The 72,089-nt window shown below is 40.0% G+C and overlaps 1 non-coding gene and 1 pseudogene across 1 annotated transcript; one reads left to right on the forward strand and one right to left on the reverse strand.

The window, feature by feature from the left end:
- Positions 1-2,000: 2,000 nt before the first annotated feature.
- LOC127094408 (uncharacterized) lies at positions 2,001-7,003 on the forward strand (annotated as a pseudogene).
- Positions 7,004-22,839: 15,836 nt separating this feature from the next.
- LOC127099765 (small nucleolar RNA R71) lies at positions 22,840-22,946 on the reverse strand. The gene has a single exon (XR_007794238.1). It is a non-coding gene; the product is annotated as a small nucleolar RNA R71 (small nucleolar RNA).
- Between the last annotated feature and the right edge of the window lie 49,143 nt (positions 22,947-72,089).

Here is a 72,089-nt window from a genome sequence, read left to right on the forward strand (position 1 = left end):
CATCTATTATCATGGTTATTGTAAGCACTCTCAATAGCAGCATGTCTATCTGAAATCAAATAGAGATTGGCTTGTGGATCGACATGTGTTCTGAGATGATTAAGGAAGAAACCCAACCACCAGTGGTTTCACCTTCAACCAGAGCAAAGGCAATCGGAAAGAAATTATTATTGTCGTCTTGTGCAACAGCCATAAGCAAAGTGCCCTTGTATTTTCCGTATAACCACGTTCCATCAATTTGAGTAATAGGTTCGCAGAATCCAAAACCTTTGATACATGGTTGAAATGCCCAAAAGAGGCGGTGAAAAATTTTATTTCCAGCAATACAAGTTCCTTCTGGTGTAAATGATGGCAAAGTCTCCATAATTGCAATAGTCCCCGATGGTATGTTTTAAGTGCCCATAAAAATCGTGGCAATTCTTTATATGAATCCTCCCAGTTGCCAAATACCTATTCAACAACCTTTATCATTGAAATCTACGCTTTCTTGTAAGAGGGAGTATAATTATATCATGTGACGATATGAGATATTATTATACTCACCTTCACTGATGGGTCTTTGTTAACAAGCGGCAAAATGTCTTGACATATCAATTCAACGCTTAACTTTCGGTGATCCTATACAACATTAGTGGCGATGCAACTGTGAGGTGGGTTTATATAAGCTATCTTCCAAGAACTGCTTCTATTTGTTTTCAAAGGATGTTACGAAATTCGATGACATACCTTCTTGAATCAGTGCATTTCACGGTGAAATCAGTAGAGTTATCCATGTGAAATTTTTTGATAGCTCGCACATAATCTTCTTTAGTATGGAACGTGTCTCTCACTTTTAACTTATCCTTTGACCGTGGATACGTGTTGTAAAAAATACTATCAGATGTGTCATCGTCATGCAAGTTCATGTTTGTCATATATTGAGGAGGATTATATACATGACTTGGAGGTAATGGCGTTGGATGGTCGTCATCTTCAATGTTGTTGTTCAACATATGGTCGACCTGTGTCTCGGTTTCTTCTTCATCATCATCAACAATGTTGACTTCTGCTTCTGCTTCTAGGTCGGCTTCATCTGAGTCTTCTGAATCAAATTCATCAGATTCAGCTTGATTAGTTATCTAAGATTATTGAGATGGTATACTTTGTTGGAGATTAATATATAACTCAATAGAGTTGTAACCAAAATGTTCGTGACTAACAAACATATATTCGACATCTTCATCGTCTTGCACCTTTAATGGGTAAAATTTACATTATTATTTTCGAAATAAATTGGATTCTGGTACGTGATTTGTGACACAAGACAAGATCCTAGACATGATTCTATTCGTTTTTTCAAATGCAAGAAAATTGAATTTCTCTTGATTGTAAATCAGATACTTTTGGTGTTTTGAAAACTAAACCCGTATAGATCATACTCATCTGTCTCACCGTTGCAGTGAGCATTGATAATATATTTGGGTGCGGATGAAATAGTAAGATAATGAAGTTGTGTAGGTTTGACAATGAATTTGTGTTGGTTTGAGTAAGAGAGTGAACTTGTGTTGGTATGAGGAAGAGTATTAATAGAACATGACATGACATTCATGCAAGAGCTAAGGTCATTCCATTTGGTGTCTGCTTTGGATTTTTGAACATAGGTGCCAGTCCATATGGCACCTTCTGTGTGCATGCCCTCGAGATTCTGCGTTGCATGCAATAGCCATGTAGCCTAGTGAAAAGACCATGCATGCAAGATCTTCCATGACCATGCATGCAGCTAGACACCTAGGAAGGCGCCAGTCCATATGGCGCTAGCATGTTAAAAATACATGTGCACGCCAATTGAATTGGCGCTAGCTTGCAACTTAATATTTCATGCATGCACACTTGTGCATGTATCTCATTATAAATAGTCATGCAGCTCAACACTTCTTCATCAACAACAAACACTTCTTCATCTATAACAAACACTTTTTCATCTGCAACAAACACTTTTTCATCTACAACACTATGACAAGATGTCTCTACTCACTGTGGATGAATCGCATAGAGGCACAGTCACAAGCGTAGCAACTTATGTAAGCGTTTATTTATTGTCATATTTTTCTAACACATATTTTTTATAAAGTAACTTATTTTGTTGTTTATTTTTTAGGATGTTTCTAGGTTTCAAACTCGTGTCCACGAATTTGTTGCCATCGACGTGTTGATTCAACCTTATGTCGAACTCGCCGGTTTTGGACATGTAAGAAAAATCATGTCTTGGTCGGTTGATACTAAATTTATTCTAGCTTTATATGAAAGATTGCGTCCCGAGACACACACATTCTGGTTTCCAACCAGTGAATGTACCGTGACGTTAGAAGATGTCTACATGTTATTGGGACTTCCTATCGATTGTAAGGCGGTAAATGGTAAAACCAACTATGTGAATTCAATTTTCATGGAACTCTTGGATGCTAACTTGTTAGATGATAACTCAGGAGGTCAAGGTATATTCCTTTCACGCCTTAAGGCATATTACAACAACATATAATTAGATGAAAATTCTACCGAAGACGCTCGAATAATAAAAGCTAGGTATTATATTATGCTTTTAATTGGTTTATTTTTATTTCCCGAAGGTAGTGGTTTTAGTATGCATGTTATGGTTTACCTTTACTAAGACATGTATAAAGAATAAGAAGTTACAATTGGGGGTCCGCTTGTTTGCCTTATCTTTCTAGCTCTTTGTGTAAAAATACACACAAAGACACATCTATATTTTCTGGATGTGCTGTTTTATTCCAAGCATGGGGTTGGTCCAGACTACCGTCCCTAGTGCATGTTAACCACAACCCGTTCACATTCCTGTACGCACAAAAATAAGTTCTTAATAATGGACTATATTTACTCACTTTACCAATTATTATCTCTAAATAATATATTTACTTTTTTGGTGCAAATGGTCGGCACATGGTATGAGTTGCAACAGATGTCCTAGACACTGTATTACCCAGTATCGCAATCTCTTGGATCACCTTCGACCACCAGATGTATTGCCATTAACCTAATTAATTTGTAATAATTTGTATTTTAATATCACCCATTTTATAATCTAATATATTTTCACATTTGAGTTTATTTGGCGTCCATATCTAAACTTGGATCATGACCATGAAATCAACAAACAAGACGCAACCGTTTGGACTGTATGCACCGATCATAAGATTCACCACTGTGGAGATGCATCATAGTGACCGTGTTAAATTATAGTTTGGTATACTTCAACACATCCCAGATCCCCCGACAAACATCAGAGAATGGCATATAAGAAAAGTTAACGACCAATGGAACTTTAACCCTTGGCAAAGCTTCGGTAGATCTGAGTGTCGAAAATGGAAGCACCGACAAAACCATGTCTTAACTGACGTTGTGATGCAAACCGAAGAAAAATCAACTCGTAATTATATGGCTTGGTACATATCGTTTGGATTTAAGTTCCTCTCCGAGGATATGTACCTATACGACCCACGCCAAGTAACTTCACACAAGAAGGTTCAACATCTAATCCCCAACAACATTGTCAGACCGATTACTCACAACCCCCTATCCATCAAAATTTTTGATCCACAAACAAACAAACCTACGACCCTAACATGCCAAACACCCAACCATAATACCAAGAGCATACCCCGTACCACCACCAACAAGTAGATCATCACCAAGACACCCAACATTGCTATGCACCCAACACATCACCCTACCATAGCCGCCTTAGCCGAAACACTCAGCGATCATTTAACACCAACCGTTCATCCTCCTACTATAGTCAAGAAGCCCAAACATCACAAAACCAAAACATGCAACAACCATATGGCTACCGAACACCACAACAATCATTTCAACCTTTCCTCGACGCATCATTTACACCAATTCCACCCTTCAATCGTCCTGATCGCCCTCCAATAACTCAAACGTATCCCAACTACTTTGGCATGGGTCATGAACTCATCTATGGCGATAACGCTTCATTGCATACACAGGACTACACAAATTTGTATGAACATCTTAGGAAATCTCCTGCAGGTGGTGGTGATGTTCCTGGCCCCTCAAATATTCAAACACTCAGGGTGAATCATCAACGTAGGTTAGGGCCACGCGTTCGGGTAGGTAGGGGATGTGGTACGGAGGTAGGTTAGGTCATCCCGGTCAACAACATCAGTCTTTTTGGTTATCGTATGTAAACACATATTAATATTAATATCAATTGGTCTAATTTTGACTTTTATCTAAAATGTACATTGTTTTACAAAAAAAAATTACACAACACACATAGGTGCTAGACCAATTTGAACCTCCTTTAAAACCTAACACACAAACGTCAATTGGATTGACACCACTAGGTGCATAAGCCAATCCAATTGGCGCCACCTCTTTAACTTAGAGAGCATGCACCAATTTATCTGGCGTCACCTCTTCAAAGTGGGGTAGTTTGGGAAATAATCTAAAAAGTGAGTTATTTAAGGATTTTTTTTTGAAAAAGTAGATTATTTGAGTAAAAAATTCTCCTTTTTAAGTTGAACCCTAAAACTCCAATTTGTTAAAAAAAATCAATTTTCTCAATTTCTGATAAATGATTTTCTTTAAAATCAATTGATTTTATTGTTCTCTTTATAGTGTGAACAACTATTTAAAATTGTTTCATTGTTCTCTTTATAGGATGACGAATTTTTCTTATGCGTTCTAAAGACAAAGTTACTTCTTCAGCTAATCTAGAAGCATTGGAAACTCAACATCTAAGTGAGACTATTAAAGTTTTTGATTATAAATTGTTGGAAACGAATTCAGAAATTAGACCTCCAATTTCAAGATATTATCCTGACATTTAAAACGAGGTAAGGAAGACTTATTTAAAAATAGGTCATTATCAAGCTCCTCACAATTTTGTTTACTCTTGGCATGTTCAAGGTAAACAAAGATGTTGATTTTATAAAAAAAATAGTTTGATTTGTATGACTGGATTGATTATAGTGAATCTAAGGACCTAATCTTTTAATTGTCATGCTTTTTGTTTAAAATTGTCTCTAAATATGGGGGGTGGGGGTTTATTGTGTGGGAAAGGAGTTCGGTGACTGAAAGAATGCTTAAAGATTGGCTTATCATGCTACTTCTTCCAATAGTCATGTTGATTGTGTGCATGTGGGTTACACTCTCATGAACCCAAATCAAAGTATGAAGATTTCATTTTTTAATCAAATTAAACAAATGAATGTCGAATATCTTGTTTGTCCTTATAGCTACTAAGTTTATTTTGAGGTATTATATGCCATTTAGAGGGGGTGACGAGTCCTTTAACTCTTTATTTAAGGGGTTATTCTTGAGTTGGTTGACAGTCTAAGGAAAATTAACGCAAAGATAGTTATTGCAATAGATTGTGCTCTGGAAAATAACTTTATGATTGCCCCTAAGATTCCAAAGGATCTTGATGCTGCTTGTACATGTCAAAAAACTCAATAAATTATATGTGATGTTGCAGATGATGTGTTTTTTATTTTGATTGATGAATCAGGTGACGTTGTTGGTAAATAACAAATGGTTGTTGTTGTTCGTTATGTTAATAGTGAAGGTTTGATAAAAGAAAGGTGCCTTGGCATTGTAAGTGTTAAAGAAATAAGTGTTAAGTCACTCTAGGAGGCACTTGAGAAGTTATTGTCTATTAATGGCTTGAGTTTGTCTAGCATTTGGGGGGAAAGGTATAATGGAGCTAGCAATATGTGAGGTATGTTTGGTAGCTTGAGAACTTTAATCCAAAATGAGAATCCATCTACTTATTAAGTGCACTGTTTCACCCATCAGCTTCAATTGGAACTAGTTACATGTGTTAGGACTCACAAAGATGTTAGTGATTTTTCGGTAAGGTCGGTACGATTGTAATTTTCATACGATCTTCTAGCAAGAGATAAAAATTGCTTCGGGACAAATAAGTAACTCAATTTTCTATATTGATTAAAGAGGGCCATATAGAAAGTGGTAGTGGATTAAATCAAGAATCGTCTATTTCTAGAGCGGGTGACACTTGTTGGGGTTCCCACTTTAGGACTCTCACTAGTTTAATAACTTTGTATTGTGTCATTATTAGGGTACTTAAAGAAGTCTAGAAGGATATGTCATTTGAAAAATATGGTGAAACTATATTCTTGTTAGATATGCTTCAGTTCTTTGATTTCATCTTCATGTTATATATAGTGGTTGAGATTTTATGATTCACAAATTATTTGAGTGTAGTGCTACAAAAGAGTGATCAAGATATTTTAAATTCTTTATCACTTACCAGTGGTACCAAACAAGAATTACAAGAAATGAGTAATGATGGATGGGAAGAACTTATATCTAAGGTTATGAAAATTTTCAATAAGAATGATATTGATGTGCCTGATATGGATGCACCATATGTGCAAGGAAAAAAACCTAGACAACGTGTTACAACTTCTAGTGTTTTTAATTTGCACCATTATAAGCATGACTGTTTGTTTAGTGTTTTAGATTTGTAGTCGTATGGGCTTAATGTTAGATTTGATGAAAAAAATATTAAACTCTTACGATGTGTTTCATGTTTGAGTCTCTCATCGTCATTTGTAGATTTTAATGTGAATAAATTCTTGAGGAAGGTCGAACTTTATCCAAATGATTGTGAACATATGCCAAAAGTGGTGGTGCGATATCAACTTTGAAATTATGTTAGAAATGTTTGATGTGACCCAAAATTTACAAAGTTAAAAGGACTTTCAGATCTTTGTACAAAATTGTGGAAACAAATAAGTGCAACACATTTGATATGGTTTATAAGCTTCTGAAGTTGGCTTTAAACTTGCCGGTAGCAACTACAAGCGTGAAACATGTTTTTTCAACTATGAAGTTTGTGAAGAGTCACTTATGTAACAAAATGAGTAATCAGTGGTTAAATTATTTTCTTGTAATTTTTATAGAAAGAGATATTCTTGGAACAATTAACAATGAGGTTATTTTAGTTCATTTTTAATAAATAGATGGTAAACAATTTTCATTGTTCATTATATTAAATAATATTATTTCTTATTTTCAATATAATTTAATTCATAATTTTTTATGATAAATCACATCAATCTAGATCCTCTCTGATTGGTGAACCAATTTCCTCTTCAACTCGCTTCATATACCACAGTTCTGGGTGTAGCCGCCAACCGACTATTGTTGTCTACCGAGAGCATTCTTCCTCAAATACCTTAGGTGCAACTTCGTGAAAAAACCACCGTTAATAACCAATATCTCTTGTGTTGGAGAAAAACAAAATTTTGGCCCTACCAGATCCCACAGTTGGGAGCTTGTTAAACCTATTTGTGCTTCAGCCCACTTCATTTTACACTGTTTTTCACTTTCCTGCCTTAGCAACCAAATTTGACTTGCCTTCTCATAGAGAATTCCTAACCAATCTCTTTCATTGAAATGCATGGCTCTGTTTTGTGAGGACATTAATCCTACTATTGAAATATTGAAATGAAATTAAGCTGAAATTGGATGGAAAACCCTCCTACTAATTGTTTGGGTATAACCCAAAAGGCTTAGAATCGTTGAACTGTTAAGTTGAAAGTTTTGGTCGTTTTGTTGGAGGTCGAAGGTTGATAGGAAAATTGAAATCATACTATTTTGGACATCGTAGTGTATTCTCACCCATTCTCGATCATCATACATAAAACTTTTTCCTTCTTGACCTTTGCATCGGCATCGAGACACAGTTTGGAATTTTGTGGTTTTAGACTTCATTATGAACTTTTTAAGAACATCGTGTTGAATTGTTGAGTTCTTTTAGCATTTCCACATTCACCTAATCTGATATTAACTTTGTTTCTCACCTTGGTGACACCCACCTCAATGAACTGGTCTTGCTAATCATCCTCATTCCATGCCGAAGAGCAAGATTCTTGGTGGCTGTCTCCTTCAAAGATATTTTTGTGAGGCACCGTGGAGCATGTTTACCCATTAACCCTTCAATCTTTTTAGGCTATGTTTGGATACGGTAAAACGAACAGAACGGAAAAGAGCGGAACAGAATGGAACAAATATATCATTTTATTGTTTGGGTATTTAATGACGGAAGAGAGAAATTTTATCATTCCGTCCAAATTGAAGGGTAAAAAAAATAATGGAAAATGATGGAATGCATTTCATTCTGTTTCGTTCTATTTCATCCATTTTTAATTAATCCAAACGGAATTTAAATTTTTGCATCCTCTTCTCTTTCTTGACTTTTCCTTTCCTTGATCTTGATTATGAGTTTTACCCAAATCACAAAGAACTTTTGCAGTCTCCTATTTTTCTCCTTTCTTAGGGTCATCTCTTTGAATACGAGCCTTCAAAGTGATTTTGTTAGTGTCAACTTAGTAGGAGTCGTCTCTTGTGGTGTAGGCTAAAAAAAGCCCTTGTTGGTGGGTTGTAGTCTGGTGGCTCTAGTGAAGATAGTGATTTGAACCCAATGCTCTTCGTTATCTCTAAATTCTAATCTTGATGTTTTGGTAACAAAAAATTGGTTAATTGAGTGGACATTGCATGTGGCTCAATGTCAACCATTTCTAAGAAAATTGACCTGGTAAGAACTTGGATCTCCGAATGAAACTGAATTTGATAGCGGAAATGAAATTAGATTTAACTTAGGTGATGTAATCAAATTGCTTAGGGTACCACGAAGGAATTTTGATTCTTCTCTTTCTGACTGAATCGCATTCAAAGACTTTGAAAATGATTCATTATTACAAATTTTCTAACCACTCTAAGAAATAGATATGTAAAAATGTCTTCTTTCTTCTCTAGTATCTCCACCATTTGCCTCACTTTTCTAGGAGTATTCTCTCTCCCTTTGCACTTCTTGCTTCAAGGTTGAAAATCATTCACTAACACGATTATCATTGTTTAATCTAAATCTCAAGATCATATTTGAAGAGAATGATGTCCAATTTGAATTTGGATCCTCTTGAAACCAAGAACTGAACAAACACACAGCTTCTCCTTTCATGCTCATGAAAACCCGTTGCAACTGATCGAACTCGTCAATTTTGTACTCCTTAAAATTATTTTCACACTTACAAGCCACCCAATAGGGTCTATCCCTTTAAAAGTTGACAAATTCGGCCTTTGAGATGCCCCATCTCCAAGAACACCGACACTTCTATAAGATCCGGTAAGTCTGATCAATTATTAGGAACCCCATAATTAGATTCCAAATAAAGAACACTCTTTATTTAAAAGTATGGAATAATGAGAGCTCCTCAAAGATTTTCCCTTCACAATAGATTTGTTACTCTGTTCACAAATGATTGCAATATTCAATAATAGCACTCTATAACCACAATACAACCTGCAAGACCCCATATTTTTCCCTAAGATCCCTCATGCTTTCTCATCATGTGCATTGGCATTGGGATCACAATTTGACATCCTCCTTACCCCTTATTAATTGGGTTTGTATTGGGAGAGATCACCAAGCATTATTTGATTATATCATACTTTGTATCTTTATCATTTACTAACCAAAAAACCAAAAATATATCTTTGTATTTGTCTAACTCTTTTGTAGGTAGTGCACATGCTCACCTTTGATTCGTCAAGCTCATATCTAGGGTTTAAGACCCTCAATGCAAGGAGCTCAATCAAGAAGTTGTATATTATGGCTCTAATCATCATATATGTATCCCCATTAGCTTCACATGTTATTTTGGTCAAGTAATCATCAAGAGTTTGGAGATGGTTTGCCTTGGAAACCCTAATTCATCTGGGTATCTTGTTTAACTGCTTCAATAAGCTTATCCAACAATTGATCAAATAATTCAAGGGATACTTCAAAATTCATCATCTTATGCATATATTATCTCCCATGAGTCCCAAAGATCAGGAGAATTTCAAGTTAGCAAGTTGGTTGATGGTGGTTGACTAGAGGAATTAATCTGATCAAAACTGGGTTCCCTAGACCCTATCTCCTATAATTTTTGCCATATGAAAATGATTCCAAGATAAAGGTTACTCTAAATGACATTCCAAACAACTTTCATGTTAAGGTCTATAGCTATTTTAGCTTGGAAAGTCATTTTTATGGTGAATGATTATAGGTCATTTTGTCTAAACCCTAATTTGCAAGTCAACTTCCCAAGGCCATAACTTGCTCAATTTTTATGAGATGAAAGATTTCCAAGTTGCACAATTAAATTCAATATGTCTACTTCGACTTTTATGTTTGTAGGAAGAGAAAACTCAACTTTTATGTGCATGTGATATGAGGAGACATTATAGGTCATTTTGGACAAATGCCATTAAACAAGTGATTTTCCTCAACTTCAAAAATGCATAACGCCTTCATATTAAACCCAAATAGGTCAAATTTGTTACCATTTTGAAGGAACTTGATAGAGCTACATCTTTGATGAAGGAAACTTTCTCATTTGAAGCTCACATAAAAAGTTAGCCAAAGTGGAATAAGTGAACATATGGCTTGACACTTAGAAATATTTTTGACATGTTTGATTTTCCCAACTTCCACCTCAAAATTCATCATGATCCAGGCTTCAAATGAAAAAGTGTTCAACGTGATAGTTGTTCCTCTTGATCTAACCTTTCCAAAAAGTCCATATTCATTCATTTTGGACAAGATTTGAATGGGTTGTGCATGGCTTGAATATGAATGATCATTTGGCACAAATTGAACTTAAACATTCCATACACCAATGCATAACATTCCAATATGATCTCAGCAAGGCTTGTACTCAATTATGGATCAGAAGAAGTGATTACATAGGCATGTTACATGCCCATGCACCCATGCAATGTACATTGCTATTTTTGGATTCCATTTCAAGTGTGCAAATATCAATTGGTTTTGTTATAAATAGAGCCCTCTATGCTTAGAAACAAGGACCCTGCACGCCAGCTTTGAATTCATACCTTCAAACCCTCTCATTTCAAAGGATAACCTTGATAATTTCCATTGGAAATTGAGTTTGAATCTTACTATTTTGAGATTCGAAACTCCTAGAGTCCTGAGCTTTTCATCCATTCATTTCTACTCCTTCAAGTGTCCTGAACAAGATCAAGAGCAAGCAAGAGCAAGATCAATCAAGCATAGATCTGCATTGAAGGTATTTTCCAGAATTTTTCATCTCTTCGATTCTCACTCAGTTCTCCATAATTCTCTTGGATCTTTGGTTGTCTGAAGTCCTGCCAATGTAGGCAACAAGATTGAGTTGCTTTGAGGTCAAATCGAAGCAACTCAGATCGTGCACCTCAAATTTCAACTCCTTGTATCTCTCAATATACTTGGAGTTAGGAAAAATTGAGGCCAGATTCGAGCTCAGGAGCATTTTTACTTTAAATTCATGTCCTTATTTTTAATTTTAGTGATGGTTATGGATGAACCAGTCCGGTGAAGCTCACCAGAGAAGGAGACCGGAGCTTTGGCTCTGGTGGTGAGTTGACATTCATCTGAGCCACTTGATCCATTTGAAATGATCTAATCTCATACGTTGAAACTAATTACCACTTGTGTTACGCTTTGACTCGTGACTATGGTGGAACGCGCGCTAGCAGCCACTTGATATGCCACCTCAATTAATGAGGGAGATCAAGTGGTCCATGTTTTTTCTCATTTTCTGATTTTCATTTTATTTGGTTAATTTTAACTAATTCATATTAATTTTAATATTGATCCAAAAAATATGAGAGTTTCACCAAAAAAATTTAAATAAATTCCTGTTTCATTTTCTAAATTAAAATAATTTTTAGATCATTATTAATGTTTTTCATGATTTAATTGATTTTATGAATATTTTTAATTGTTTAAAAATACTTTTAAGTTTCCAAAAATTATGAATTTTTTTCTCCAAGGTCCTTTGACCTTGTTTGACCTATGATAAATCTCATGGCCATTTATTTGATTTTTTGATAAGATTTTAGGATTTTGACAAACCATAATTTAATTTAATGCATTATTTAATTAATTTTAATTGTTTAAATGCAAAATAAATTATGTTGAGCTTCTAATATTGACTTGTTGAGTTTTACTTGTGTTGTTGGGCCTCGGTCAAGGTTGATTTAACTTTGTTGAGTTAAAATCATTGGATTTAGGGGATTGATGAAATATACCTTTCATCTCCCAAAATGAATGAATGATTTTAATTTGATAAAAGTCCTCCTTTGACCAATTTTTGTTGACTCCATCCCCCCTCCCTCTTCATCTCAATCCCCTTCTCTATTCATTCATGTCATGGACCTATGATATCTCTATATCCTAAGGCTAGTTGAATGCAAAATCAACATAAGTGTGGATGAGATTAGGTCCACCTCTTTTGCATATTCTTTTTGTGTGTGGTATGTTTTAGGAGCATAGTCCATTATACTATGTCTCTAACATGCATTACCACCAATATTTCTATTGCCCGATCTCAAATAGTTGTGACTTCTACATAAGTTCAATTACGATTGCTTAACATAGAACTAAATGTGTGACACAAATGGCATAGCATTCTAGTAAGTGAGATTGTAAGTCTCCCCTCTTTCATGGTATTGTGTGGAAACTTGGCCTTTTTTCCTTCCTTTGGAAGATATCTTGGTTCAAGGATTCGTGCTTGTGAATAGTGGGTCGAGTGTTCTCCAAAGAATGACTTAAACAAAACAAAAGCAATAGTAACTTCTAATAAATTAACAACTAACATTTAATTTCAAGCTATTTATTTTTTATGTACTTTAATTTTGAGCTCTTATTAATTTGCCATTATTCATACCATTTAACTTATTTACTTTAATGTCATTTTCACTTTGCTTATTTGAGCCATATCTTGTGATTATTCTGTGATTGTATATACTTGTTTGTGTTCTTTTAACCTTAATGTACATAATAACAACAAAAACCCTAAAAGGAATTTTGTGTGGACTGTTGGTTTGCTCTGAGACATTGTACTTAGAATTAGGTAACACTCCCTATGCAAAAGGACTTGGTCAATGCCAACTTTCATGAAACCAAGTGCTTGTGAAGTGAACTTTCATCTGATGCAAGTATTGTGATCCCATTTGAGTTCATCTGCAACATGATTGTCATACCCTAATTTTGTCCGACCATTTGTGGTTTACCCATGAGATCTTTTTGTTTCAAAGGCCCATTTGCATAAGTGTGTTCATAATCTAAAATGTGGTTTGAATCTTTTTACATTACTAATCCAAAAACCTATTTTTTTATTAGTAAGTATTAAGAGCCATGTTATTATTTCTATGATCACTATTTACTAGTCCATGTACACATCCCAAATATTTATACCAAATTCAAAATTCTTCATGGGTTCCCAAATTAAATTTGCATTTTTTAGAAACATGTATGTGTTTTTTTTAAAATTAAATGTCCCATATTTAGATTTTTGTATTTAAAACAAAATTGTGTTTTTAAAAAAAAAAAAGTCTCACATTTAGATTTTGTGTTTAAATTAGAATTGTTTTTTTTAAAATTAAATTACTATACTTAGTTTTTGTGTTTAAATTAGAAATATGTTGTTTTTAAAATTAAGTCATTATACTTAAGTTAGAAATATGTTGTTTTTAAAATTAAGTCATTTTACTTAAGTTAGAAATATGTTAGTTTTAAAGTTAAGTCATTATACTTAAGTTAGAAATTTGTTGTTTTTAAAAGTTGAAATTGATTAGCATAAATAAATATTGAGTTAAATTTTGAAAGATTAAAAGGTAATTACATAATTAAAATTTAATTCAATAAGTTCCAAATAACCCAAACACACATTTTGTCCTTAAAAAACTAAACTAAATAGTTACATTCTAACTAAGGGGAATTTGCTGCAAAAAAGTCCCTAATTCTAATGGCCAAGACTAGCGCGCCTCCAAGTATACTGTCTTACAGCCTACTCTTTCTTCCCATTCCATCAAAGCCACCTCAGAGCTGTAACCTGCAAGGAGAAAAAACAGCTTATTTAAAAAAATCACTTTTTAGAAGCGCTTAAGAAACTGCAAAACAACAAAATAAATCACTCAGATTAAAGCTTTATCCATAAGGTTAACATAAACATCCAAAAAGCACTTTTAATATTAGCTTAAAACAGAACAAATTAACAGAGATGAAATCCCACATAATCTGGGATGGGAAATTCAAGAAAGGAAGGATTTTCTTAAGACTTTTCTTTTCTTCAAAAACGATTCATGAGAGGTTAATAAGAACAGACTGCAAAAGCAATTAAAAAAAACAAAAACCACAGCAAGAACAACAACAATACAGTAACGATATTTTTCTCAGAAAAACCTAATCAAGAACAACAGCATATGCACAACAAGAGATTTCTTCTAAAAACCTAGAACACACATCAAGAATAACATAGCAATATTTCATAAAAAAACCCTTTTCCAACACCGTTACTCTGCTGAAATTTCACTCACACCCAATCACCAAAGCTCGATACTCCCGAAGCTTACTCCGAGTTCATCATCAGAACTTTGAGAAAACTGAGCTAAGCCACTACCAAGTCAAGTTACACCCAAAAATCAGTGAAGAAGAACGAAGAGAGGCGGAGAAGGAAACGGAACGAAGCTTACCGTGGACTAGGAGAAGATTTTGCTCGAAGAATCATCGGAGTTCGAATAGACGAAGGTATTTCGACTTCCACCATGATGCATAATGACTTGATAACTGTTGAATGAGTAAGCTTGTTTCAATTACTACTTTGGATATACCATCGGAGCTCCTTGCATTTCATATTTCTCCATTTGTGTGCGATCTGGTTTGAATGTTAGGTTTTTTTTAATTTGAGAAATTTAGGATTTAGGGTATGACCGAGGGTTGTGTATGCGTGTTCGGTTTTGATGCTCATAGGGGAGTTAGACTGTTTTTCTTCTGAGATCTGGGTTTTTTTGAACGCTGAACTTCATGAGCGATGAACATCATAAAAAGTCATTGTGAGCTCGTACTAGGGGATTAGAAGAAATCGTTCATTTTTTGTGTGTGTTCTTTGAGAATCGTTGAAATAGAGGATTTGGATTTTTGGATTTAAACTTCCATTTTGCAAATGACTGATAACGTGTGGTGATAGGAAGTTAAAGGAAATAATAAATTATTGCTAGATATGGTCGATACATGTTCCCAAGTAGTAGCTGGTTACTTCCTATTATTATTTTTTCTTTATTAGTCATTATTATTAAGCATTAAAAGGTCATTCAATTTGAAATGGATCAAGTACCGGTTAATATATTCATGTGCCGTTTAGAATTGCTGTAGCTTTGTTTTTATCCTTACTGACATTAATAGCCTTTTAATTCTATGTGCCTAATTTCTGTTTCTTGTATTATAATATCTTTTCTCCTTTTAACATATTTTGGTTTTGGAATTAATTGGAGAAAACCATTCACTCTCCCCCTCCCGCCTGCCTTCCAACCTTACACGTATTTCATTAGCTGACACCCCCTTTACTTCATAGTCATTTTCAAATGGGCCAACTAAGTGGGCTCACCTTTCTGTTATTATCAGCACCCCCAGCGCATAACAGTACTAAGTGGGCTTTTTGCTTTTAGAAGCCCATTCAGTCTTAACAACCAAACATCATTTTTGTTCTAATCTCCCCTTTCATTAATCAATTAAAACATGATTAAATTGATTAAACTTGTTAATTGAGGTAATTGTTTTTTAATTTATTAATTAATTTTGTTAATAAACTTTTGATAAATTTAAACTAATTAAATAATTTCATTTTTTATTAATTAGCTAATTAATCTTGATCAAACTTTTTTTTCCAACTAATCCCACAAGTTCAAATCCAAACCTCTCTTTATTAATATATTTTCTAAAAAAATTATTTCAATTAATCTTTAAATGAAAAGGAGAATAATGAGCCTCCACTTTATTATCTCTCGATCATTCGGATAATTGACGTTCGCCATATTGCTCGAATTTTCGTCATTTAATTAAAATACCAAACCACAATATTCAAATTATTTATTTCTAATTAATATAATTTCTAAAATATTCTAGATTCTATATTTCCAATAATAAAAGGATGGGAGGCGTTCGCCTCATTATCCTCCGATTATTCGAATAATTGGCGTACGCCACATTGCTCGAGTTTTCGTCATCAAATTAAAAACACAATCGAATAAATTCAAATCAACTCTTTGATTATTTGAATAATTAGCGTACGCCACATTGCTGAAATCATCGACTTTTCAAAACCTACAAATCCAAAATTCAAACTATTTTCGCAAATCAAATACGACATCTAAGAACATATCTTTTATAAATCAAACTTCGGATGATAAAAGATGGGAGGCGTTCGCCTCACCATCTCTCGATTATTTGAACAATTGGCGCTCGCCATATTGCACAAATTATCGACTTCCGACTAAAACATTTTAAATAAACTTGGATAAAGGAATAAGTGGCGCACGCCTCATTATTATTTGAATAAGCAAGTAGGAGGCGTACGCCTCACTACCGTGCATATTCAACATCCACGAACAAACTTTCGAAATAATTCGAACGAAAAAGGAGTAGAAGGCGTTCGCCTTATTATTCCTCGAAAGAATTGGACGATTGGTGTGCACCACATTGCTCAATCTTTCGTCGTTCTTCAAAACACCCTAATGAATCAAACTAACTTCTCGTCCCCGTACGATCGAAACCAAAAACATCAAACACATCAATTCAACATTGTCATCCCCGCGTGACCAAAATTCTTTTCGAAAGAACACTGTTAATCCTTTCTAATGCGCACCACAAACCAATGCTTAAGCCTCCGCCCAGAGTAGACAAGCCAGCGTTTAGCCTTTAGAACGCGATCTACACAGCCGTTCATTAAAAGACACCAACAAAGCGTAATTCTCCGAACTACGAATGTTCTGATTTCCTTATTGCACCATAAGGATACGTAGGCACGAGATTGCGAGATCTTGGCGAGCACATTAATAAAAAAACCTCCCCTTTCCCCTTCTGAGGTCTTCATCCATCTCTATTATCAACTCTAATTACTCGAAGAAAGCAAATAACATTTAACTAACATTCAAATAGCAAATTAGACTAAAAGGTCCCCGTTGAGTACAACGGACGTGAGGGGTGCTAATACATTCCCCTTGCGTAATCGACTCCCGGACCCGAATATGGTTGCGACGACCATTATTCCATTTTTTTAAAGGTTTTATCGATATTTTCCTATTCCTTCATTGGGATAAATAAAGTTCGGTGGCGACTCTGTTCGAACATAAATATTTCCGCGACCATCGCGAGGAATCGTATTTTTCGAGATGCGACAATGATCTTTTGGAGCTGTTACTTTGAACCTGCGTCTAATGCTTATCTTTTAAGTCATATGATACATGGAAGATTATGAAGAAGATCATGAAGTTGCTAAGCTTGGATGTGGCTATCTTTATTTGATGCCTTGCTCTTCATCTTACTATTTGTGTATTGATATTTCTTGATTCTAAAGTCCAAGGGAAATTTGGGTTTCTATATGACATTCTTATTTATTGGATTGCAGCCCATTGGTCAGATCTTTTCAACTCTTAACTTTTAAATTTGTACTTAGGATTAGTCTCTTCATCTCCTCTCCATTTCTTTAATTTCAAATCTCTCCCTCCTTTTAAAATATTCTTTGATTGTGTTTGTTTTCTAAACTTAAACCATTTTGCAAATTAGAAACTTTGGCCTTATGCCATTGCATTTTTAAACTCTTTTCTTAATTAAACTTGTAAATGAACTTAATCATACTTTATTTAAAATTTCAAAAGCTAAAAAGAACTAACACTCATTCAAACCATTTTTAGGCATTTTGTTCCTTTGTTAAACTTAAATTTTGTTTAAAATCAATACACTCATTTTGAAATTGTTACCACGAACTACGAGGTTTTGATCCCTCATTTTATGTTGGTACGTAGGCACAAGTCCGAAGGTCTTGTCAAACACAAAAAATATAATTAATGAATTATTTTCTCATCTCTCCACTCTATTTATTACAAACATTGTTTGTACAAAAATACATATGCACACAAAAAAGGCTCCCTAGGAGTACCTAGGACACTTTAGGTTCCTAACACCTTCCCTCTGTGTAACCAACCCCCTTACTTGTAATCTCTGGAATTTTATTAGTTTTGATTTGAAAACTTCTTATCTTTCGGGTTTTGTTCATACTTTTCCCTTTTCCCTTGGAAACAATAAAAGCGCGGTGGCGACTCTGGTTTTTATTGACGTCTAGCTTATCCATAGCTTGATGGTCATGAATTTACTGCTACAGAAATTAAGTGGCGACTCTGCTGGGGAGTAGTCTCCAGTGGGTTTAGCCTAATTTTGTGTGTGTATTTAATTGTATATTTGATGTATGTATATTTGTTTGTATGATATAATCTGCTTGTTGTGCTTGGCGATCTCTGAGTGGGGAGATAAGTTCTAACCCGAACTTGAGTGTAATTAAGATAGGAGGATGGTATAGTCGTGTTCGACTTATGTGGAGTAGCCCTTAACAAGTTGGCTTGAGACCCATCTACTCAGTGGAGACCCTTTTGGACTTATGAATGTCACACAAGTTATATGTGGTTAGGCATTACTATCTCTGATTTGGGGTCCGAGAAGCTAAGGATCGTGGAACATTTAATCCCTCTTGACCTATTTAGGACGTAGTGCAGAGGCTGTTAAAGTGTAGACTTGATAACAGTTGTTACGCGATACTACACTCAGACAAGTTTCTCTTGAGAATATTATGGGTTGATGAGTCAGTCATCCTAACATGTAATATCCGGTAGATGGAATTAATATTCTGGGAACTTTTTAGAGCATGATCTACAGGTTTTTATCCTTAGTTCACTCCTTTGGGATGGTTCTTACCCAGACTCCATGCTCGTGACTCACAACAAACCCTTGATTCTTGGTTGATCCAATCAAGTCTTGTCAATATCAATGGAACTTGGATGTTGATAAGGTGAAAACCACAATCCATCAAAAGGGATGATTGATCTTGACAATGACTCGATTCATCCCTTAACCTTTGTTTGTTTGCCTTGTGTGTGATCCCTTATTTGTGGTTGTTGCATTCATGCATTCATGCATTCATGCGCATCATAACATTCATCACACGAAAACAACTGGCGAATAACATGAGCTTCATGCAAGAATCGCAACGGAGGACAGACAGGTCCTATGACACTGTTCTACAGTCCCTGCAAACGATCACAGATACACAAGCCCGCCAGGAACACCACCAGCGACACATGGCACTCATCGAAGCCACTCAAGGTTCCATCTTAGGTAACCTTCGAGAGGTGAGGACCGCTCAGGATGCCCTGCAGGCGAGGATGGATCAGAGAGATCGTCGTCGTACCCAATCCCGTCGTCCACCTCAGGATGGCGAAGGCACCAGTGGTCAGCAATAGGTTGTCAGGTAACTCTTCCCTTATCTTATTTCGAAACATTGGGGACAATGTTCGATTTAAGTGTGGGAGGAGACTCTATCGTCTTTTCTTTATTTCCTTTCTCGTCTTTCCTTTATCGCCTTTCTTTGCTGTTTTTAGATAGCTTGTTTATTTTTATTTCCTTTTAGTTATTTATTTTGCTTTCTAGTATAATGCATGAGTCTGACGAGTCACCAAATATAGTGTATCTTTAGTACAACCTAATCTCCCCATACCTTTAGCCCCACCTAATTTTTTTTTGCAAAAGAAAACAGTGTTATTCTGAAAGTTTTTGGGTTTTTAAGACAGGTTTTAAGTAAGGATGCGGTGACTTGGGAGAACTTTGTGAAACATCAGTATTATTTCAGCACCATAGACTTCGTAAATATAGGAATCATTCTCGAAACCCCATATACCATGGCCTTAATCATCATTTCCACATAAGTCCTCAGTAGTTTATCTCAGCAGTCAGCTCCGGCCTACGCATCCTCTACGTAGGGGACCGATGCAAATAAGTGAATGATCCAGTAAAACAAAAAAATAAAAGAAAGCAAAAAAGGCAACTCCGGTATAGGTGACCCTCACAAAGTCATTTAAACCAAAGAATTTTAAAATTTTGCTACAAAAAGAAAAAGAAAAAGAAAAAGAAAAACTTACCCGATGTTAGTTGGCTCAGAGGTATCTGGCGCTGAACTCGGTAGGACGAATTACGATCCGATCCCCCACAACTACAGTTGGGTCCAATAAAAGGGTCTATACATATTTATGTGCAAGAAACCCCATGCTCAGATCATAATCACTAACAGACCACTCTACTATGAAGCATGTACGGATAACGAGCTTAATGTGATTGCGCCTGAATGAAAAGGACACAAAAAGAGATGAAGAGGCAGGCCTAGGTATTGTGGGATAATATGGGTTGATTAATATAGGAATGCAGTTTATGTCCGTATTTGCGGATTAGTGTCGTCATGATACCCTTAGTTGACTCAGTTAGTACCTATCACTGCATCCCGACTTGAACTTAGAACTTTTTTAACCTGAAGCACTCGTTTACACAGTTTTTCTTTTATGAGCTTTTTAATGTTTTGCTTGAGGACAAGCAAAGGTTTAAGTGTGGGAGAGTTTGATAACACTGAAATTTACCGTATTTTCGACTCTGATTTCACATGCATTCCAGTTGTTTTATTATTATTTTGTTGTGTTATTACTATGTTTTTCTTTGTTTTCAGGTTTTTACTTTAATCGGAGCCCCGATCGAGAAAAGGAGCGAAAAAGAGCTAAAAACCCTAAAATTCAGCATTTTGTACTTGTGGCTTCCACCATGGCTGGCGCCATGGACCCTGCCATGACGTGTCCAAGCTCAACCTCCCTCAACTGCCACATTCCCCACTACTTCCACTAAGGTGCCTCAGATTGGCCTTGTGGCGGGCGCCATGGCCTTGTGGCGGGCACCACAAGAGGAAAAGTTTTCCCTCCCATTTTCAAGTTGAAGGGCATCCTTATCAATTCCATCTTTTTACTTGCTTATAAATAGAAACTCAAAATCACTTTTTCAATCATCCAAACTTAGAGCAGAGGCAAACTCAGAGCAACTTTGTTTCACTTAGGCATATATTCAGTATTTTAAAGTGGTAATCGCTTCGCATTGGAGTGTTACCATAATTGTGTAATCAAGTCTGTGATCGAGTCTGTAATCGAGTTTGGAGCACTTTGGAAGGAAGTTAATCCTGCCGCCATTTTTATTTCCGCTTTGCAATTTATTCAACCCTTCGATTGGAACAGGTTTTTATTATTTGTCTTTATCTTATTTATTTTCGCGCACTCGCTTTACTCTATTTACTTTCCCGCACTCGCTTTACTTTATTTACTTTCCCGCACTCGCTTTACTTTATTTATTTTCCTGCACTCGCTTTACTTTATTTATTTTCCCGCACTCGCTTTACTTTTATTTATTTTCTCGCACTCGCTTTACTTTTCTTTATTTCCTCGCACTCGCTTTACTTTTATTTACTTTCCGCACTCGCACTACTTTTATTTACTTTCCGCACTCGCACTACTTTTATTTAAATTATTGCACTTTTACTTTACCATGTCTAACTAAATTTATAAGGTTAGAATGTAAGGATCGTAATTAAACCGATAATCCGTACAATTGTTCGTAGAAGCACTTAAGGGCTATTTTAACTTTTAACTTAAGTTTTCCCGCACTTCAATTCCGTTGGGTAAGATCGAAAGCCGTCCAACGTCTATCTAAACTTAATTGTTTTTAACTATTTCAAAAACAGCGAAAGCGCTTTGTTTAGTTCATTAGGAGATTTTAACTTAAGAAGAAAAGAGATTTTAAAATTATTTTCGGACGCGTTTATAAGTTTAGAGTCCGGTTTGTAAGAACCTCTTTTGGTTAAGAAATCCAGGTTATAATACTTTTCAACTTAGTCAAGATACTATATTTCTTAAAAATAGGTTTACTACTCTAACGCAATGCGCGCCTTTTTATAAGTGACAATAAGAGGGTTTGATTAGGGAGTACAACTCGGTTCTGAATATACGAAAGCGACAGTTCCCGTTAAATTAGTTCTTTTCAAAGTAGGAAACATTACCCATAAGCAGTTCTATCAGCAAGTACTTGGATTATTAATTGATTATGTGAATTACATTCGACCCTGTCTTTATTAATTAAACTTTATTCAATACTTTACTTTTCATTGCACACTCTAAAAACACCTATTTTGATTGCCTTTGATAAACACCATAACAATAGATAACGATAGATTGACACTTGGTCTCTGTGGATTCAACAATCTTTTATATTACTCTGACGTGTTCGTATACTTGCGAAAAGCAACGCATCAAGTTTTTGGCGCCGTTGCCGGGGACCAATTTCGTCAAATTTCATTTTCCTGTTGTTATATCGTTTAGACTTAGGCTATTTCCCGCCGGTCAATGCGAAGAACTCGCAGCACCGGAAGTTTAAGCTTAGTATATCCTCTGGCGGAACCTGAACGTTACGCTCGCGCACGTTTATTCTTTCATAGAATTAAGAGAGTTATGCCCGAAGATCAAAACCGAAGACCTCTTAAAGATTTCGCTCAACCATCAAATGAAGAACCTAGTTATAGTATAGTAAACCCAACCATCCCAGCTAATAATTTTGAACTTAAACCATCCCTGTTGCAACTAGTGCAACAGAGACAATTCGCAGGTCTCGCTACTGAGAACCCAAACCAACATTTAAAAATATTTCTTCAATTAGCAGACACTTTTAAAACCAATGGAGCTTCTCCTGAGGTAATACGTTTAAGATTATTCCCTTTTTCCCTCAGAGATAAAGCCTTATCATGGTTAGATTCCCTTCCACCCAATTCCATTACAACTTGGGATAACCTTAGAAGAGTTTTTCTTGCTAGATACTTTCCCCCGAGTAAGACCGCCGTTCTTCGAAACCATATAACTAGATTTACCCAAAACCAAGGAGAATTGTTGTTCGAAGCTTGGGAGAGATATAAAGAGTTGTTACGAGCATGCCCACATCATGGTTTAGAAAATTGGTTAATCATTCAAACCTTCTATAATGGACTTCACTATAACACGAAGATGACCATCGACGCTGCCGCAGACGGTGCTCTGATGAACAAACCTTATCCTGAAGCTAGTGCCCTCATCAAAGATATGGCTCAAAACCATCAATCATGGGGAGTCGAACGAGCGACAATTGAGAAAAAGGAAGCCCAAGGAGGAGTGCATGAACTAAGCTCTATAGACATGATACAAGCTAAAATGGACGCATTAGCCCTTAAGGTCGAGCATATGTGCATAAACCCGAATACTGTAGCCGTAGTTTCGTCGGATTCTGAGATATATGGAACCAAAAGACACCAATCTGCAGAATGCACTCTATTAAACGAAACCCACTCTGAGCAAGTGAACTACACCCAAGGGAACCCATACTCGAATACCTATAACCCTGGATGGAGGAATCACCCGAACTTCTCCTATAAAAATAATAACCCTATCCAAAATAATGCACCCCCGAGACCTAGTTATCAAGCCCCAAGATCAAATCAACCTATGCAACCTGTACCACCAAAGTCGAGCCTTGAGAAAATTATGCAAAAATTGTATCACCGCTCAAACCCAACAAAACAAGGAGTTCATGAACCAGAACATTCATGTTAACGAATTGATTACTCAATTAGGAACCAAGGTTGACCAAATAGTTACTCATACTAAGATGCTTGAAACCCAGATCTCTCAGGTAGCTTTAAACCAAGCCCTCAGACTACACCTGGAGAACAATTCCCTGGACAACCTCAACAAAATCCGAGAGGACAAGCCAATACCATTACCCTACGAAGTGGGAACGCTTATGATGAGCCACCAAACCCAAGATTGAGTGAACCCTAAACTTCTAAGGAATATACCAAACCCACGGATGAAGTAAAGGAACCATAGGAATATGAAAACCAGGAAGGTCAAGAAAAAGGAGAAAAACCTAAAGATAAAACTTACGTACCACCCCCGCCATATAAACCACCTATACCATATCCGCAAAGACTCAAACAAACCCATATCAATAAACAATATCAAAAATTTATTAAAGTTAGAGAAAAACTTCATGTAGAAATCCCTTTCACAGAAGCCATCACCCAAATACCTTCTTATGCAAAGTTTCTCAAGGACATCCTTACCAACAAACGTAGACTTGACGATCCAAAGCCTTTGGAATGTAATGCTATTTCCGAGGACAAATTAGCAAAGAAAGATAAAGATCCTGGAAATTCTCCATTCCTTGCCTTTTGGGTAATCATGTTATCGAAAAAGCTTTTCTAGACCTAGGAGCTAGTGTGAGCTTAATGCCTTTAGCGGTTTGTGAGAGGTTAAACTTAGGAGAATTACAGCCCACTAAGATGTCACTTCAGTTAGCTGATAAATCTGTTAAGTATCGGATAGGCATTTTAGAAGATGTCCCTGTTAGGATAGGTCAGTTATTTATCCCTACTGATTTTGTTGTCATGGACATCAAAGAGGACAATGATATACCAACCCTTCTAGGTAGACCATTCTTATCGACTGCAGGAGCCATAATAGATGTCAAGAAAGGAAAGTTGACATTTGAGGTAGGTAACGAGAAAATAGAATTTATACTTTCGAAATATCTTATGGCACCTGTGATGGGAGACACGTGTTATGCCTTAGATATCATTGATGAATGTGTTAGAGAACTAGAACAAGAAGAAATTATAAAAACAATTAAGTTACCATCAACTCTCATAAGGGAAGATGATGACTCTAAAAAACCCTACATCGATGATAACCTTTACGAATGTTTATCCCTTACCCCAAATCCTATGCCATGCCCTAAGAAGCCAACCTTATAACTTAAGGAACTGCCTAAGAACCTGAGATATGAGTTCCTCGATGAAAAGATGAACTGTCCAGTTATAGTCAGTGCTACCTTGATCCAAGAGGAAACAAACTAACTTTTAGACGTTTTACGAAGATATCCCTCAGCCTTAGGATATAATATCTTTGACCTGAAAGGTATAAGCCCATCCGTGTGCATGCATCGGATTTCGCTCGAAGAAGATTCAAAACCCTCCAGGGAACATCAGAGAAGAATAAACCCTATAATGAGTGATGTTGTTAAAAAGGAAGTTCTTAAGTTACTTGAGGCAGGTATAATCTATCAGATCTCGGATGGTAAGTGGGTAAGCCATGTGCATGTAGTACCTAAAAAGGAAGGCATCACAGTCGTGCAAAATGATAAAGGCGAACATGTAGCAAAACGTTTAGAAGGAGGATGGCGGATGTGTATAGATTATAGAAAATTAAATAAAGCAACTAGGAAGGATCATTTCCCTTTACCATTTATAGACCAAATGTTGGAGCGTCTAGCCAAACACTCTTACTTCTGCTATCTAGATGGATACTCTGGATTCTTCCAAATACCTATCCACCCCGAAGATCAAGAAAAAACTACCTTTACATGCCCTTATGGAACTTTTGCCTACAGACGAATGCCATTCGGCCTCTGCAATGCCCCAACTACTTTCCAACGCTGCATGATGTCAATCTTTGTAGATTACCTAGATGGTATCATGGAAGTGTTTATGGATGATTTCTCGGTTTGCGGATTTGATTTCCACAATTGCCTTGCTAACATTGAGAAAATCCTGGAGAGATGCGTGGAGGTGAACCTCGTGCTAAATTGGGAAAAGTGTCATTTCATGGTGACCGAAGGAATTGTTTTAGGACATATAGTTTTTGAAAAAGGTATAGAGGTAGATAGAGCTAAAATAGAAGTTATAGAAAACCTAAAACCACCAAAAACCATCAGAGAAGTCCGAAGCTTTCTTGGACACACTGGATTCTACCGGTGTTTTATTAAGGACTTCTCCAAAATAACCAAACCTTTAATTGGACTTTTAATGAAAGATGCTGAATTCATTTTTGATGAAAAATGTAATGACGCATTTAATCTTTTAAAGCAAGCGTTAATCTCAGCACCCATTATGAAACCACCTGATTGGTCAGAACCTTTTGAGATAATGTGCGATGCTAGTGATTATGTAGTTGGAGCCGTTCTAGGACAAAGGAAAGATAAAAAATTACATGCCATTTATTAATCCAGTAGAACCCTAGATGCTGCCCAACTTAACTATGCAACAACTGAAAAAGAATTACTCGATGTAGTTTTCGCTATAGACAAATTTAGATCTTATCTAGTAGGAGCAAAAATTATAGTTTACACCGATCATGCTGCCATTCGTTACCTATTAAGTAAAAAAGATGCCAAGCCCAGGTTACTCCGATGGATTCTATTACTACAAGAGTTTGATTTAGACATAAGAGATAAAAAAGGCACTAAAAATGTAGTAGTCGATCACCTTTCTAGGCTAGAACATCTAAAACCTGAACTAGTACCCATAAATGATGATTTCGCCTATGATAGACTGATAGCTAGAGTGGAAACCATTGAAGATGATAACCTAAGCCCTCATGAGCATCCCCAAAATTCCTTAGCAATAAGTAACATACCCTGGTATGCAGACTTCGTTAATTACCTAGCTGCTGATATAGTACCCCCTGATCTTGACTACCACCGCAAGAAGAAATTCTTCCACGATGTGATAAACTTCTATTGGGACGAATCGCTCTTTTTCAAAAGGGGTAAAGATGGCATTTTTTGCCGTTGCATTCCAGAAGAAGAGGTAAATAATATTATCAAGCATTGTCATTCTGCACCTTATGGTGGACATGCGAGCACCTCTGAGACATACGCCAAGATTCTTCAAGCTGGCCTATTCTGGCCTACCATGTGGCGTGATGTCTATGCTTGCATTGTCAAATGTGATAGATGCCAACGCACTGGAAACATTTCAAGACGTGATGAAATGCCTCTAAGAAACATTCAGGAAGTAGAACTCTTTGACGTATGGGGTATAGATTTCATGGGACCTTTCCCACCATCCTTAGGAAATAGGTACATCTTAGTAGCTGTAGACTATATGTCTAAGTGGATTGAAGCTATAACTGCACCCACAAACGACACTAGGGTAGTAATCACACTATTTAAAAACTATATATTCCCTAGATTTGGAACACCATGTTTAGTCATAAGTGTAGCGGGGTATTCGTTACCATTAGATATATTGACTAAATCCAAGGTAAATCATACAAGTCGAGTCGCCACCGCACTTCTATTTATCCAAAGGAATGGTTAGAAAGCGAACAAAAACCTAAAAGTTTTATCGAATCAAAAACTAGTAAAAATGTCAGAGATCTGGGTAAGGGGGTTGGTTATGCAATGGGAAGGTGTTAGGCACCCAAAGCATCCTAGGTACTCCTAGGGAGCCCTTTTCACATTTGTTGCAAAGGTCGTTGTTTTTGTGAAAATTTATTTGTGCAAACATGATTGAAGGGATTAGAAAAGTGTGTATGTTTATCTAATGTACTACTTACTAAAAGAAGGGTCAAAAGAAAATGACTCGCACGGATGTCGCATCCACTGCATACGTATCTCATCTGAATCTGAGAATCAGAGTCTTCGTAGCTCGGCTACCTAGGGGTTAAAGAGGAGTGTGCTCGCTAAGACATCGCGTCTTATGCCTACGTATCTCATCTGGGATGAAAATCAGAGCAAAACGTAGTTCGACTAACTACAGGTTAAGGGTTGAACGACGTTACTACGCAATCTACCGGATGCTCGACCTTTGGAGACTTACTCGCCTGTAGTAGAAGGAGTAAACATGTTCTTAGGAGAAGAAAAATCAATGAGTTTGAGGTGTTTAGGGATGCTCATGCAAAAAGGCAGTCCTAGATGAAGGAACCGCGCTACCTTAAATGACATGCCACGAGAGGCTATACGAAACCTAAGAAATCGGTAACATGCGGGAAAAGTAAAGGGATCGAGAGATCTACCGTACGGATAAAGATCCGAAGTAACAACAATTAGATAGATAAGAAACCCAAAGACTCTTCCAAGCTAAACACCATCAAAGAAAGCGAGTCAGTACAGGTAATCGGAATAGACCTCCAGGTGGTACCCCACAAATAAAGTGGAACACCAAGCAAGCTATCCCTGCAAGAGTATGTGAGCCCTCACAAAAACTCAACAAACAGGTTAGAGTAATATGACGGAATTAGGAGAAAATAATGCCATAACAAACACAAAACAGGTTAGAGCAAACGGGAAAAAAACAACTACTGTCGCGATCGCTGCTGCATCGCCTAGCGAAAGCTTAGCGAAGCTTCGCTGCAGGCTCGCCTAGCGAAGGTGCTAGTGAGCGCCTGCGGGTTCTGGATTTCCCATTGGTAACAGTACGATTTTAGGGACTCCAAACCCTATGGCATCCATCTCAGAAATTAAGTGATCAAAACATTCAAGGTATTGTTTACACATTTATGCATATCTAAACCTGTGGGCAAAAAACTGAACGATACCTCACACATTCAGAGTATTCAAATTAAAAGCATAGAGTAATGGGGATAAGGGCAAACCTGATTGGAGAGACCGATGAAACTCGAAAGGCACGGCTGGGTTTACAAAGCAATGTCAGGGTTTGTGGGAGATGGAGGTGAAGTGTGTGAGTCAGAGTGAACTTTTCAGAGCTGTTTGGAGGTTGCTGCAGATTAGTTTGCCTCTCTCCTTCTTTCCCTTTTTCTACTCTTTCTGTCCAGGGTTTGTAATAGTCTCCAGTCTGTTTTTCTCAAATGAAGCTCTGGTATTTATAGCCTAATATTGGTGACTTGGTGGGCTCAGAATCAAACCCAAAATTTTCTATTATTTTCCAAAGTGCGCGCGCTTCGCCTAGCGAAGGATCTGCTCGCTTAGCGAGCATGACAATTCTCTTCGCTAAGCGAACCATGCTGCTCGCCTAGCGAGCATGACAGCTCAGGGACAAATTTTGCTCTTTCCAGATTAGCATTTGGATGACGAATAGACCCTATTTGAACCTGTTGGAAGTAACTCAAGTCTTGCTCTTGTGTTGACTGACCACAAAGTGTCTTGGATGATACTCAAGCTTCAAACAAAAGATGTTAGTGACACATTTTTGTGCTTTTGGTTAGTAAACAAAAATAAGAGAAACGATGATATATAATTCAAGCATGCTTGGTGATCTCAAACCAATCACAAGGGGTCCCACCCAAAGGCAAAGGGAACCAAGAAGCTCATGATCCTTGAGGCTATGCAAATGCAATGTTATGATGCCATGGGGGATCTTAGGGCCAAAATTGGGGTCTTACAGATGCCCCTATTTAAGGTCATTCTAGCCGGAGAAGTGAAGGTTAAAATCTTCGTCTCGACGGGGTAGAATGGGCGGAAATAATAACAAAGAGACGAATTTTGGTCCCTAAGAGACCTCATGATGCAAATGTAGGTATGAAAAATGGTAACACTCTGTGGAGATATGTGTCCACAAAAGCAAAGAAATCAGAAGCCACTGATAATCCATATGAGCAATTCACTCCATGGGACCAAGACCCTGGGGACTCTCCTGGGGATAGAAAAGGGATAAAAATGCGCGAGCAGGTCACGACTCAAAGCTTGGGGAACAAAATTCCAAAGGGAATAAGTCCATTGGAAAGACTCGAGCTGACTCGAAGATGCATGTATTGGGGAATATGCCAATATAGCAAAAACTATCCACAACGGATACTTCGGATAAAATCCGGATGAAAACAATCCACTAAGGGAATTTGCTGGGGATGTCTAAAAAGACTCCTGGGGAAGCAGCGGGATGAGGTATTACCGGTTTACTAGGTAATAAGCTCAACGAGACATGGGATCTGAACACCGACGAAAGGGCGAGAGATACAACATGCTCAAGAAGAATGAATATCTAAGACCGGTATAAGGGTGAGAGATATCAAAACTTCAAAACGTCTGAGGAAAACCTAAAAGGTATACTTCAATTCAGGGATTCTGACTCCACAGGTGTAGCACCTCAAATTTGCACCTATCATTGTACATACATTCTCATATTAGGTCATAGCATTAACATGGTCCACTGCATAACATTGCATTGTCCCTTTGCCTCAGGTGCAAGCCAGTCAGAAGAATTAGGTCAAACTGGTCAGGAGATCAGTCAGTCAAGCAAGTCAGTGCATTTTCCATTGAGCCAAGGCCCTAGGGTTGGTCCAACATGTTCACATGACCTAGGGGTCCTCTTGAAGTGTTTTGGTCAAGGATTGGATGTTCAGAAGTCATCAGTCAATGCACAGTTTACCAGAAACCCTAAAAAGTCAACCTTGGTCAACTGGGTTTGATTTTATGGATTTCAAGGTGGGAATTGGTTTGAGAGGGCTTATTCATGTCCATATAGGCCTCATATAACATGTCAAGCATCATCATTGAAGAATTTGAAGTCAAACAAGAAATTTCCAAAAATAGAAAGTTGACCGGTAATTGGAATTTGCCAAAAATGGAAACTTCTTGATCCCAAACTTACATCATGATACAAGCTTCAAATGAATTTTTGCCCAACATGAAAGTTGAAGATCTTGTTCTCCCATTTCCATAAAGTCCAAGAACACTCAATTCCCATGTATGGTTGGCAAGTTATGATCAATTCATTTTCAAAAATTCTTGAACTTCAAAAGGCCATATCTCTCAAACCATTTGGCCAAATTGGGTGGGGTTTTTTCCAACAAGTCACATTTGACCTCATCTTTCCAAATATGTAACCCTCATGCACCAAAACATTACAAATCAAAATGGCCTTTTTGCACTTACATGATTTATTTTCAAGTGAGGGTAAAAATTGAATTTTCCAAATAACCATTTTTAATCCATTTTGCCATTTGAATAAGGTCTGAAATGATATTTGAGACTTGTTACAAGCCCAATTTCGTGGCTTTTGCCCTTGCACCTCACCATTCAAGCCAAACGACCAATTAGCAAAACTTACCATTAAACAAAATTGTGTTTAGCTTTCACTTAACCAACCTTAAACAGACATATATTAGCTCATTTTCTGTCAATCAAAAACCCTAGCAGCCAACATTATCACAGAATTCTCTCACTCTCTCAAATTTCCATTTTTGCATTTTTGAACTTTTCTTGGAAAACTTGTAAAGCACACGAGCTGGCTATTGTTGCTTCATCATTCAACACCCATTTTGAGCTGATTCCAACCATCATAAACCAACTGGAACCAAGGAGCAAGCTCTGTTTCATCCAAGCTACATCAATGGCAGAGTTTGATTCGAGCAAGACCAAGCTTTCCTGAGCCAAAGCCTTCACTCATCCATCCTTTCAAGCAATTTTGAGCATCTGTTTTAAGCCAACATCACCAAAACAGCACTGTTTTATCTTTGTCTTCAAAAACAAGTAAGATTTCGAATTCATCTTTTCTCAAAATCATGATATGCAATGTGTAGATCTCACTACCCTGGTCACAATGAACTTGGAATCATGTTGAATGGTTGAGTAGTTTAGGAGAAATCTAGTTTTTAAGTTTGGTGATGCATGTTGTTTTTGCTCGATTCGTGTTAATTAGTTGGATTCAATGCAAATGAGTGATGGATTATGCGTGCTTGTTGTTTGCTGATTACATTGATGTATTCAATTGCCATTTCTGGGTTTAAATTTTTTTCACGAATTTTGGAAGGGATGAAGTTGTTACTGTTCAGCATAAACCCTAATTTTCATGTTGTTGCCCAGAACTTGTCCCTGTTCACGTATGCATGGCCCTGTTCCATTAGTCAGCCAATCAGATTATTTCCTTTGCCTTGCCCTGAACGCAGCGTTTGGTTTAAGTTGTTACTTATTTACAACAATGCCACTCCGTTCCAATTATTTTAATTAATCATGTTATTTCATTTATTTTTCTCAATTTTAATTTCATTTGATGCCTAAACTTTGAAAAATCATAAGTCCATCATTTTAAATCCAAATTTCGTGGGATTTTTTGCATTTGATTCATCATGATCTCTACTTATTTATCATACTTTTTCCAGAGTTTTTGGATAAGTGGATTTTAATTGGTATTAGGGTTTGTGACATGTGACAATATTTTGTACCTTTTGCAAAAACCTTTGTGAAATGATAATGCTTTATCCATTGGCCTTGAAATTTTTTGTGCATAGACTAGACACATCCATGGTGATTTTGGTATAGAGTTCATGAATTTATCATTTCTGGTCATTGAGTTATGATTTTTTGAAGTAGGGTGTGACAATTTGTGTCACACCATTGATGTGCAACTTGATGATTTTCATAGCCATGCCTCTTGACCTCAAATTGCTTTTAATTTTTGCATGAATGCACTCTTGAATGCCTAGTTTGCATGTGAATTTTCTTGGAATTGTTTGTGGAATTTCCTAAATGTTTGAGATTTTTCTCCCCTGTTTGGTCTTATGTTGACTTTTTGTGATACATGTTCCCATTTCATTTGTGAAATTCTCATACTTTATTGGATGAACTTGAAATTTGACATGTGATTAGTAGACATCTTAAGGTTTATCATGGTGTTAATCCCATTCATTTCTCATATGTTATCACTGGTTTATGATTTTTTGAAGTTGATACATGTTTGGTTGACTTCTTTGAGCATGTTTAAACTTGCCTTGCCTTTCTGATTTTCATTTCCCTACTTCCCATGATCCAATTGAGCTAAAATTTGGTGTGCTTATCATGTTTTGGATGATGTTTGATCATGAATTATTTGAGAATTTTTGGAATTGTTTATGATTGGTTTTGAGTTGAGTCTTGCTGTTGACTTCTATGAGCTTCCATATGCCATGCTTTGACTTCTTTTGTTCATGAAATGATGATGATGATTGATATGAATGTGAAACAAATTGGGTTTGTTTCTTGATTGTTTAAACATGATTTTGGATACTTGCCACTTGCTGTTTTGACTTTTTCTTATCCCCTTTTGACCCTAGGCTTGTCCTAGTGGTCCTGTTACTCATGTTTGAGCTTATTTTTTCAGGTTAAGCAACAATTACCCAATGAGACCAATACAAATTGATTGAGTGTGCTTGTTTATCATTACTAATCTATTTGTTTTGTAGGTTGCTTAGCTCACATGCCTTGAACCTTGTGCATTGCACATTTATCTGCTTGTGTTGACTGTTAACCTTTGTTTCATTCTGATTTAACTTTGACTTGTATACTAACTGTGCTTGACTGATTTCAGGTAATTTAGTTGCTTTTAGTTCCTTGTGAACTTTGCTTTGCTTTGATTAAGAGCAATTTGCATTGAGGTATAACTTCTTTACTTCATGTAGTCTGGAAGACCTGGCCTGTTACTTGGCCAGGCACCTGTCTGAAGTCCTCCTTAAGAGGCAATGTTTGTGACTGTTTAAAATTGTCCTTGTACATATGCAAAGACCTCCTAAGTGAAGAGGCAATTGGCAGAACCCAAGGGATATGCAATCTATCCCCTGCTATTCTGTGTGTCATCTGCTTTGCTCACACCACTGTGTTGATGCATTGCAGATACAAACCCAAGATCGTGTACAATTGTACAGTTGAGTCAGTTTTAAATGTGTAGAAGGGTTCCCACTTTCTGAACCCACACATTCTTGTCTTAAGCTCTCCCAGGCCAGGGATAAGAGCTGTGAAGTCCTATCTTCACTCACCTTTCATCTGCTTCACCTTAGCCCCTCAATGGCAAGGTTAAGAGCTAACACTACCCAGTTCCAGTGGTTTGTTTATTGAGGTTGATATGACCCCTCAACTAAAACCTAGCCTTGATGTTTGAGCCCCTTGTTGGTGTGTTTATTTCATGCTGTATGTGCTTGTGAGGTGTGATTGTATCCCCTAGGTTTGCTAGACTCCGCGTAGTCTCGTTTGCATGTCAATTAAGGTAGCACGGTTCCTTCGTATAGGACTTCCTTTCTTGCTTGAGCTTTCCTAAAACACAAACAAACATTATTCCCTCTTAAGGATACGTTAACTCCTTCTACTACAGGTGAGTAAGTCTCCAAAGGTCGAGCATCAGGTAGATTGCGCAGTGACGTTGTCCACTTAAAAAACACAAACCAACGGGAATAGTTTAGCCGAACTACGGCAACTCTGATTCTCATGTCCAGATGAGATACGTAGGCACGAGATGCGATGTCTTGCCGAGTTTGACTAACAACTAACACTAATTCTTTTCTCTGGCCCTCGTTGCGATTGAGACCTCCCCTTTCTCTTGCCCTAGTTGCAATCGAGACCCTTGCTTCCTGTGCAAGTTAGGTTAGGTGTGGCTTGCTTCCTGTGCAAGTCATGTTTAGGATAGGCTTGCTTCCTGTGCAAGTTAGCTAGAAACCTTAACTTAGGGACGATTTTGCATGACAACATCTAGGCTCGAGTCGTAGTCTCCCTAGTGTTGTGTCTCCCTCTGTTATCTGGTTAGGCTAGTCCTTTTTCCCTGCGTAGGGGAACTACGTCGCCCTGATCCTCATACCAGATGAGGTACGTAGGCAGGAGATGAGCTGATCTCTCCGGGCGCTCTTTTTTCTTTTTTTGGTGTGTGTTTGGCAACTATTAGGCTCGAGCTCTAGTCTCCCTATTAGTTTGTCCTTTCAACCTTTGTGTCTTCAACCCTTCTGTGTGTGTTGTTGTGTGCTTGGAAGCTGATGTAAGTCCATCGAGTGGCGTTCGGGTTCCAGTGTGGTTTTGTTTGGTTCGGATGCTGATGTAAGTCCAGTGATTGGCATTTGGGCTCCACGTTTGCCTTTACCTGTGTTTGTTTGTGTGCGTGTCAGCCGAGCTACGAATGCTCTGATTCTCCTTCGTCAAAGGAGATACGTATGCATAGGATGTGATATCCTAGCGAGCATGTGTCGTTTCCCCAGTCCGAACTACTTCGACTCTGATGTCTATGCCTGATAGACTAAGTAGGCTCAGGATGCGATATCCTGCCGAGTCAGTTTCCGTCTTGTTTGTTTTCTTGTGTCTCTTTCAGCCAGTTGTGTGTGTGTGTGAGCAGTGTTTTAGCAACCATTTTCCTTCCTTTTGTGCGTGGATCCCGTCGAGAACGACGGATGCGTAGGGGTGCTAATACCTTCCCTTCGCATAACCGACTCCCGATCCCATTCTCTTTGGTCGCGAGACCATGTTCTTTCCAGGTTTACTCTGAGCGTTTCCTTTCCCTCTTTTGGGATAAATAACGCACGGTGGCGGCTCTGTTGTTCTTGTTTCCCGCCGGTTTTTCGCGTAATGCGACAACAGGGGACAAAAGGTCATAATAGGGAGCAGAGAGGAAGGAACACCAGGGATACCGGTTACTGGGCATATAATAGGTGACCAACCAAGACGTGAATTGGGGAATGTTCCCAAGACACTCATCATCCACAAGAGGGCTAAAAAGCAAACTCGATTACAGGATGGATATTCGACTCCACAAAGGGGATACGACTCTTACTCGACTAGGGAAGAACAAAGCTTCGACCAAAGAGTGCATGAGATACATCATCTATTACCGTCAGAATATAGATAATATACTCACATGGGCGATTATCCACAACCGGTTACTGGGTTAATAAAGGATAAATCGACCGAAAAGAAAAGGCATCGGGATACCGAAACTAGGTATATAATGATGACCAATTCAGGAGAGAAACAATCGTCACCAACAACAACAGGGTAGACAAGAGATGACCCGCTGGGGATAAATTGCGTAATCAGGGCAATTATCCAAGCAGATGAGGGGATATCATCACCGAATATTGGATGAAGATAACTGTCACCAATTAAAGATGAGCAAAAGATAGTTACTCTGCAAAAAGGGAAGAAATAGGGTTTACAACTACCGGTATGAGGGTAGAGAACCACAGACTCCGCCGGGGATAATAATTACTAATTATTGAGAAATTATTCATTTACCACGGGGAAACAGGAAAAGAGTCTCAAGAGACCGATCTAGGATCAAACTAGATAGGCACACCAAATCAAGACTTGTCCCGGTGAGGATATAACTCAATGGGGAAAGCCATCCCAATATATGTGTTGGGAAGGAACAAAAACAATCAACATCCACGAGGATATAACCCGGTGGGGAATATGGAAGAAAGGATAGATGATTTCTGCCTATGGAGCTGACTCTATATGGAGAGATCAGACACACACATCTGCTTGGGGAAATATATCACCAAATAGCAGGAGACAGCAAACAACGATATATGGCAAAGAATGCAACAGGAATATCTGAATGTTATAATTATGCATGTATATGCGTGGTTTATGTATGATGTATGCTGACAAACAGACATATCTAACACAACCAGGTCCAGGAATCAACCACCCGGTACTACATCTCAAGAGAGAAAGCCAAGTTCATCGGAGAGTATCCAATCTGCTGGGGATCAGAGATACCAGGAAGCACAGAACTCTGCAGGGGATGAATCATCAATCATTCCAGCTAGGGACGAGAGTTATCACAGACAAGGTCCACCACACCAACAACTCTATTGGGGAATCTATCCGAGGAGATAAAGGATTTATCGGGATCAACCACCAAATACCGCTCTTGCCCAAAAAGATCCAAGCTGCTGAGGAAGAAAGATTGCTACTCTGCTGAAGGGAAGAGAGGTGACTCTCAACAAGCAATCCACTTGGTAGGATAAACCACAAAAGGTTCCGGAGGGAGGAGATACAGTCATGCCAGGAATATGGACAACAATCTTACCCTGTTGGGGATCGTACCACCCTTGTGAAAGCACTGAGGATCTCCTAAGTATCCTTTTGTCATTGTGAATGTGCACTTTGTTTAAAAACAAATTATGAAAAATTTGATTGTTTAAAACAATGATATTTTCTTAATCAAAACATGCAAAACATTTGTTGAATAGAAACAGATAAGAGTGCCAATAATTGGATAAAAGGCTCAAATTTATTTAATAGAATGGTAGTCTGCGAATGGCAAGACTCCATAGATCTTTACAAATTTGAAATTGGTGATATATATTGGAAAAGGGCTACATTGAACATAATGACCATTTCTCCACCAATTCTGAATCCGATGTATTTGAAGCTTTGGTTGATAATGAGCAAGAATCTCTGACGGATGACAGTTGTAGAACAAAGTCTTGTCAGGATGCAGTTACTTGCCAAATCCCTAATTTTTGCCTAGATTTCCCCAGGGTGAGGTACTCAATCTAGCGGGATACATATATCATTATTATATTATTTTTTTGTCTCTAACTTTTTCCTGGATCGCCCGAGACGCTCATTTTTGCCTAAGCCGCCCTTTCAGGTTTTCAACTTAGCGAGCTATTCAGTTTTTTTTCTTTTAGGCGAAGTATTTCTTGACTGCATCTGAATTCACAGGACGAGTGAAATCCTCCCCATCCATAGTTGTAAGTATCAAAGCACCGCCTGAAAAGGCTCTCTTAATAACATACGGACCCTCATAATTTGGAGTCCACTTGCCCCTGGAATCGGGCGCGAAAGACAAGACTTTCTTGAGCACGAGGTCACCTTCTCGGAACACACGAGGCTTGACCTTCTTATCAAAAGCTTTCTTCATTCTTTGCTGATATAACTGACCATGGCACATAGCCGTCAATCTCTTCTCCTCTATCAAATTCAGCTGGTCATAACGACTCTGAACCCATTCAGCATCAGTCAACTTGGCCTCCATCAAGACTCTCATTGATGGGATCTCCACCTCTATTGGGAGTACAACCTCCATGCCATAAACAAGAGAGAAAGGGGTTGCCCCTGTTGAAGTGCGGACAGATGTACGATATCCATGCAAAGCAAATGCCAGCATCTCGTGCCAATCCTTATACGTGACAACCATCTTTTGGATAATCTTATTGATATTCTTATTAGCAGCTTCAAGAGCCCCATTCATCTTGGGTCTATAAGGAGAAGAATTATGATGCGCAATCTTGAACTCACTACACAGTTCTTTCATCATCTTGTTATTCAAGTTAGATCCATTATCAGTAATGATCTTATCTGGCACACCATATCGGCATATGAGTTGATTCTTGATAAACTTCACGACCACCTGCCTGGTCACGTTTGCATACGACGCCGCTTCAACCCACTTGGTGAAGTAATCAATTGCTACGAGAATAAACCTGTGTCCATTGGACGCTTTCGGCTCAATCATGTCAATTCCCCACATAGAGAAAGGCCATGGTGATGAAATTACATTCAGAAGTGTCGGGGGAATATGAATCTTATCCGCATAAATCTGACACTTATGGCCTTTCTTTACATATTTGCAGCAGTCAGACTCCATTGTCAGCCAATAGTAGCCTGCTCTTAATATCTTCCTAGCCATGGCATGTCCATTGGAATGAGTACCAAATGAACCCTCATGGACTTCAGTCATTAACAGGTATGCTTCATGTCTATCCACGCATCTGAGCAGAACCATGTCGAAATTTCTCTTATAAAGCACATCACAATTGAGGTAGAAACTGCCTGATAATCTCCTCAGAGTCTTCCTGTCTTTCACAGATGCCCCAGGCGGGTAAATCTGGTTCTGAAGGAAACACTTGATATCATGATACCATGGCTTATCATCTTTTACTTCTTCAACTGCAAACACATGAGCTGGTCTGTCCAAGGGCATCACGGTGATATTGGGGACTTCATTCCAAAGTCTGACCACAATCATTGAAGCAAGTGTAGCAAGGGCATCTGCCATCCGATTCTCATCTCGAGAAATATGATGGAAGTCAACCTCAGTAAAGAACGTTGAAATCCTCCTCGCATAATCTCTGTATGGAATGAGGCCAGGCTGATTCGTTTCCCACTCACCCTTAATCTGATTAACAACGAGGGCCGAATCACCATATACATCAAGATGCTTGATTCTAAGATCAATGCATTCCTCCAATCCCATAATACAGACCTCATACTCAGCCATATTATTTGTGCACTTGAAAGTTAGCCTTGCTGTAAAAGGAATATGTGTGCCCTGAGGCGTAATGATTACCGCCCCAATACCATTTCCGTATTGATTTACAGCGCCATCAAATACCATACTCCATCTGGAACCAGGCTCTGGCCCTTCATCAAGTGTGGGTTCATCACAATCTTTCATTTTTAAATACAGAATCTCCTCATTTGGGAAGTCATACTGAACTGACTGATAGTCCTCAATTGGTTGATGTGCCAAGTGGTCAGCCAAAATACTACCTTTAATAGCTTTCTGAGCTCGATACTCAATATCATACTCAGACAACAACATCTGCCAACGGGCAATCCTTCCAGTTAAAGCAGGCTTCTCAAATATATACTTGATTGGGTCCATTCTGGATATCAACCAAGTGGTATGATTCAGCATATACTGACGTAAGCGCTTAGCCGGCCCAAGCCAAAGCACAGCATGTCTTCTCAAGCATTGAATATCGAGACTCATAATCGGTGAAATTCTTACTCAAGTAGTAGATAGCATACTCTTTCTTCCCTGATTCGTCTTGCTGGCCAAGAACACAACCCATAGAATCTTCAAGAACAGTCAGATACATGATCAATGGTCTCCCTTCCACGGGCGGAGACAGAATCGGAGGCTCAGACAGATACTCTTTAATACTATCAAAAGCTTTTTGGCAATCCTCGGTCCAATCATGAGACTGATCTTTTCGGATGAGCTTGAATATTGGTGCACATGTGGCAGTCATGTGGGATATGAATCGGGAAATGTAATTCAAGCGGCCAAGAAAACCTCGGACTTGCTTCTCAGTTTTGGGCGTAGGCATCTCTCGTATTGCTTTGACCTTTGCAGGATCAACCTCAATACCTTTCTCACTGACAATAAAGCCCAATAACTTGCCATAACGGACTCCAAATGTACACTTGTTGGGATTCAGACGAAGCTTGTACTTCCTCAAGCGCTAAAAAAGCTTCAATAGGGGCTTTACATGTTCAACCTCCGATCTTGACTTAGCGATCATATCGTCAACGTACACCTCAATCTCCTTATGCATCATGTCATGGAACAAGGTAGTCATAGCTCGTTGATACGTGGCTTCGGCGTTCTTCAAACCGAAGGGCATCACTCGATAACAGAATGTTCCCAAAAGTGTGATGAATGTTGTCTTCTCCATATCCTCGGGTGCCATTTTAATCTGATTATATCCGGAAAATCTATCCATAAATGAGAAGACTTTGAATTTAGTTGTATTGTCTACCAACATATCAATATGTGGTAGAGGGAAATCATCTTTCGGACTAGCTTTATTCAAGTCTCTATAGTCCACACACATCCGGACTTTTCCATCTTTCTTAGGCACGGGCACAATATTGGCCACCCATTGAGGATATGTAGAAGTCACCAGAAACCCCGCATCAATTTGCTTCTGAACCTCCTCTTTGATCTTCACTGCCATATCAGGATGAGTTCTTCTGAGCTTCTGCTTCACAGGCACGCACTTAGGTTTCAAAGGTAGGAAATGTTGCACAATATCTATATCTAGACCAGGCATGTCTTCATATGATCAGGCGAAGACGTCAACATATTCTCGTAGCAATTCAATCAACCCTTTCTTAACAGATTCTTCCAGGAGTGCCTCAATCTTCACTTCTCGCACACAATCTTCAGACCCCAAGTTGACTGTTTCTAGATTCTCAAGATGCGGCTGAATGATCTTCTCTTCATGCTCAAGTAGCCGGGTGATCTTATCAGGAATCTCTTCAACATCATCTTCCTCTGTCTCAAATACAGGGAATTCAAAATTGGGAGATGGTGTTGGGTCATTATGTTCAATGGGTTAGGAAATCAACCTGCATAATGATTTTGGATATGAACAGCTTTAGAATTCAAACAAGGCAAATCATTATGCATATGAAAAAGATCGATTTTATTCTATTTTTTAGGGTTTTATGTGATCACCAATTTCATGCAAAAGCAAAAAGGGAAAATAATTGGAAAACAAACATTTAACATGAATTTATTAAATGAAAATATCATTGTATTTATGCGCCAACAATGTCATCACTCCTCCTTTTGGCATGGGAGAAGGGTTTTCAAACAAAGTGATTATTACGTTGACTTATGGACAACTGTTGGAATATCCACAGCGACCCAATTGTTGCAGACCCCACCAGGGATGATGAAGTTGCAAGAATCCTTTGTATCTTCTTCTAAAACGGCAGCAGCCTCCTCATCTAGACCAATGTGGATGAAACCTCCACTCTTGAATAGCCCTTGCTTGTTGAAAGTACCAGAAGAAAAACCTATGCCAGCACGGGACTCGTTGTCTTCTAACTCAATCATTTTTCCTAAGTCAGTGGTTGCACCACACTCAATGGCCAACTTTGCATCTTTGTAGGAAGCAAATGAAGGAGCTCTTTTCTCAATAGGCTCAGTAATAGATAACACTTGGAAAGGAGTTCCAACTTCAACCTCAGCATTTATATGAGAGAAGGAAGACAAATGGCTAACCAGGAGAGCCCTTTCTCCCCTACCACCACCAGCTTCTTGTTCTTCACAAATTTCAATTTCTGGTGTAGGGTGGATGTCACGGCGCCTGCCTCATGAATCCATGGTCTTGAAGTATTAGCTCTAGTGTAGTACCGGTGAGTCAGCTTGTCTTCACAATAAATGAAGGACACAGAGTTAGACCATAGGGCAAGGGACCGGAAATAAAACCTGCTTATGCATATGATGCATGCAATGCTTGTGCATATGATTTGTTTTTTATTTCAAAGGAACTTTAGAGTTTTATTTGCAAATTTTGGAAATATTAAGCATTTTATCACATACGGAAATATCTCATCAAATAATATCAGGGAAAAGAAGTGCAGCATCGTCAATCATGTACAAGAGAAAAGGAAAATAATCGTCCTATGGATCCCTAGAAACAATCATCTAAAGCTCGGGACACAGGAAGATAAGAAGCGCGAAGCCTCTTCACCTCCTTCTCGTAGGCTGCCTCCATATCGGCCCTCTCTTTGGCGAGTCGATCATACTTCCTCTTCCAGAACTTAGAAGACTGAGGAAGTAGAAAAGTCCATACATCATCAGGGTCATCAATAACCTGATGCTCAAGAAACTCAATCAACGCATCCTTCTTCTTAATCTGTTGAAGCAACTCTTCTCGTTCACGGATCCAAGCACGTGAACGGTCTTCGTCTCTCAACTCCTCTACTCCTTGATTATGGAGGGTTGAAGGCCCAACCATAATCATAGGTGTAGGTCTCGGATACTCGTAAGGCATGAGGTACTCAGACGCTCTCTTCCTCACCCAAGCAGTATAAGGCTCCAAAGCGACACAGTTCTTAGGACCCAACTCCTTCCTTCCTTTCTTATGAATCTTGCGCCAAGCGCGAACCATCCTAGCTTTCAGGCCTTGGGGATCTTTACCCTCCTGAAATAACACACCCTCTAACAGAATGTTATTAGGTTTATCCTTTAGGGGGAACCCAAGCTGTCGACGTGCCAAAACAGGGTTGTAGTTAATCCCACCACATGTACCAAGAAGAGGTACATTGGAGAATTCGCCACAAGAGTCAATAATCTGCACACCATCGTACACACGGTTATACCAAGAGATATCATCATTAGTGAGAGACATAAGTCTCGTGGACCACCGTAGACATTCCTTGTTCTCCTTGAAAGCGACCGTCTAAGGTAAGTGACAAATAAACCACTTATACAACAGAGGCAAACAACACACAATGGAACCACCACCCTTTGCATTCCTCATATGCAAAGAGAAATAGGTATCGCCCAACAGAGTCGGAACGAGATTAAGAGTAGAGTAAATCCTAATAGCGTTCACATCCACAAACTTGTCGATGATGGGGAATAGCACTAGCCCATAGATGAGAAGTACAAATATGGTCTCAAAGGCGTCCTCACTCATGGCCTTCCCATACATAGTAGCTTGAGCAATGAGGAACTCAGAAGGGAGACCTTGAATTTCCCCTTTGGTAGTCATATGAACATCAACCAGAGATTCATCTATGTGTAACATGTCTGCTATCTCTTGAGAAGTGGGAACCCTTTCCAAGCCACTGAACGTCAACTGATCCAGAACAGGTATACCCACAAGATAAGCATACTCCTCAAGTGTAGGCAAAAGCTGAAAATCCGGAAACGTGAAGCAACGGTACAAAGGATCATAAAACTGCACCAATACACTCATCAATCCTTCATCCACCTGAGTGGTCAGAAGAGGAAGAAGCTTCCCAAAACGAGCTTTGAAACCCAAGGGATCTAGTACATAGGATGTCAAATTCCTTAGCTCTTTCAAGTCTGGTTGTCTGAAACTGTACTTCTTTGTATTCCTTCTTTGTCTTTCCATTCTGAAAATTTTGCAAATAGACCTCTTAAGTTCCTTGATAATTTTCTCATTATTTTGATGATATGAATGCAAATGGGTGCATGAATGCAACAATCACACTCAAGGATCAAGCAAAGCACACCAAACAAAGGTCATAGGATGGATCATGTTATCCATAATATCAACCATCCATTTTGGTGGATTATGGTTTACACCTTATCAACACCCAAGTTCCATTGATATTAAGGATACCCGAACGGTTCAACCATGAATCAAGGGTTTGCTGCAAGTCACGAGCATGGAGTTTAGGTTAAGAACCACCCAAAGGGAGTGTACTAAGGTTTAAACCTGCCAAACATGTTCTACAAGAGATTCCCATAGTCATCATCCCATCTTTCAGATATTATCGGGGAAACGACTACTCGTATTCCAAAAATATTCTCAGAGAGACTCTTATGAGTGTAGTATCGCGTAACAATCGTATCAAATCTTACACTTGAAAGACTTTCGCACTACATCCTACGAATGGGCCAAGATGGGTTTGGTAAACTAAGGTCCTTGGCTTCTAAGGTCTATATTGGAAAGAGTAATGTCTAACCACAACTTACTTGTGTGACATTATTGATCCCAACATGACCTCCACCAAGTGAATGGGATTGCAAGTCAACTTGCTAAGGAATAACTCCACACAAGTCAACAAGACTATGCCATTCTCCTATCCTAAGTGCACTCGAGTCCGGGTATAGAACTCATCTCACAAAGATCACCAAGCATACAAGGAATTAATATCAAGCAAATCAATCATTACATACAATACAGTAATCCCAAATTTGCACCAAAATATGTCACAAAACAAATATACAGCACAATACAACAAAAAATGAAAAGTAGGCAAAACCCACTAGGCAAGCACTCCTTTTCCCCAGCAGAGTCGCCACTTTTCTGTAGCGGGGTATTCGTTACCATTAGAGATATTGACTAAATCCAAGGTAAATCATACAAGTCGAGTCGCCACCGCACTTCTATTTATCCAAAGGAATGGTTAGAAAGCGAACAAAAACCTAAAAGTTTTATCGAATCAAAAACTAGTAAAAATGTCAGAGATCTGGGTAAGGGGGTTGGTTATGCAATGGGAAGGTGTTAGGCACCCAAAGCATCCTAGGTACTCCTAGGGAGCCCTTTTCACATTTGTTGCAAAGGTCGTTGTTTTTGTGAAAATTTATTTGTGCAAACATGATTGAAGGGATGAGAAAAGTGTGTATGTTTATCTAATGTACTACTTACTAAAAGAAGGGTCAAAAGAAAATGACTCGCACGGATGTCGCATCCACTGCATACGTATCTCATCTGAATCTGAGAATCAGAGTCTTCGTAGCTCGGCTACCTAGGGGTTAAAGAGGAGTGTGCTCTCTAAGACATCGCGTCTTATGCCTACGTATCTCATCTGGGATGAAAATCAGAGCAAAATGCAGTTCGACTAACTACAGGTTAAGGGTTGAACGACGTTACTACGCAATCTACCGGATGCTCGACCTTTGGAGACTTACTCGCCTGTAGTAGAAGGAGTAAACGTGTTCTTAGGAGAAGAAAAATCAATGAGTTTGGGGTATTTAGGGTAGCTCATGCAAAAAGGCAGTCCTAGATGAAGGAACTGCGCTACCTTAAATGACATGCCACGAGAGGCTATATGAAACCTAAGAAATCGGTAACATGCGGGAAAAGTAAAGGGATCGAGAGATCTACCATACGGATAAAGATCCGAAGTAACATCAATTAGATAGATAAGAAACCCAAAGACTCTTCCAAGCTAAACACCATCAAAGAAAGCGAGTCAGTACAGGTAATCGGAATAGACCTCCAGGTGGTACCCCACAAATAAAGTGGAACACCAAGCAAGCTATCCCTGCAAGAGTATGTGAGCCCTCACAAAAACTCAACAAACAGGTTAGAGTAATATGACAGAATTAGGAGAAAACAATGCCATAACAAACACAAAACAGGTTAGAGCAAACGGGAAAAAAACAACTACTGTCGCGATCGCTACTGCATCGCCTAGCGAAAGCTTAACGAAGTTTCGCTGCAGGCTCGCCTAGCGAAGATGCTAGCGAGCGCCTGCGGGTTCTGGATTTCCCATTGATAACAGTACGATTTTAGGGACTCCAAACCCTATGGCATCCATCTCAGAAATTAAGTGATCAAAACATTCAAGGTATTGTTTACACATTTATGCATATCTAAACCTGTGGGCAAAAACTGAACGATACCTCACACATTCAGAGTATTCAAATTAAAAGCATAGAGTAATGGGGATAAGGGCAAACCTGATTGGAGAGACCGATGAAACTTGAAAGGCACGGTTGGGTTTGCAAAACAATGTCAGGGTTTGCGGGAGATGGAGGTGAAGTGTGTGAGTCAGAGTGAACTTTTCAGAGCTGTTTGGAGGTTGCTGCAGATTAGTTTGCCTCTCTCCTTCTTTCCCTTTTTCTACTCTTTCTGTCCAGGGTTTGTAATAGTCTCCAGTCTGTTTTTCTTAAATGAAGCTCTGGTATTTATAGCCTAATATTGGTGACTTGGTGGGCTCAGAATCAAGCCCAAAATTTTCTGTTATTTTCCAAAATACGCGCGCTTCGCCTAGCGAAGGATTTGCTCGCTTAGCGAGCATGACAGTTCTCTTTGCTAAGCGAACCATGCTGCTCTCCTAGCGAGCATGACAGCTCAGGGACAGATTTTGCTCTTTCCTGATTAGCATTTGGATGACGAATAGACCCTATTTGAACCTGTTGGAAGTAACTCAAGTCTTGCTCTTGCGTTGACTGACCACAAAGTGTCTTGGATGATACTCAAGCTTCAAACAAAAGATGTTAGTGACACATTTTTGTGCTTTTGGTTAGTAAACAAAAATAAGAGAAACAATGATATATAATTCAAGCATGCTTGGTGATCTCAAACCAATCACAAGGAGTCCCACCCAAAGGCAAACGGAACCAAGATGCTCATGATCCTTGAGGCTATGCAAATGCAATGTTATGATGCCATGGGGGATCTTAGGGCCAAAATTGGGGTCTTACAATAAGTGATGGAGGATCACACTTTATATCGAGAATATTTGACAAACTTTTAAGAAAATATGGAGTTAGGCATAGAGTAGCAACACCATACCATCCACAGACTAGTGGCCAAGTAGAAGTGTCCAATAGGGAGATAAAACAAATCCTAGAGAAAACTGTTTCTATTTCTAGGAGAGACTGGTCTCAAAAGCTTCAAGAAGCATTATGGGCCTATTGTAACACCTCAAAATTTGCCCTCCTCTCTTGGGACTAGCTAACATATTGCATATCATTCTTAGGTCATTAGGCATTGCATATTGCATATCATATGGCTACATTGTGCAAGTCATCCTCCTAAGTCTTGGTCAGAAGATAAAAGGTTGATGTATGCAAGCTAGGGTTTCATTGGACTAGATCACTGATCATCTGAGGGTTGTGGTCCAAATTAGGGTTTCATGGTTTCTCAAGGAGATTGGTTTTCATCTTGGTTGAAATGGTACATCATCATCATCATGGTTTTGTCATCACCAAAGGCTAGGTCAGATTCCTTGAGATTAGGGTTTTGACCTCTGGTCAATCCTAATCAGTTTAATCAGTTGTATTGGGCCAATCAGGGCATGGCAAGGAGATGGGGTCTACAATGGGTGTGGGGATCATCATGTGAGTATATTGAGCTTATGGTAGCTAGGGTTTCATCATTGAGCCATTTCATCAGGAGTTGGGGGCTCAACTTGATCAGTGCATGGCCAAATTCATCTATCAATCAGAAAAGTCAATTGTGGTCAACTGTGCTTGAAATGATGGATTTGGAGGTGGGAGAGGGTTGGATATGCTTCATTCATGTTGAAACAAGTTTCATTTGACATTTCAAACATCAAGAATGAAGAAAATAAAGTCAGGAGAAAAGTTTCCAAAAATGGAAAGTGACTTGTAATTGAAAGTTTCCAAAAATGGAAAGTTTTTCACCACAAAATTACATGTCCAAAAATGCTTCAAATGAAATTTTGTTCAACATGAAAGTTGTAGATCTTGCTCTCACCTTTCCAAAAAGTCAAAGAACATGAATTTCCCATGAATGGTTAGCAAGATATGATCCAATCAGTTTCCAAAAATGCCTAAATTCAAAATGCCATAACTTTCACATGGAATGGCCAAATTGGATGATTTTTATTTGAGCAAACCACATTTCATATGAATTTTCATGATGCATGGTCAAATTTCATCAAAAATAAGCATGGCAAAAAGTCATTTTTCAAGTAGACTATTTAGCATTTTTGGTGTGGAATAGTGAAATTTCAAAATACAAGGCCTATGCACTCAAGACCAATTCCAACACTTCACAAATGCCAAATAGAATTTGCTTGCACTGGTTTTACTGTTCCATGGGATGCATAATGAAAAGGCATTTTTGACATTTCACTTAAAACTCATTTTCACTAATACACTTGGTTTTGCTAATTTGGGATTAAGAGATGGATTAGGATGTGGTATATAACATTAATTATAACAGAAAATGATAATCACTTCACATTCTTCAAGGTTCTAACAGAATTTCCCTCCATTTTTCACCAAATTCTCTCAAACTTTTTCCAACATTTTTCACCAATTCTCATCAAAATCCTCATCAATCTTGTTCATTCTTGTTGGATCCGTGCTCCACAAGTGTTTGTGCACATCTGTTTCAACAAATTCGTGGCCAAAGAGTGAAGAACTTGGACTGTTGAAAGCGAGCACATCAATGGCGTTTTTATGATTCTTGGAGCTGAAGCTGTTTTGAGCTAAACTACTTGTTGCATTCACCTTCCTCATCATTAAACTTCATCTGTTTTGGCTTCTTGCACCTGGAAAAGCACGAATCAACAACTGCCATCTCCATAAGGTATTTTTTCGAATTCCTTCATTGATCAAATTGTGATATGGTTCTGGTAGATCTCTCAATGTAGATCATCATGATACTTGTGGTTTTTGATTTGGTTGAGTATAGAGAGAGAAATCTTGAATTGAAGTTTGATGTGCAATCTTTTTTTCGTTCGATCCGGTTAACATGTTGAGAGTTAGGTCAAACTAGTTGCATATCCATGATGTACGTGCTTTGCTGGTGATTTTGATGTATCATTTGTCGATTTTGGTTAAAAATTGTTCATGTCCAATTTCTGGAAAATCTGGAAGTGTTCTTGATGAAGAACTTGATGATGAACGCGTTTGATCCTCATTTTCCATTTCCTTGTTTGAATTTTTGTTTCCCGCTTCCAGCAACCAATCACGTAGCGCCAGCGTTTAAATGAGGACGACGTCGTTTTGCCTTGCTGAAGCTTAATTACGAATTTGCCATTATTTCAATATTATCCAAATTCATTTCATTTTCTTTTTCAATTTCATTTCATTTTGATGCATGATCTTAGAAAATTCATAGGAGATTCGTTATTTGTCCAAATTTTGTGAGGTTTTTTGCATTATTCTCCTTATGATGTGTAGTTTTTAATGGTGATTTTTATGATTTTTGTGCACGTATGAAAAAATAATTTGCTTAGGGATTGTTTGGATGTATGCAATTTGTACATGCTTTGCCATATCACTCATGAAATACTGATGCTTCCTAAGAAATTCATGAAATTTTTTGTGCATGTTCTGGAATCTTTGCTGGTGATTTGGATGTATAGTTTGCAATTTTTGGATCCCTGGTTGATGAGATATGAATTTTTGATTAGAGGTATGACAATTTGTGTCACACCATGCTTGATGAATTTCATGATTTTATTTGATGTGCTTGTGAACATTGGATTGAGCCAAATTTTTGCATGATTGAGCATATGGATGTTGAGAACACATGTGAATTTTTCTGGATTTATTGATGGCATTTCCTATTTGATTGGAATTTTTCTCTCTGTTTGGTCATTTGTTGATTTTTTTGTGACACATGTTGGTATTTGCTTTGTGAAATTCTGGTTACTGGTTGGATGAGTGTGAAATTTGGTATGAGCATTGTAGACACATTATAGGTCATTGTGGTTTTGATCCCATTCATTTATCATGTATTGTCACTGTTTTATGATTATTGGAAGTTGATGATTGTTTTGATGCCTTGTGTTGGCTTGCTTGAACTTGTCTGAACTTTATGAATTTAGTTTCCATACTTCCATTGATCCAAATGAGCTGAAAATTGATATGCTACTCATTGAATGTGTTCTGTTTGATATGGAACTTTTGTGGAATTTATAGAGCTGTTTTGGTATTTGTTTGATTGTGATCATTCTGTTTGCTCATATGTGGTTCACACTTGCCTAGTTGTATGTGAAATGGATTTGGTGCATAGTTTTGGTGTGAGACCAATTGGATTCTCTTTTTGCTTGATAAATCTTGGTTTTGGTTAATTTTCACTTGCTGTTTTGGATTTTTCATCTCCTTTGGACCCTAGGCTTGTCCTAGTGGTCTTGTTTCTCACTTTTGAATTGTGTTTCAGGTTGAGATGCAAATGCCTTAAAGGAGAATGATGCAAGTTTGATTTGGCTAATTGTTGTGAACTAACTTGTGTGTTTTGTAGGATGCTTGGCTCACTTGAGTTGATTGTGCTTTGCACATTGCATTGTTTTTGTACATTGTCTGTTGATTCTTATGCTGTCTGTTTTGACTGTGTGATTAGTATACTGATTGTGCTTGATTGATTCCAGGTACCATAGTCGCTTTAGTTCTTTAAGAACTTGCCGTGCTGCTGCTTGGTTGTATAAACCAATTGAGGTAGAATTTCTTTTCTCCATGTAGTCTGGAAGACCTGGCCTGTTACTTGGCCAGGCACCTGTCTGAAGTCCTCCTTAAGAGGCGATGATTGTGATTGTTTATTTTTGTCCCCAAGCAGGAAAAGACCTTGATTAAGGCAATTGCCGGATAAGAGAGATATGCAATCTATCTCCCGCTATTCTGTTGAGTCGTCCCTCTGCTCACACCACTGTGTTGATGCATTGGGACATTAACCCAAGATCTTGTACATTTGTACAGTCGAGTCAGAGTCTTGAGTGTAGAAGGGTTCCCTCTTTCTGGACCCACGCTCCTTTGTCTGAAGCTCTCCCTGGCCAGGGATAAGAGCTGTGAAGTCCCATCTTCACTCACCTTTCATCTGGCTTCACCCTGACTCTCAATGTCAGGGTTAAGAGCTAAACACCACCCTTGTACAGATGACTTGCCTTGGCAGTCTGACCCTTTGTTTAAGCCCACTTTTTGACTGGATATAGTGTGTGCTAAATGCGAAATGTTTGCTTTATTTTGCTTATCCTTGCATGCTTGTTTTTCCTGGTTAGGATTAGCTTGCTGTTGTGCAAGTAGATAGAAACCATAACATAGGGAGATGATGCATGATAACACCTAGGCTCGAGTCCAGCTCCCTAGTAGTGTGTCTCCCTTTGTATCTGGTTAGAACTTCTTTCCCGTTCAGGGGAACTACGTCGCCCTGATCCTCATACCAGATGAGGTACGTAGGCAGGAGACCGCGCGAGGTCTCTCCGGGCACTTTTTTTTCTTTTTGTGTGTGTTTTCTTGTTAACCCTCTTGTGTGTCAGGATATGGATGTAAGCCCAGCGATTGGCTGTCCGTATCCTGAGTGTGTTTGTTTGGTTCGGAAGCCGATGTAAGTCCATTGATTGGCGTTCGGGTTCCATGTTTGCCCGTGTTTGTGTGTGTCTTGTTTCGGCGTGCGTGAGCCGAACTACGGCAGCTCTGATTCTCGTTCCAGACGAGATACGTAGGCATAGGACGCGATGTCCTAGCGAGCCCTCTCCTCTTTTACCCCACCTGTGTTATCTTCGGTGTGTGTGTGTGTGATGTTTCTTTTAGCAACCTTATTCTATTTCTTTGAGCGTGGATCCCGTCGAGTACGACGGACGTGAGGGGTGCTAATACCTTCCCCTTGCGTAACCGACTCCCGTACCCTTTCTCTTTGGTCGCGAGACCATGCTTTTTCCAGGTTTACTCTGAGCGTTTCCTTTCCCTCTTTTGGGATAAATAACGCACGGTGGCGGCTCTGTGTTGTTTTTGTTTTAGCCCGCCGGTTGTTTTTCGCGGATGCGACAGCTGGCGACTCTGCTGGGGACCCTACAAGATGTTGACCTGTGTTGGTCCATCTTCCCTAAGCGAGTCTCTCCTAGCGTTCTAGGATAGTTTAGGTTGCTTGTGCTGTTATTTATTGCATTTATTATTCTGACTGTGTATATATTTGCATAAATGTTTGCATGCATCATACTATCATGTTGTTGTCCTCTGTACAGGTGGTTCCTTGTTTGGGGTGGGTGTTCTGAGTGGGGCTAAAACCCAGGCCCGAGTGTACACCTAGGATTAGTGTGGTCTCACGTTCCTCATTTGCTTTATCAGCATATTGTTGCAACGTGACATACCACAAGCCGGACGAGGTTCATTTGATAGTGCCCTTCCTCTGTTGAGTATCCACTTTGGTTGTGTCACTTCATCTGAACTATTGACTTCGGTGACCGATCATTTCCCGGATCTTTGGTTTAGACGATCTCAGGAGAGCTACAATGGCACACCCGAAAGGGCAAACCCATTGAGTATCTCTGCCCGATTGTCGAGACTATTATCCGCCTTAGGATGACCTGATTAGAATTTACCTGTGAGGGGAGGGTGATTCTTACAGATGCATGTTCAGATGGTGACTTTGATGGTGACTATTGGTTCCGCAGATCAGAGTCCTATTTATAAGTCGGATTTATGGCCATTTATTTCTGAGACGCCGGAGTGTTGTCCGAGTTATTTATCAGTGGGGATCCGTTTATTTCAGGATTCCCCAGGCCGATTCAGAGATCAGGGTTATCTGCTCAGAGATTGTTTGGTCTGATGATGATGATGATGGTGTATTTTTCAGTTCCGTTTATTTCGGAACCCTTGAGTTGGATTTGTGGTTACATATTCCTTCAGATGGTTGTGATCAGTTCAGAGATCAGGGTTGTGACTCAGAGCAACAGTTGATCAGATGACTTGGAGGACGGCACAATGCATTGCATTCATTCATCAGCATCATTACATTTTGCATTTACCTGCATCTAACACATGTTTATCCATATGCAGGGACATTTTTGATCGAGATCCTGGTTGAGAGATTTCTGCTCGGATATGAGGACCGGTTTGAAGGACGATGTTGTCTACAGCTTCTTCAACCCAGAGATTGATGAGTTGAGAGATATGGTAGCATTGCTTACGCCCGACCATGTGGGGATGTTCAGAGAGTCATACGGTGGTATCCTGAAGATGGTTTTCAGACTCACAGACAGCGACAGAAGTGCCATTCATACTCTTCTCCAGTTCTATGACCCGGGGCTGAGATGCTTTGTGTTTCCAGACTATTTGTTGGGACCTCTGATGGAGGATTATGCTAGCATCCTGGGCATTCAGATCCGCGATCAGATTCCTTTCTGTGCTATTAGGAGAGAGCCTGATGTCCTGGGGATTTCCCGTGCTCTTTATTTGAGTCCGGAGGTGACCAGGGAGGGTTTGAAGGAGAAAGGAAAATTATCGGGTTTTCACTTGAGTTTCTTGGAAGCTAAGGCCAGGGAACATGCTGCTGCGGGTAATTGGAAGACGGTTTGTGCTTTGGTTGCTATGGGCATTTATGGGATTATTCCGTTTCCTAATCAGAAGAGTTTCGTGGACCATAATGCTATCAGATTGTTCATGAAGAGGAACCCTATTCCTACTCTGGTCGGAGATGTCTATTACTCGATTCATAACAGGAACGAGAAGAGACGTGGCGGTTTGATCAGGTGTTGTGCTCAGCTGCTATTCAGATGGTTTATGGGGTATTTGCCTTCCCGAGGTGCTTTTGCTTCTCTTGATCCTTCGGTCAAGTGGTCGGTCCGATTGATGGGTTTGCGGGCTGATGATATAGCATGGACTCATAATGGTTTGGCTGGACGGAATTTTATATATAGCTGCGGGGATTTTCCCAATGTGCCCCTTATAGGAGTTCAGGGTTGCATTAATTACAACCCAACGCTTCTTAGGAGACAGATGGGATTTGCTATGGAAGTTCCTCCCCTTGAGTGTGAGACTCAGGAGTCCTTTTATTTCCCGGTTGAGGGCAATCAGGCCAAGTTGATGCAGGTGTCTGGGTCATGGCGTAACATCCAGAGAAAAGGCAAGGTTCCGTTTGGCAAAGTCAACTGCCGGTATTTTCCTTTATTCGATGATTGGTTGCGGAAGAGGATAGAGCTCACACTTCTACCATTTCCAGGGGGTGATCCTTGGTGTCCTATGATTGAGGGTCCGCATTCTTCTGTCAGTATGGAAGAATTCCTCAAGATGAAGAGAGCCAGAGATCATTTGCTTGCAGAGAAAGCGGAATTGGAGATGAGTGTCGCTCGGATTCAAATGGCTAACCAGGAGATTAGAGTGAGGATGGAAGATCAGGACAAGCGACATGCCTTGGAAGCCAAGCGCTTTGAGATGGATACTGCCTACTATGGGAAGATCAGCCAAGCCTTAGCGTCATCTACCAGAGAGCACGACATCACGAAGGAAAAGCTAGCCAGAGCTTCCCAGGTCATTGAGGATGAGAAGAGGAAGCAAATCCTCGTGAGAGATCAGAGAGACGCCAGAGCCAGAGTCCTTGCCGCGGAGTGGGAAGCGGAGAAAGCAAAGATCATCGCCGAGAGAGATCATTATATGTCTGAGAGAGATCATTATTTCAGACAGATGAAGATTCACCAGAAAGAGGTGGGGAGATTGCAGCAGGAGAACACCGAGCTCAGGTTCGCCGCAGAGTTCGCGAAGATGGTTGATGAGATAGGGTCGTCTGGGGGACCCTCATCAGGATAGATCTTTATCATTTGTGTGGATTACCGTCAGGCTTGTTGACGGAATTCATTTTGCTTGTATTTCTTTCCCGATTCTGGAAGATTGTATTGGATTTATATCTGAATTGTATCTGATTTGATGTATGACTATGGCACTTATTGTGCATTTTGCTATGTGATGGTTATTTTCGTTCAGTGATCGATCTTCAAGCCTTATTTGCTTTACCGTATGCACTCACAAGCACACACATGGTTGGGGGTATTTTGCTAAATCATATATCTCTGGTCTGTATGATGAAATCAAATGCTGAATATCAAAATATTGCTGTCAGGTTATTATTTTGTCTCGATGAAGCCAGGATCAAGAGACAAAGTGTTCCACATATGGATAAACACTGCATTCATGCATGATCATAATAACTTGTGTTTTATTTTGCAGGTATCTGTTGCTAACGTGCTTGATTGTTTCAGGAATCATTGCTCGTGCTCGCAGAGCTGTACCTTTGCACTCAACCCGTCCTCACAGATACTTCACTCGGCGCAATACTCCCAGACTAATGGATCTCCCAAATTCTGATATCCTTGAGCTGAAAGACAAGATGAACGAGCTGATCAACATCATGCAAGGTTTTGCAGTTGGTCAGAAGGCTCTAGCTGATAAAGTCGAGAAGCTCGAGCGGGCTTCAGCGGCAAACAGTGGTGTAAACCTGGATGGTGTCTCCAACCAGGGGCTGGGTGGTTCCAGGGACGGTGGTAAAAGAACAACAGTGGGGATAGTGAATAATGCTGCTGGTTTTGGTGCTCCTGCTGGTGGTCAACCTGGTCAGAATATGAAGGATAGTCTTTTCCCGCCATTCTTCGGGGTTGAGGACGACAGAGAGGAAGACCGAGAGGCAGATCAGTTCTCGATGCATAATGAACCGTTCGGTCAATACGGTGCCCCACCACAGAATAAAGAGATCCAGCTGCTGGCTGAGAAGATCAGAGCATTGGAAAGTTATGCCACTCCTGGGGTGGTCAACATGTCAAACATGGGGTTGGTAGAGGGGATTGTGATCCCGCAAAAATTTAAAGCGCCCGCTTTTGACAGATACAATGGGAGTTCCTGCCCCGAGACGCATCTTCAGGCTTTCGTCCGTAAGATCTCAGCTTACACCATGGACCAAAAGTTGTGGATGTATTTCTTCCAGGACAGCCTGTCCGGAGGCTCCTTGGAGTGGTACACCAAGCTCAAGTCCTCAGATATCAAGAATTGGCAAGATCTTGGGGACGCCTTCTTTAAACAGTATCAGTTCAACGCTGATATGGCTCCGAGTCGTACCCAGCTGCAGGGTATGTCTCAGAAGAATAATGAGGGGTTTAAAGAATACGCCCAAAGGTGGAGGGAGTTGGCTGCCAGAGTGCAACCTCCGCTAGTGGATAGAGAGATGTCTGATCTCTTTATGGGGACCCTGCAGGGGGCATATGCTGAGAGGATGGTTGGTTGTCCGGTGACCAACTTTTCGGATATTATTGTAGCAGGGAAGATTCAGGGTGCAGCTTCGTCGTCTGGGTCGAAGAAGCCCTTCGGTAATGGTCAGAGGAAGAAAGAAGGTGATACCAGTGCAGTGTACGCACAGAGAGGACCTAGTAGGGATCGTGACTTCCAGCACACTGCTGCGGTAACTATTCCTGCTGAGCATCAGCCAGCACAACAACAACAGCAGCAACAACCTCAACAGCAAAGACAACCATTTCAGCAAAGGCCGCAGAGGGCTGGATACCAGGTCAGGGGCCGAATGAATGACAGGCAGTTTGACAGGCCGCCTGTAACCTATTCCTTTTTGCTAAAGAAATTGATGGACTTGGGGCTGGTACAACTGAGGACTTTGGCACCTTTGAGACCTGATCAGAGGCCGGCCAATTATGATGAAAATGCAAAATGCGAATTCCATTCGGGTGCTCCCGGACATAATGTAGAGAACTGCAAAGCTTTTAAGCACGTAGTTCAAGACTTGGTGGATTAGAAGGAAATCAACTTTGCACCATCTCCCAACGTTAATGCTAATCCCATGCCCGCGCATGGTCAAAGGGGGGTGAATGCAATTTCTGAGGAGAGTAGGGTTGGGCTGTCTGCTGTTGATCAGTTGAAGACTCCTTTGGATGAGGTCAAACGGCAGTTGTTGTTGAATGGGGTTCACCCGGGCTGTGGTATTGATTGTGCTGAGTGCACTGTTGTTCAGAATGGGTGTGAATTGTTGAGGAGGACTGTCCAGGGCCTGATGGACGAGGGGAGTATCGTGATTGAGAAGGCTGATAAGGGGAAGGATGAGGTCTCCACCATAACGATTTATTTTGACCCGGTGGATTTGTCTACTCTTGCTGAGGCGGCTCCAGTTACCATCACGGTACCTGGACCAATTCCGTATGACAAAGATGATGCCGTACCATGGCATTATGGTGGAGAGGTCTATTGTAACGGTGAGAAAGTGGAAGACCAGATTGCTAGTGAAACCACCGTGTCAAAGGTGGATAATGCCGGTCCCAGCGGTTTCACTCGCAGTGGCAGACTGTTTGCACCAGATGCCTTGAGGGGAGGGGAAGGAGAAAAAGAGAAAAAAGAAAAGGCCGAGGCTTTAGCCAGGGCAAAAGGGAAAGCAGTGGTTGGTGATAGTACTCCAGTGGTGACACCGGCGCCGGTTGGGTCGGAAGAGAAACTTAATGATGACGCAGAAGAATTTCTTAGGATCATCAAAAAGTCTGAGTACAAGTTGGTGGACCATCCGCAGCAGACTCCCTCCAAAATATCGATTCTGTCTTTGCTGTTGAGCTCTGAGGGGCATAGGGAGGCTTTGATGAAAATCTTGAATAAGGCCTATGTTCCTCAGGAGATAACAATTAACCAGTTGGAGACGGTCGTGTCTAACGTGCATGCCAGCCATGGGTTGGGTTTTACAGACATGGACCTGACTGTGGATGGGAGGAATCATAACCGGGCGTTACACATCGCAATGGAATATAAAGGGGCCGTGCTTTCGCATGTGTTGGTTGATATCGGCTCCTCATTGAATGTGTTGCCAAAGAAGGCTCTGGCAAAGTTGAATTGTGACGGGCTGATCCTGACTCCCATCGATCTGATAGTGCGGGCATTTGATGGGTCGAAGCGGGCCGTGTTCGGAGAGGTTGAGCTTCCTGTAAAAATAGGCCCGGAGGTGTTTAAGTCGACTTTCTACGTCATGGATATCCAGCCGGCATACAGTTGCTTGTAGGGTAGGCCGTGGATTCATGCTGCTGGGGCAGTAACCTCGACTTTGCACCAAAAGCTGAAATATATCTGGGAAGGACAGGTTGTCACTGTGTGCGGAGAAGAGGACATCTTTGTCAGCCACCTGTCCTCGTTTAAGTACGTTGAAATGGACGGCGAGATATGGGAGACGCCTAGTCAAGCGTTCGAAACCGTTAAGGTGGAGAATGCTCTATTTGCAAAGGAAGAAGAGAAACCGTCCATTGCTTCGTACAAGCAGGCCGCTGAGGTGGTGAAGAATGGAGAGGCTCCTGGTTGGGGCAGGATGATGGATATCTCTGCAAAGAAGGACCGCTTCGGAGTGGGGTACCAGCCGGGCCGAGGCTCAGGACAAGGCAGAGGACGCCGTACGTCAGTCACCTTCACTAGTGCCGGAATGTTGGATCCGGATCACATCTGCATGATGAGTGATGAAGCTGATAGTGACTGTGAAATTGACTGATGGATAAAGCCGTGCGCACCAGGGATGGGAATCCAGAACTGGAAGGCTGAAAAGATCATCCAGGTCACTCTGCTGGAAGAGTAATATTTTTCCTATTTTGATTTTATATGCATGAAAGCCATGCGCGTTGCCCGACACGTAATGGTTCATCGTAAGGGCCACCTCATGTTTAAAATTTGCAAGTTTTGCATCATTAATAAAAGGATATTTTTCAGTTAAAAGCGGTGTTCCCTGTTTTTCATTTATTTTTGCAGTTTAAAAATAAAAACAAAATAAAAATGGCAATGTTTTCATTTTTCTTTTTTAATTTATCTCGCACCGGTTCTAAAGCAATGCATGAATCCACATTCATGCAGATGCGATCATTCGCCGGATCTCATTGATAACAATCCTGTTACACCCTTGTATGACTTCAACAATCCAATCTATCTTGCTGAAGAAGAAGACGAAGAAGATTGTGAACTGCCAGGGGAATTAGCCAGGTTGTTGAAACAAGAGGAGAAGGTGATTCAGCCGCATGAAGAACAGATTGAGGTTGTGAATCTGGGTACCGACGAGGTCAAGAAAGAAGTGAAAATCGGGGTTGCTTTGGAGGAAAGTGTCAAGAGCAGAATGGTGGCATTGTTAAGAGAGTATGTCGACATCTTTGCCTGGTCTTATCAAGATATGCCAGGGTTAGATACCGATATCGTCGTGCACAAGCTACCGTTGAGAGCAGATTGTCCTCCTGTGAAGCAGAAGTTGCGCAGAACTCGACCTGATATGGCGATGAAAATCAAAGAAGAGGTGCAGAAGCAGTGGGATGCAGGGTTTCTAGCTGTCACTAATTATCCGCCATGGGTTGCGAACATCGTGGCAGTCCCGAAGAAGGATGGGAAAGTGAGAATGTGTGTGGACTACCGGGATCTGAACAGAGCTAGTCCGAAGGATGATTTTCCATTACCTCACATTGATGTGTTGGTAGATAATACAGCTCAATTCTCGGTGTTTTCCTTCATGGATGGTTTTTCTGGCTATAATCAAATCAAAATGTCGCCAGATGATATGGAGAAAACAACGTTCATCACACCGTGGGGCACTTTTTGTTACAAGGTGATGCCATTCGGTCTCAAGAACGCCGATGCTACTTATCAGAGGGCCATGGTGACTTTGTTTCATGATATGATTCATCATGAAATTGAATGCTATGTTGATGACATGATAGCAAAGTCCCAAACAGAAGAGGGGCATTTGGTAGATTTGGCCAAGTTGTTTGACCGGCTGAGACAGTTCAGACTGAGGTTGAATCCGAACAAGTGCACGTTCGGAGTGCGGTCCGGTAAATTGCTGGGGTTCATTGTAAGCGAGAAAGGAATCGAGGTTGATCCTGCTAAAGTAAAAGCAATAAGAGAAATGCCTGAACCGAGAACAGAGAAAGAGGTTCGTGGTTTCTTAGGTAGATTGAACTACATCTCACGGTTCATATCTCATCTAACAGCCACGTGTGAACCAATATTCAAATTGTTGAGAAAAGATCAAACGGTCAGGTGGAATAATGATTGCCAAGAGGCATTTGAAAAAATAAAAGAGTATTTGCAGGAGCCTCCGATTCTGATGCCTCCTGTGGAGGGAAGACCGTTAATTCTGTACCTGACAGTCCTCGAGGGGTCTATGGGGTGTGTATTGGGGCAGCATGACGAGTCTGGTCGAAAAGAGCATGCCATATACTACCTTAGCAAAAAGTTTACCGACTGTGAAACAAGATATTCACTGCTCGAGAAAACTTGCTGTGCTTTGGTCTGGGCTGCTCGCCGACTAAGGCAGTATATGCTGGTTCATACCACTTTATTGATTTCCAAGATGGATCCAATCAAGTACATTTTTGAGAAGCCAGCATTGACCGGACGGGTTGCGAGGTGGCAAATGATTTTGACAGAATATGATATTCAGTATACCTCTCAGAAGGCAATTAAGGGGAGTGTATTGTCTGATTACCTCGCTCAGCAACCCATTGATGATTATCAACCGACGAAGTTTGAATTCCCTGATGAGGACATCATGTTTCTCAAATCGAAAGATTGTGAGGAACCAATCCTGGAGGAGGGGCCTGACCCTGAATCCGAATGGATTCTGATGTTTGATGGGGCCGTTAACGTGAATGGTAGCGGTGTTGGTGCTGTTTTGGTTACGCCGAAAGGATCTCATATTCCTTTTGCTGCCCGGCTAACATTTGAATGCACCAACAACGTGGCTGAATACGAAGCTTTCATATTGGGGATTGAAGAGGCGATTGATTTGAGAATCAAGAACCTTGTCATATATGGAGATTCAGCTCTGGTGGTTAATCAGGTTAACGGAAAATGGTATACGCATCAGTCTCATTTAGTTCCATATCGGGATTATACGAGGAGGTTGTTGACGTTTTTCACCAAGGTAAAGATGCATCATGTGCCTAGAGAGGAGAATCCTTTGGCAGATGCTTTGGCTACTCTGGCCGCCTTGATTAAGGTGCAGTGGTGGAATCAGTTCCCCAGTGTTGAAGTAGGTCGTCTGGATAGACCGGCTTATGTGTTTGCTGTTGATACAGCACCTGATGATGAGAAGCCGTGGTATTACGATATCAAGCGCTATCTAGAGACTCAAGAATATCCTGAGGGAGCATCTAAGAAGGACCGAAAGACTCTGCGGAGGTTGGCCATGGTGTTTTACCTGAATAAGGATGGGGTTTTGTATAAGAGGAATTTTGATTGGGTCTTGCTCAGATGTGTCGATGATAGAGAAGCAAGCCAATTGATGAAAGAGGTTCATGAAGGATCGTTCGGTACCCATGCCAGTGGGAATGCAATGGTGAAGAAGTTGCTGAGGGCGGGTTATTATTGGATGACAATGGAGGCCCAATGTTTCAATTTCGTGCGGAAGTGTCATAAATGCCAGATTTATGCTGACAAGGTGCACGTGCCTCCAAACCCGTTGAGCTTAATGTCGTCTCCCTGGCCGTTTGCTATGTGGGGCATTGATATGATCGGAAAGATTGAGCCTACGGTTTCAAATGGGCACCGGTTCATATTAGTGGCTATTGATTACTTCACCAAGTGGGTAGAAGCAGCCTCTTATACGAACGTGACAAAGCAGGTCGTTGCCAGATTTCTCAAGAGAGACATCATTTGCAGATACGGGGTTCCCGAGAGAATCATTACTGATAATGGTTCTAATTTGAATAACAAAATGATGGCGGAATTGTGCCGGGAATTCAAGATTGAACATCACAATTCTTCTCCCTATCGTCCGAATATGAATGGGGCGGTTGAGGCAGCCAACAAGAATATAAAGATTGTGCAGAAAATGGTGGTAACCTATAAAGACTGGCATGAGATGTTGCCGTTTGCATTGCATGGGTATCGAACGTCGGTGCGTACATCTACTGGGGCAACGCCTTTCTCGTTGGTATATGGAATGGAAGTCGTGCTACCGGTTGAGGTTCAAATTCCCTCGTTGAGAGTCCTGATGGACGTAAAGTTGCAAGAGGCAGAATGGGTAAGGACCCGGTATGAGGAGTTAAGCCTGATTGAAGAAAAGAGGTTGGCAGCCATCTGTCATGGGCAGTTATACCAGCAACGGATGAAGCGTGCTTTTGACAGAAAGGTACGACCTCGGGTATATCACGTGGGTGATATGGTGTTGAAAAGGATCCTTCCTCCTCAAAACGATCGTAGGGGCAAATGGACACCCAATTATGAAGGTCCATTCGTGGTCAAGAAGGTTTTCTCTGGCGGAGCCTTGTTGTTGACGACCATGGATGGCGAGTGTAACACCCCGATGAAATTAAGATAATTGTTTAAATTAAGTTAATATTTTATTTATTAATTTAATTGAATAATTAGAAAATTATTGGATTATTAATATTATTTTGGGATTATTGAATTATTATTATTATTGGAATAATAATATAATTTGGAAAATATATAAGTTGGAAGTTAGAAAAATCCCATTTTTTGGTAAAAAGTTATTTTTCACGTGAAAAGGGAAAAGAGGCAGAAAGGGCAAAAAGCAAAAGAACGAAGGTTGAAGGAAGGGAAAGCTTGGAGCGCAGAGACTGCCGGATTTACTCAGGTAAGGGGGGTTTATCATCGTTTGATGGGTCTTATGGGATAGCATGTAATGGGTAGTGATGAACCTCTGAATTTGACTCTGATTGAAATGATATGTGATGAAACTGTGAATATTGATGAACGAAATTGGATGATAATTGATGAAATTCGTAGGAATTAGGTGTAGTAAGGTTAGCGATTTGAGAAGTTGAATGTATCTGAGTTGTAATTGATAAAACGAACGAACGTGTATGAAAAATTGGACTGTGAGAGGTTGGATCTGAAGGATCTCATAGCAGAGAAAACCCATAGCAGATCTGGAAAACTGGATTCTGGTCATACGCGTATGGCACTAGGCAATACGCGTATGGGATGGCTTGAAAATGGGGGTTTTGGCGCTGGTACGCGCCATACGCGTGTGATACGCGTATCCCTGGAGTGGTACGCGTATGGTGTATGCTATACGCGTATGAGTGAAAGAGGTGATGTTTTGAACGGGAAAACGTCTCTGTTGGTACGCGTATGAGGATGTGGTACGCGTAGCATACGCGTATGGGCGTGGGCGATACGCGTATGGGATGGGCGAGGAAATGCGCCATACGCGTATGGGCATAGGCGATACGCGTATGGGCAGACTTGTGGTTTTCCTGAACAATGGTTGTGCAGTTTTTGGTTGTTTAGGCTGAGTGATGTACTTAGCTGAGGTATGATGTTGTAGGGATCACTTCCCGTTGTTTTGAATAGTATAGGTATTAGTAGAGTGTGCTAATACTATGATTAATTATGTGGCATGATATGATATGCTTTTGTTGATGATATGCGATGGTATACATGATGATGTAAATGTATGCATTTGCGAATAGACTGTTTTATGGCTTAGAGTGTGAGCATACGTTTATTCTTGTGTTGTTGTTGTTGTTGCATTGCTAGGTGATTAGCATGCATATTGTGGCCCAATTGGGGTGGTAGCTAATTCCCATGGTGAGGAATTAGTGAGTAAATCATTTTGATTATTGTTGATGTTTGCATGCTAGGTGATTAGCGTGCATAGCATGGCCCATTTGGGGTGGTAGCTAATTCCCATGGTGAGGAATTAGTGAGTGAGTCACTATGTCTCAAATGAGTGGGACTAGTGAGCTTGGTAGCCGTGCCTGGATTTGGACGGTGAGGTTGAACTATATGTTCACAAAATAGTCGGTACCGCATGCATGGAGTCTCATTGCATAATATATGTATGGCGTGTAATATGAATGGATGTATTCCAATATTACACGTGTATTTGTGTTGGTATTGTTGTGTTGTTATGGAGTATGATGTTGAATTAATATGCTGTTCCTGAATGGGTGTTTTGATTAGGGTGATGAAGTGTGTTGAATCACTTAACATAACATGATATTTTCTAATACTCATTATATTGATTGAGGAACTCACCCTTACAACTATTTTTCAGGTAACGAGAAATGAGTTGAGTAGAAGCTAATTGTTGGAGTCTAGCGTAGTCTCCGTAGTGGGTCGTGCTCTGATAGATGTAACATCGGGATGGGTTGTCTTAACTTGTTTTGAATGTTTTATTGTTGGTCGAGAACCATTTCCCATGTAATGTTTTACATGATTGATGAAATTATATCCGCTGTGTTTTATGCAATTGTTTAAGTTTTAAATTAATAAAAGAGCATGACCTCTATATTGTTGAATGGTGTGAATATTCTGTGTGACACCCTTGAAGTGCATAATTACTCTGAATTGTTATATGTTTATTATTTTAATTTAATTATTGGGGTATTTTAGAAGGGTGTTACATTAGTGGTATCAGAGCATAGTCGGTCGAGTCGAGTCGTAATTATTCTGTTTCCCCTGTACGGTATAGGTGTTGTGTAACCTATCAGTACTTATTGTTTTAGTTGTTTGGGTTTCAGAATAGAGATGGCTGGAAGAGGTAGAGATGATGTTGCGATTGCTGAGGCTCTGGGTATGCTAGCTGGAGTACTTGGAGGAAATCAGAATGTTATGGGAATGGGAGCTGCTCGTCAACTGAGTGAGTTCCAGAAGAACAATCCTCCAATGTTCAAGGGAGCATACGATCCAGATGGCGCTCAGAAGTGGTTGAAGGAGATTGAGAGGATCTTCCGAGTGACTGAGTGTGCCGATAACCAGAAAGTCAGGTTCGGTACGCATATGCTGTCAGAGGAAGCAGATGATTGGTGGGTTGCTACCCGCACTGAGTTGGAAACTGCTGGGAATGCTGAAATCACTTGGGCTGTGTTCAGAGAGAGATTCCTGAGGAAATATTTTCCAGAGGATGTTAGAGGGAAGAAAGAGATAGAATTCTTGGAATTGAAGCAGGGTAACAAGTCTGTTACTGAGTATGCTGCTAAGTTCACAGAGCTGTCAAAGTATTATACTCCCTATAGTGAGGCTGCTGGAGAATTTTCAAAGTGTGTGAAGTTTGAGAACGGGTTGTGTCCCGAGATCAAACAGGCTATTGGGTATCAGCGGATCAGGGTGTTTTCTGACTTAGTTGACTGTTGCAGGATTTTTGAACAGGATTCCAAGGCTAGAGCAGAGAGCTATCAGCAAAGGGTTGATAGGAAAGGTAAGAATCAGATTGATCGTGGAAAACCGTATGCAGCTGGCAAAGGTTTTCAGAGACAGAGTGGGATGAAGAGGCCTAGTGGGGGAGACTCTAGTGCTCCTGCTAAGTGTTACAGATGCGGTCAGGCTGGGCATCGTATCCATGAGTGTACCAGTAATGAGAAGAAATGTTTCAAGTGTGGAAAAGGTGGTCACTTGGCTGCAGACTGCCGGTTGAAGACTGTGACTTGTTTCAACTGTGGAGAGTTGGGTCATATCAGTCCACAGTGTCCTAAGCCGAAGAAAGAGAATCAGTCAGAAGGCAAGGTCTTTGCTTTATCAGGTTCTGAGACTTCTGCAGATGATCGTTTGATCCGAGGTACGTGTTATATTAATGGCTTTCCTCTTGTAGCTATTATTGACACCGGTGCTACTCATTCCTTTATATCTTTGGATTGTGCTGTGAAACTTAAGTTAGAGATGTCTGAGATGCGTGGTAGTATGGTGATTGATACTCCTGCGAAGGGTTCAGTGACTACTACTTCAGTTTGTTTGAATTGTCCTTTGAGTATTTTTGGTAGAGACTTTGGGATGGACCTTGTGTGTCTTCCACTAGTACAGGTTGATGTTATTCTGGGTATGAACTGGTTGGTGTTTAATCGAGTCTATATCAACTGTTTTGATAAGACTGTGATTTTTCCTGAGATTGAAGAAGGAAAGAGTTTGTTTCTATCTGCAAGGCAGGTGAATGAGGCAGTAGTAGATGGGGCAGAGTTGTTTATGCTGTTAGCGACTATGGAAGCCAAAGATAAACTGGTGATTGGTGATCTAGCTGTGGTGTGTGATTTTCCTGATGTGTTTCCGGAAGAAGTGAATGAATTGCCGCCAGAGCGTGAAGTTGAGTTCTCGATTGATTTGGTACCTGGTACTAGACCGATATCGATGGCTCCATATCGTATGTCTGCTGTTGAGTTAGCCGAATTGAAGAGTCAGCTGGAAGATCTGTTGGATAAGAAATTTATTCGTCCGAGTGTGTCACCGTGGGGTGCACCAGTGTTATTGGTTAAGAAGAAAGAAGGTACTATGAGGTTGTGTGTGGACTACAGGCAACTGAATAAAGTGACGATCAAGAATCGGTATCCTTTGCCGAGGATTGATGATTTGATGGATCAATTGGTTGGTGCGAGTGTGTTCAGCAAGATAGATTTGAGATCTGGGTATCATCAGATACGTGTGAAAACTGAGGATATTCAGAAGACTGCTTTCAGAACGAGGTATGGACATTATGAGTATTCTGTGATGCCTTTTGGTGTGACTAATGCGCCTGGTGTATTTATGGAGTATATGAATAGGATTTTCCATCCGTACCTAGACCAGTTTGTTGTGGTGTTTATTGATGACATTTTGGTGTATTCGAAATCTGAAGAAGAACATGTTGAGCATTTGAGAGTGGTTTTAGAAGTTCTAAGAGAAAAGAGGTTATTTGCTAAACTGTCTAAGTGTGAATTTTGGTTAGAGGAGGTTAGTTTTCTTGGTCATGTGATTTCAAGAGGTGGTGTTGCTGTTGATCCTTCTAAGATAGAAGCGGTATCTAAGTGGGAAGCTCCGAAGTCTGTTGCTGAGATTCGAAGTTTTCTTGGTTTGGCTGGTTATTATAGGAAGTTCATTGAAGGATTTTCTAAGTTGGCATTACCGTTGACGATGTTGACTAGAAAGGGGCAAGCGTTTGTTTGGGACTCAAAATGTGAAGAAGGTTTCCAAGAGTTAAAGAGAAGGCTAACTACTGCTCCTATTCTGATATTACCGAGTTCGTCGGAATCATTTGAGGTTTACTGTGATGCTTCATTGTTGGGTTTGGGTGGTGTGTTGATGCAGAACAAGCAGGTTATAGCTTATGCTTCGAGACAATTGAGGGTTCATGAGAGGAACTATCCGACACACGATTTAGAGTTGGCAGCTGTGGTATTTGTTCTGAAGTTGTGGAGGCATTATTTGTACGGATCAAGATTTGAGGTTTTCAGTGATCATAAAAGTTTGAAGTATTTGTTTGATCAGAAAGAGCTGAATATGAGACAGAGGAGATGGTTAGAATTTCTGAAGGATTATGACTTTGGTTTGAATTACCATCCGGGTAAAGCAAACGTAGTAGCTGATGCATTGAGTCGGAAATCATTGCATATGTCTATGTTAATGGTTAAAGAGTTGGATTTAATTGAACAGTTTAAAGACTTGAGTTTGGTGTGTGAGAGTACTCACAATAGTGTTAAATTGGGAATGTTGAAATTAACAAGTGGTATTCTGGATGAGATCAGAGAGGGTCAGAAATCCGATATGCTTTTGGTTGATAAGTTGACTTTAGTGAATCAAGGTCAAGGTGGTGAATTCAGAGTTGATGAGAATGGTGTCTTGAAATTTGGTAATCGGGTGTGTATTCCGGATGTTACCGAACTTAAGAAGAATATTCTGGAGGAAGGACATCGTAGTGGCTTGAGTATTCATCCTGGAGCTACAAAGATGTATCATGATTTGAAAAAGCTATTTTGGTGGCCGGGAATGAAAAGAGAAATTGCGAGTTTTGTTTATTCCTGTTTGACTTGTCAGAAGTCGAAGATTGAACATCAGAAGCCGTCTGGGCTAATGCAACCGTTGGCTATTCCAGAGTGGAAGTGGGATAGTATCAGTATGGATTTTGTTTCGGGATTACCGAGGACAAGTAAGAATTTTGAAGCTATTTGGGTGATTGTGGATAGATTGACGAAGTCGGCTCATTTTATTCCGATCAGAATGGATTATCCGTTAGAGAGATTAGCTGAGTTGTATATTGAGAAGATTGTAAGTTTGCATGGTATTCCGTCTAGTATTGTTTCGGACAGAGATCCTAGATTTACATCGAAGTTCTGGGAAGGTTTGCAGAGGGCTTTGGGAACTAAGCTGAGGTTGAGTTCTGCATATCATCCGCAGACTGATGGTCAGACTGAGAGGACGATTCAGTCATTAGAGGATCTTCTGAGAGCTTGTGTTTTGGAGAAGGGAGGTGCTTGGGATTGTTATTTACCTTTGATTGAGTTTACCTACAACAATAGTTTTCATTCGAGCATTGGTATGGCACCGTTTGAAGCTTTGTATGGTAGGAGATGTCGGACACCGTTATGTTGGTATGAGTCCGGTGAGAGTGCTGTGGTTGGACCGGAGATTGTTCAACAGACTACAGAAAAGATTAAGATGATTCAGGAGAAGATGAGAATTGCTCAGAGTCGTCAGAAGAGTTATCATGATAAGAGGAGGAAGTCACTTGAGTTCCAAGAGGGAGATCATGTGTTTCTTCGTGTTACTCCGATAACTGGGGTTGGTCGAGCTTTGAAGTCGAAGAAGTTGACACCTCGATTTATTGGTCCTTATCAGATTTTGGAGAGGATAGGAGAGGTAGCCTATCGTATCGCTTTACCGCCGTCGCTTGCGAATTTGCATGAGGTTTTTCATGTGTCTCAGTTGAGGAGGTACATTCATGATCCGTCGCATGTAGTCCAAATAGATGATGTACAGGTGAGAGATAACCTGACTGTTGAAACATCACCTATGAGGATCGAGGATCGAGAGTTGAAGCAGTTGCGGGGTAAAGAGATCGCCTTGGTGAAGGTAGCTTGGGGAGGACCAGCAGGTGGCAATGAGACTTGGGAACTGGAGAGTAAGATGAAGGAGTCTTACCCAGAGTTGTTCGCTTGAGGTATGTTTTCGAGGACGAAAACTCTTTTAGTGGGGGAGAGTTGTAACACCCCGATGAAATTAAGATAATTGTTTAAATTAAGTTAATATTTTATTTATTAATTTAATTGAATAATTAGAAAATTATTGGATTATTAATATTATTTTGGGATTATTGAATTATTATTATTATTGGAATAATAATATAATTTGGAAAATATATAAGTTAAGTTAGAAAAATCCCATTTTTTGGTAAAAAGTTATTTTTCACGTGAAAAGGGAAAAGAGGCAGAAAGGGCAAAAAGCAAAAGAACGAAGGTTGAAGGAAGGGAAAGCTTGGAGCGCAGAGACTGCCGGATTTACTCAGGTAAGGGGGGTTTATCATCGTTTGATGGGTCTTATGGGATAGCATGTAATGGGTAGTGATGAACCTCTGAATTTGACTCTGATTGAAATGATATGTGATGAAACTGTGAATATTGATGAACGAAATTGGATGATAATTGATGAAATTCGTAGGAATTAGGTGTAGTAAGGTTAGCGATTTGAGAAGTTGAATGTATCTGAGTTGTAATTGATAAAACGAACGAACGTGTATGAAAAATTGGACTGTGAGAGGTTGGATCTGAAGGATCTCGTAGCAGAGAAAACCCATAGCAGATCTGGAAAACTGGATTCTGGTCATACGCGTATGGCACTAGGCAATACGCGTATGGGATGGCTTGAAAATGGGGGTTTTGGCGCTGGTACGCGCCATACGCGTGTGATACGCGTATCCCTGGAGTGGTACGCGTATGGTGTATGCTATACGCGTATGAGTGAAAGAGGTGATGTTTTGAACGGGAAAACGTCTCTGTTGGTACGCGTATGAGGATGTGGTACGCGTAGCATACGCGTATGGGCGTGGGCGATACGCGTATGGGATGGGCGAGGAAATGCGCCATACGCGTATGGGCATAGGCGATACGCGTATGGGCAGACTTGTGGTTTTCCTGAACAATGGTTGTGCAGTTTTTGGTTGTTTAGGCTGAGTGATGTACTTAGCTGAGGTATGATGTTGTAGGGATCACTTCCCGTTGTTTTGAATAGTATAGGTATTAGTAGAGTGTGCTAATACTATGATTAATTATGTGGCATGATATGATATGCTTTTGTTGATGATATGCGATGGTATACATGATGATGTAAATGTATGCATTTGCGAATAGACTGTTTTATGGCTTAGAGTGTGAGCATACGTTTATTCTTGTGTTGTTGTTGTTGTTGCATTGCTAGGTGATTAGCATGCATATTGTGGCCCAATTGGGGTGGTAGCTAATTCCCATGGTGAGGAATTAGTGAGTAAATCATTTTGATTATTGTTGATGTTTGCATGCTAGGTGATTAGCGTGCATAGCATGGCCCATTTGGGGTGGTAGCTAATTCCCATGGTGAGGAATTAGTGAGTGAGTCACTATGTCTCAAATGAGTGGGACTAGTGAGCTTGGTAGCCGTGCCTGGATTTGGACGGTGAGGTTGAACTATATGTTCACAAAATAGTCGGTACCGCATGCATGGAGTCTCATTGCATAATATATGTATGGCGTGTAATATGAATGGATGTATTCCAATATTACACGTGTATTTGTGTTGGTATTGTTGTGTTGTTATGGAGTATGATGTTGAATTAATATGCTGTTCCTGAATGGGTGTTTTGATTAGGGTGATGAAGTGTGTTGAATCACTTAACATAACATGATATTTTCTAATACTCATTATATTGATTGAGGAACTCACCCTTACAACTATTTTTCAGGTAACGAGAAATGAGTTGAGTAGAAGCTAATTGTTGGAGTCTAGCGTAGTCTCCGTAGTGGGTCGTGCTCTGATAGATGTAACATCGGGATGGGTTGTCTTAACTTGTTTTGAATGTTTTATTGTTGGTCGAGAACCATTTCCCATGTAATGTTTTACATGATTGATGAAATTATATCCGCTGTGTTTTATGCAATTGTTTAAGTTTTAAATTAATAAAAGAGCATGACCTCTATATTGTTGAATGGTGTGAATATTCTGTGTGACACCCTTGAAGTGCATAATTACTCTGAATTGTTATATGTTTATTATTTTAATTTAATTATTGGGGTATTTTAGAAGGGTGTTACGGCGAGGATTTTCCATCCCCTGTGAATGCGGACGCAGTTAAAAAATACTTCGTATAAAAAGACCCGCTGGACGAAAGGAATAAAATAGTCCAGGCAAAAATGGGCATCCCGGCGAACCAAAAACAGAAAGAAAGGTTCGGGCAAAAATTAGGGATAAAATGAAAAAACTGTACACCCGGCAAGTCGAAAACCTGGAAAGGCGACTTGGGCAAAAAAGGGTATCCCGGTGGACTGAAAACCCGAAAGGGCGGTCCAGGCAAAAGAGGGATTGAAACGAACAACTGCGTCCAGCATGATCGTTTGTGCTTTGGTTATGGCATCATGGATAATACCCGGTAGGGATCAATCAGAAGCGTCTTTTTCAGAAGGCAGAAAGCACGGAGAGTCTGAGGACATATGGGGTGTAACCGAGTTGGAACTCGATGAGATCACGGGTTTCACATTGCCATTAGGATAGATTTTTCCTTTTGTGCGCAATTACCTCTTTTCAGGAATTGCTTCCTTTGTATTGCTCAATTTGAGCCACATTTTTCAATCAATAAAATGCATATTCAGTCAAATAATTTTGTTTTTATTTTTCATTACCGCTTTGATGGCAAAAACATCCGATTATTTTTGATAAAGAATCTTGCATTTTAAGACATACAGGTCCTTTCCAATGCATGTTTATAAGATTGAAAGCTTGAAATCTTATTCGGAAGGTTGAGTGACCCAAGTGTTGAAATCTTGACACGCCTGGGGCACGGTTCTATCTAACGATCTCTTTTGCAGGAACTGTTAGATATTTTCACTCATTTGCAGGTTGTGATGTGGAAGCTCTTGACGAAACAAATCCCCATGGAGTCCAATCAGGGACGGAGGAATGGAAGCGATGAAAAGACGACGGTGAGACGTACGACGATCCTTGGAATTAATCAAGAAGACTCTTCAAAGTCGGAAAATTGAAAAGTCTGTATAGTCCCCAGGAGTTCGCTCTCCGTCGAGTATGGAGCGATTGGGAATGCAAGATGATGGAGCAGAAAAGGTCCAGACAAGTAGGGATGTATATCCCCAAGCTGAGTCGTGAGGACTATCTTCCCAGCAGATTCAAGGTCTCCCTAGCAGGGTCAGGATAGTTATCCCCAGCAGGTCTTGGATCAATATTCCCCAGTCGCCAGGCCTGAAGGTGACAATTTCCCCAGCGGAAGTATCTGTGTACGGTGGTTTCCCAAGCGGAGTTGGGATTGATATCCCCAGCTAGTCAAGACTGATGTATCCCCACGGAGTGCATTGGTGGTTCCATCCCCAGCAATTCCCCAAGCGGATCGGGTGCAAGGGAGGCTTTTCCCCAACAAGGGTTCCCTGTTTCCCAGCAGCAGTGCTATTCCCCAGCAGGGCGGAAATCAGAGTATTGGCGAGTTCCTCAGCAGAGTGTCTCGAGCTCCCCAGAAGAGTCCCTTGAGGGGGATACTTTTTATACATTCATCATGAAAAAATAAGCATAGCATATTGCATAGTAAATCGCGTAGCATTTCCATAATTATGGAGCATTACGCTGAAAAAAAAATCAATCATGCATCATATTGCAAGCATGAGCTAGTCTCAGACCGTGGTTACCGTTTGAGAAGTGGTTGCCTGAGGGTGAAGGTGTTTTCTCCGAGGAGTTTGGCACCGTTTTTATCAACAGTACTTCCCCAGTAGTGCGATACTGAAGGAAACTTTTCCGTCGGACGGAGATGGGAATGTTACGCGATCAGCGCGACTCAAGCCGTGGTTACCGTTTGAGATTTAGTTTCGTCGGATGGTGAAGGTGTTACTCTGAGGAGTTCAATATGGTGGTGTTGGTTCAACAATATTCCCCAGTAGTGCGATACTGGAGGAGATTCCTGTCGTGCGAGACAGACGTTGGAAGATGTTACTCTGAGGAGTTTAGCATCATGATGTCAGATCAGCAGTATTCCCCCAG

The sequence above is a fragment of the Lathyrus oleraceus genome, chromosome 6, assembly GCF_024323335.1.
Source record: "Lathyrus oleraceus cultivar Zhongwan6 chromosome 6, CAAS_Psat_ZW6_1.0, whole genome shotgun sequence".
NCBI lineage: Eukaryota > Viridiplantae > Streptophyta > Magnoliopsida > Fabales > Fabaceae > Lathyrus > Lathyrus oleraceus.